We start from the raw sequence: 61,641 nt of genomic DNA, 5'->3' as shown, positions 1-61,641 counted from the left end.
GCACAGGTTGGAGCTGTGCCACCGCCCTGCCTGGGGATTGCCCATCTGTGCAGAGGTGGCCTGGCTTGGGGAGCAGGGCAGGGAGGGCTTCCGGGCAGCCAGCCAGTGCCCTGGCTCCCACAACATGGAGCGCCAGGGGTGTGAGCGGGCCAGGCGGCTCCTACCAACTTCCAATGTGCTGGTTCCTGGCAGGAAGCGACAGTTTTCAAACTGTGGGGTGCATCCCCCTAGGGAGGCACACTCCACAGTTAGAAAACCTCTGAGCTAAATGGGAGGCAAAAATCTGAGGGGGCATGTGACCCTGAGTGTCTCCCCCCTATGTTGCCTCTAGTGAGTGCAAATATGATTAGTCTAGGGCAAGCAAAATGCTTAGTTACAGCTCTGCCCCTTAGTAAAGGTTGAGATGCTGCTTAATGATGTTGATGTCACAAGCAGTTCTTGTTTCCATATGTTACAATGACTCTGTGAAATACAGAAAATATCAGTACACTATTTTAAGTCAAGTATTTTCTCCATCTAATTTCATTGTGCAACCGTAGATTCTCTGGAATATGGAAATAGGAAAATCTTATATCAGCAACATCAGGGGATTAAAATAAAATTTTGCTGTGAGAGGAAATCAAAGTCAAGGTACAAATATTACTATATCTTAAAGTTACATTAAACTACAAAGCATACAAAGAACACGTTAGGTAAAGTATAAAAAGTATAAAATCATGACTGGTGTGGAGAAAGTAAATAAGGAAGTGTTATATACTCCTTCTCATAACACAAGAACTAGGGGTCACTACATGAAATTAATAAGCAGAAGGTTTAAAACAAATAAAAGGAAGTATTTCTTCACACAACACGCAGTCAACCTGTGGAACTCTTTGCCGGAGGATATTGTGAAGGCCAAGACTATAACAGGATTCAAAAAAGAACTAGATAAGTTAATGGAGGATAAATCCATCAATGGCTATTAGCCAGGATAAGCAGGGATGCAAAACCATGCTCTGAAGTGTCCCTAGCCTCTGTTTGCAAGAAGCTGGGAATGGGCGACAGGGGATGGATAACTTGATGATTTCCTGTTCTGCTCATTCCCTCTGAAGCACCTTGCATTGGCCACTGTCGGATGACAGGATACTGGGCTAGATGGACCATTGATCTGACCCAGTATGACTGTTCTTATGTTCTTTGGTCCTTTACCTAACAGGGCAACTGTTCCAGTGGCCCAGAATGCGTATTTTTATATATATTGTATATATTTTAAAAGGCTACGATTTTTTCCACAGAGGTCGCGGAAGTCACAGAATCCATGATTTCCAGCGACCTCTATGAATTCAGCTCTGTCCTTCAGGAGCTGCAGGGTCCCGTGCCCCCCACCCCGGTGCGGGGGAGGGGGACCCCACAGCTCCCCATGGCTGTCGGTGACAGGGGCCCCTGGAGTTCCCAGCCGCTGCAGGGCCTCAGCTCCTTGCTGCTGCTGGGGCCCCCCCGGAGCTCTGAGCTGCTGCGGGCAGTGGGGCCCTCCTGCAGCTCCCAGCCAACACAGGCAGTGGGGCTCCCCAGAGCTCCAAGCCGCAGTGAGTGGCAGGGACTCCCACTGCTCCGAGCTGCCGAGGGTGGTGGGGCCACAGCTCCTAGCCGCCGTGGGCAGCGGGGGGGGGAGGGTTGTAGCTCCCAGTTGCCAGGGGGGCAGGGGTACCCTGGAGCTCTGAGTCACCGCCCCCAGAGTTCCAAACCACTATAGGTGCCAGGGGTCCTTCAAACCTCCCGGCCGCTGTGGGTACCGTGGAGCGCCGAGCCCCCACAGACGGTGGGGGCCCCCTGACCTCAGAGCGGCTCCTGCAGCTGCCCAACCTCCGCAGGTGGTGTGGGGACCCCGCAGCTGGGATCCCCATTTTGTCAGGGATATTTTTAGCAAAAGTCAGGGACAGCTCATGGGCTTCCATGAATTCTTCTTTATTACCCGTGACTTCTATTAAAAATATCCATGCCTTAAAATCTTAGCCTTAATGCATACAGTATGCATTGTGATGGGGGCATCAAAACAGCAACAATGAAACTAGAATGAATATCCTAGCAATCACTACATGAACAGAACAGTCCTTTCAGAAGGGCCCACTTAATGAGCATATACGGAATTATGGTAAATTAAAAAGTGTTCCACCTAAACTCTTATTTCCCACATGATGATTGTAAGAACAGTAATTGCTTTCTAATGCTTTGAACTCTATTGTACTGTTAGGCATGCAAGTACATACACTAGCACTTATCCAGTACCTTATATTTCAGGGTAAGTGCACACAAAGGCAGTTATGGACTTTTCCAAACTACATTTTATCTCCAATTATACTACTACTCCTTTCCATTATTCTCCTCCCCTCTTATCAGCTTATCTCATCTTTGTGTGCATCATCTCCTCAGTTTAAATAAACTCAGAAGGGCCAGAGCTTGAGCACAGTAACAGTTTATGAACCAGTCTGACTTCTTGAGGCAATGCACCAGAACTAAAATTTTATTTTGGCCAATAAATCATTTGTTTAAGAAAAATGTTTGAAAAAACTGCAACTGTATTACTTTTGTTTATTTTTAAGAGTAACGTGAATTCTTAACCTATGTGTCTAATACCAACACACACAAAAGTAGGATTTAAAGCAATTTAGACACATTTCAGCAAGTACATTTTATTTCAGTGAAGTTATGTATTAATATTTTATTTCAAAAATAGTAATGTACAAGTCATCTTTGGAGAATTACATCGTCTATAGATTATTGCAGATAAATAGTTATCGGGGACTTTTAAAATATAAGAATTGTTTTAAACGTGCTTTAACCTAAAGATGCTGAAGTTAACAAAAGGGAAGTTTAGCCATCTGTTCTAGATGTATGACAATTTTAACACTACAAAGCTATGGTTACTTTCCAAAGTTTGTTTTTAAAAAACGATTCTTCAAACTATTCTGTAAGCCACAAAACAGTTTGTCTTTATGTAGTAAAGAGATACAAATAAAGAAAGGCTCCAATCCTGGAAACACTTATACACATGTTTAACTTATGCATGCAAGAAGTCTCATTGAAATAAATGGGACTAGCCATGTTTGTAAAGTTACTTATGTGTGTCTTTAATAGCCTAGTTTATTTAAAAAATGCCCAGCTTCTGAACCAGGGAATACATGTAAAGAGGCCAAAGACTGAAAAGCAGATGAAAGTGGATTAGACTATATTTTTTAATGACTTGGTCTTCAATTAGTAATGTCAACTACAAATATATTAGCATGCAACACTGCAGCACTGAAGACCATGATTCGTTTTCATTAGAAAGCTTAGATCACAAAATCAGGACAGTGTTTCTATAAAAAACAAACCATTGTCAGCAAAATTAATAAGTGGTTATTTGAGCAGATTTAAATATTTAATACATTTCAAAACACTTCAGAAGTTACATTAAATGCTGTTTAGTAAGTAAACATAACGTATCAAAATTACTTTCAAAAGGCTATAATGTATATATATATATATATATTTATATATATATATATATATATATATTCACTGAATACTTCTGTACTACAGTATTCATATTATGAATGAAAACGGTCTATGATAGATATTTTCTTTGGTACAATGCACTTAAGTGTGACTTGGCCATATGCTCCTAAAGTATAAGGGCATATCAACATAGCTGCTTAATGGAAATGTTCATTAAATTATATTAATGTAACAGTAACTTACAATACTGTATGCATATTGACCATATACTTTTCTTCTTTAACTTGCAGTAGTAATGGCCATTTTCCAAATTCTTGTTTGGTAAGAAATACAGAAGAAAAAGAAAAAGTATAGGAAACCATAGCTTACTTGTATAATTTTAAACATTTGCTTGCCATAATCCTCTGTATTACATAAAGCTGGAAATGAAACAGAAAAATACATTAGTAAATACAGAGAAAATGAAAAACTTTAGACACAAGAATTATTCATAATGGTACAGTTAATAAATCCATTTTCATGTACAATTCTTACAGAAGAAGACATGAAGGGAAAAGAAAGTAGCTACATTGTTTATAAGATGCAATTTTGAGAGGGTGAAGTAGAAATAGAAAACTGATGTATACACAGAAAAGGTCAAGCCTGGTCTTGCTCCCGCATTCATGGGAATGTGTGTGCCCATATAACTTCTAAAATTACGCATAGCAGTTGGCCAGTGACATGCAGCTGCGTATCAGATCAAAATTGAATTTTCAATTTCAATAAGACTGACACAAACAACAAAGCAAACAGTTATTTACCGTTAAATTGTAATCCACCATCAAGGAAAAAAATGATTAATTTTATGATGTTTGTTGTTTTTGTCACACTCAAAGTTAAAACATATTTTGTGTGCATCAATTTTCTTTGTGAAAACACATTTGTTTTGATGAGTTATTTGGGAGTTCTGCTTTTTAAAGGACTCCTGTAACTCCACAACTTTTTCAAGTTTTCACAAGACAAAAGTCAACTGGCTCCAAAAGTGAAAAAATGTGGGCCATATTCAGGATACAGCACAATTGTATGACCATGTTACAAAATCCTGAAAATACTTGTTTGTAATGTATGGGATGATACAATCACAACTATGGCAGAGCAACTGGTTCCTCAGTGGTGTGGAGGTATTGGAGGATTGCAAGCCAATGAGTGCCATTGACCCAGCAAAGATTACTGGTTAGCACTGGCAAAGATCCACATTGGCTTCACTCTTTACTAGAAAATAGCATAGCATCTGATAATACAAAGAATAAAAGAAGAAATGCGAGAAAAAAGTAGTAACTATAAAGATCAATTCTACAACTTTTGAAACTAACACATACCCTAAACCCATAAAACTCGACAATTGCATCCAATTGCTATTTCTGGAATTCCCTGTGTGAGATTCTGTCCCTTTCTAACTTCTCCCTCTCACTCTGTTCCTGCACGTTCACAATTTCATGATCTCTGACATCAAAGCACAGGAGTTCAAGCCGAAAACCTGGATCCCTTATTGAAAAAAAGAACTCTCATAGAATATACAGCAGCTCCTCAAATCAGTCAAAATAGCTGTGTTATTTGAGTCAGTGACTCAAGCATAAAGATTATTCATACTTTAATTCTCATCATATAAAAGATAACATATTTACACTGTTTACTAAAATGACTGAAGTTTGGTTATGACTAAATAACTCTGAAATGTGAAGACTTTTTTCTCTATTGATATCCTAGACAGACTGCTAGTATGAGCACTTACTTTTTACGGTCCTTGTCTTTTTTCAAACTAACGCTAGGTGTAGATGCAAATGCCTGTGCTTGAAGTAACTCAGTAGCAGCTTTCCTCTTATTGAATGCAATCATATCATCTTCCAGGAGTTTTCTTTTTTCCTCCAGCTTCATCCTCTCTTCTTGGTGAAGTCGCTTAAGATGTTCAAATTTAGCCTGCAGCTGTTAACCAAAGCACAAAAATTGCATTTCCAACTAGTGACACACGGTGGTAGCCTTGCCATAGGAAAACACTCACTAATACTCAAAGCAAACTTTGTAAGCTACATAGATAACTTGCATTTTGTTGTTATTGCAGATTTCTTACATATCTTGAGCTCTTAAAACACTGATTCATAAATCAAACACAGGGGTACCATAATCCTGTTAAAAAAAAACTTAAAGAAACTTTCAGAGTACAATCACATATTTATATGCATTTGCATTTACAAAAAATGCTTAAACAACCATTTTTTCCCCAAACAACTTTTTAAAAAAAAGGCATTTAGGATGACATGTATACAGATTTTAATTCGTATTAAAAATTAACAGGGAGACACATGGGTCAGCAATTCTTTTCCACCACTAACAGGGAGTAAATAAGCACCAAACCTTCTTATTCTGGATGATCGATTACTGCACGTAACATAATGCTGGAGCCTATAAATTGCAAGAACTAAATAGGGCACTAGATTTGCATCAGGAAATATCTTCTGTGGATCAAAAATTGAGGCATCCACAGGTAACATTTCCAAAACTGAAGAGAGGGCCACCTTTATGGTTCAACAGAGGAGTATCCAATCACCACTGAGCTGAGTAAAGAAAAACAACAGCTTGATATAAACTGGAGTTGTGAAGCTCTTTGATATTGGAACCTCTGAGAAGAGGAAAAGATTAGTAGAGCATTCGAAAATTAGGAATTGTTGGGAGGAATATCCCTAAAACTAGATGATCAGAAAGCCATCAGATGGCTGTATATGTATGTAGCCCAGTGTCCATGACTACAATTTGAGTAGTTGGAGAAAAACTATTTGTTGTATTACAAGAGTTAATTATTTATCTGCAAGAATTGTTCTCTGAAGAAACACATTTTAGGCTTGTCTACACTAGCACTTTTGTCGGCAAAACTTTTGTTGGGAGGGGTGTGAAAAAAACCACACCCCTCACCAACATAAGTGCTGGTGTGGACAGTGCTATGTCAGCAGCAGAGTGTCTCCCACTAACATATCTACCGCTGCTCACTGGGGATGGTTTAATTATGCTGGCGGGAGAGAGCTCTCCCACTGGCATAAAGTGGCTACACAGGAGACCTTACAGTGGCGCAACTGTGCCGCTATAAGGTCCAGAGTGTAGCCTTAGTTAGTTTCTCTTTGGATCTGTGCAGTTACAGATCCAAGTGAACCACTGCATGCTCAAAATCTCTGTTGAAGCTGTCCATATGGACTGCCACACTTGGGAGATTAACAAGCAAGTAGTGATCCTGTAGTTCGGTCAGTCTGAGGAGTATTTAGAAGTAACTGCAAGACTACTGTCCTGAATTGGGCAGAATTCAGGTACAGAGAGTAATTCTGCACAAAGAGCTCCAAATACCAACCTTGCATATAAGAGAGATAAGGCAGGTGAGGTAATATCTTTGACTGGACCAACTTCTGTCAGTGGAAGGTACAAGTCCTCAGAGCTACACAGAGCTCTCCTTCAGGTCTGGGGAAGGAAGCAGTGTCTGAGAGTTTGTCTACACTTACAAAACTGCAACTGTGCTGCTGTGGCACTTAGTGAAGATGCTACCTACACCAACAGGATAGTTTTTCCCATCGTCTAGGTACTCCACCTCCCCGAGAAGTGGAGGTGGAGCTACACCAGGAGGTAGGTCGATATAACTGTGTCGCTAGGGATGTGCAGTCAATGGTTTCAGGTTTTTTCCCCTGTACTGAAGAATGTTCTCCTAGAATATTTTGGTGGCCCTTTCCAGAATGCAATCTACTTCTCTGGTGGAATGTCCTTGTTTAGTGAAGGTGGTTTTAAGTGTGTTTAGGTGTGCAACCTGGACTTTCTCTTTGGAGCAAATACTGTGGTATTTGAGTGGCTGGCTGTAGACAATACATTTTTTGGTGCGTCTGGCGTGGTTGCTGGATCTATGGAGATAAGTATGGAGATCCGTGGGTTTCTTGTACATAGATGTTTGTAGGGTTCCATTGATTAAGCTAATCATGGTGTCCAGGGAGTTGATGCTGGTGTGGGAGTGTTCTACGGAGAGTCTGATGGATAGGTGGTGGTTGTTAAAGTTGTGATGAAAATTATGAGGAAGTTTAGGTCTTCTGTCCAGAGGATGAAACTATTATCAATGTATCTCAGATATATCACTAGTTTCATGGTGCATTTTTCCAGAAATTCTTCCTTGAAGTGACCCATGATGAGGCTGGCATATTGGGGAGCCAGTCTAGTACCAATGGCCATTCCCATGGTTTGGGCAAAGTGTTTGTTGTTAAATGTAAACTCAAAGCAGCACCAGACCCTACCAGAACAACAAACGCAAAACCTGAAGACATATCTTCACAGCTACAAAGATCAATACCTCCCATAACACACCTTTCAAGATCCATGGGTTCTACACATGCTTATTACATGTAGTGTACATCACCCAGTGCATCAAATGCCCCAAGAATCACTATGCTTTCAAAAGAGTTCACACAGAAAAACAATAAAAAACAAAAACACACCATATCACTGTGAGTGAACACTTTTCACAAAGCGATCAGTTCATATCTGACCTTTTAATACTTGTCCTCAAAGCTAACCTGCATAACACCTTAAAAAGGAGACCATGGGAACTTAAATTCATACTCTGCTACACACCAAAAACCATTGACTTCACAGGGACACTGCTTTTACGGCTTATTACAACAATTTGTAACACACCACATTGCCTGCTACCCTTAATTGCCCACTTCAAACCCTTTATGAATAACAATCTAACCCCCAATTACCCACTTTATTTCAAGTGACCACTTCAAACATGGGTTACCCCTTCTGCTTAACAATATCTGTCCCAACTTGTATTTAGCTCAGACACTCTGCTTCCTTCCCCAGACCTGAAGAAGAGCTCTGTGTAGCTTGAACAGTACCGGGTTGACCATGGCGCCGGGCCCACACTCAGAAGGGGCCCTGGTGTCCGGACCGTGGCCCCACCTCCCCTCCCCACTCTGTCTGTGCTCTGACTCAAGGTCCCACCCACTGCTCACTCCTCTTCACCTCCCTCCCTCCTGCCTGACCCGTGGGTGTGGGGCCAGTGGCACAGCTGGGTTGGGTGGGCTCTCGGTGGTCATGTCCCAGGGGTCTGCTCCACTTGCAGGTGCAGCTCTGGCTCGGGCAGTCTCTGCTGCCCGCCACCTGTGGGGCCCTGCCCACCTCCCCAGGCCGAGCTGCCTGGGACCAGTGCAGGGACCAGGCCGGTCTCAGCCAGTGGGTGGGGGGCAGCGCAGTAGGCTGGGCTGGGCTGGGCGGCTCCAGGCAAGTGGGTCCTGATGGAGCCCAGCCCAGGGAGGCTCTGGCCTGGCTGATTGTGCCATTCCCAAGGAGCCGGAGTGATCCCTGACTGGCCCCAGCTGTGCTGCAGGCTCAGCCCATGCACAGACATTGGCACTTCCCCGCGGGTGGGGGCGGGGGGGCAGGCAGGGGGCAGGGGGGGGGGGCTGGGGGGGTTGGGGGGGGGGGGCACTGGCAGTGGAGGGGGGTCTGTGTGGGATACTCCTGGGGGAATGAAAACAGGTCCCCCTGCAGATTTCTTTGCTTCCCTTTAGAAAATGACGAAGAAGCAAAGGGAAGCGGGGGGAGTGGGAGGCGGGGCAGCTGGGAATGCCCATGGGCTTAGTTTGGATAGGGTTGCTAGGTATCCAATTTTCAACTGGAACGCCTGGTCGAAAAGGGACCCTGGTGGCTCAGGTCAGCACTGCTGACTGGGCCGTTAAAAGTCCTGTCAGCGTAGCGGGGCTAAGGCAAGCTCCCTGCCTGCCATGGCTCTGCACGGCTCCCGGAAGCAGCGGCATGTCCGCCCTCCGGCTTCTAGGTGTAGGGGCAGCCAGGGAGCTCCGCACACTGCCCCCGCCCCAAGCAACAGCTCTGCAGCTCCCATTGGCTGGGAACCATGGCCTGCGGACAGGGCAGCGCGCAGAACCTCCTGGCCGTGCCTCCATGTAGGAGCCGGAGGGGGGATATGCCGCTGCTTCCAAGAGCTGCCTGAGGTAAGCGCCGGCTGAAGCCTACACTCCTGACCATCTCCCGTGCCGCAACCCCCTGCCCCAGCCCTGATTCCCCTTCTGCCCTCTGAATTCCTCGATCCCAGCCCGGAGCCCCCTCCTGCATCCCAAACTCCACATCCCCAGCTCTACCCCCGAGTCTGCATCCTGAGCCAGAGCCTTCACCCCACCTCCTACCCCAGCCCTGTGTCCTCTCCTGCACCCCAAACCCCTCATCCCTGGTCCCACCCCAGAACCTGCACCCCCAGCTGGAGCCCTCGCCCTCCCTGCCCCCCAACCCTCTGCCCCAGCCCAGAGCACCCTCCTGCACTCCGAACCCCTCAACTCCAGCCCGGAGCCCCCTCCTGTACCCCAAACCCCTCATCCCAGGCCCCACACAAGAGCCCACACCCCCAGCTGGAGCCCTCACCGCCTCCTCCTCCCAACCCACTGCCTCAGCCCGGAGCTCCCTCCCACACCCTGAACTCCTCATTTCTGGCCCCACCCTGGAGCCTGCACCCCCAGCCGCAGCCCTCATCCTCTCCTGCACCCCAACCCCCTGCCCTAGCCCGGTGGAAATGAGAGAGGGAGTGAGGGTGGGGAGAGCGAGCAACAGAGGGAGGGGAGAATTGAATGAGTGGAGGCGGGGCCTCGGAGAAGGGGTGGGGCAAGGGTATTCGGTTTTGTGCGAGTAGAAAGTTGGCAACTCTAAGTTTGGGGGGCATTGCCCCTAGCAGAGGTGAGGAGTGGGGGGGCACATGGGGTCATATGCCGCTGCCCCCCCTTTCTGTGAGTGCAGAGCTGCCCAGCTGAAAAAGAAGGGTGCTGCTCAGCTCCGCTGACTTTGCAGCTGGACACTGCCTTCTGGGTCCTAGTGCTGGTTGTGCTTCACTTCTGTGTGCTTGGAGCTGTCCTGTTTTTTGTACAACAGTGAGTGCCCATGATGGGGTGGGGCAGGGGGCGGGCTGGGGATGGGGGAAGAGGCAATGGGGAAGGAAGAGGGATGGGATGGGGAGGGGATGGAGCAGTGGGGAAGGGGCATTGGATGGGGAATAGAAGGGGATAGGAGAAGTGGGAGCCCAGCATGCGGCATCCCCTTGGCAGGAGCTGGGGCTCCCCCATTAAACAGGCCCATCAAACTCCCACCCTGACAAGCCCCACCTCCCCTACACCTAGAGCACCCCAATGAGCCCCCCCACACCCTCCCCACTGAGCCCCATCTGCACCTGGACCTCCACCCCAAATGAACCCCACCTCCCCTGCACCCAGACCATGCCCTGCCCCGCTGAGCTCCCCACACCTAGACACCCCATGCTGAGTCCCAACCACCTTCACCTGGATCCCCCCTGCAGAGTTCCATTGCCCCTGCACCTGGAACCCTCCCCCGCGAGTCCCTGTGCATCCAGATCCCCCACTGAGCCACCCACACCCAGATTGCCCCATACAGATCCCTCTTACCCCCACCTGGATCTCTCCACACTAAGTCCCTCTGCACTTGGATCCTGCTGCCAGGCTGAGCCTGCCTGTCCACACCTGGTGTGTCTTGCACAGAGGGGCAGGGCCCCAGAGTGTTTCTGGGGCAGGCCTGGCCCTTGCGTTGTGTCAGGGTCAGGTGCAGCCTCACTGCTGAGTCCCTGTCCCAGGATGGGGGGAGGCTGCAGGGTCATCTCTCACCTCCATACAACCAGTGGCCTGTGCTCCCCACTGCCATGCTGGAGCTTCCACATTTATTTTATTGACAAAGAAAATTTGCAGAATTTTAAAATATTGTGCACAGAACTTTTTTATTTTTTGATGCAGAATTCCTTCATGGGGTGCTGTACAGCTGTGATGGTGGGACTGTGAGGGGGATGGTGGGCAGTAGGGTGGTCTGGGGGGGCGCTGGGCATAGGGACCAGGGGGAGGTCTCAGCGAGAGGGCAGTGGGCATAGGGATCTGTGATGGAGGTCTCTGGGCGAGCGGGTGCTGGGCATAAAGGCGGGGCACTGGGCAGGGGGGTGGTATGGCACGGGCCCATCCCCAGGGGGAAGGGGCATGCTGGCAGCGCAGGGCTGGGCGGACCAGTGCGCATCTGTTGGCTGCAGGTTTGTAAACAGAGCCCTTGTGCTGGGCAGTGTGGAGCGGGGCAGATCCCACCATGCCATGCCCTGTCTCATTGCCCCCAACTGGCCCTCCCTCTGGGGACCAACCCTTCTGCCCCCCTGCGCCATGCCCCACTGCCCCCATGGGAGCCCACAAATATGTTTGGCGCCAGGTCCGCAAAAAGTTAATCCAGCCCTGAGCTTGAAAACTTGTACTTTTCATCAAAAGAAGTTGGTTCAATAAAAGATTATCTCATCTACACACTCTCTCTCATATCCTGATACCAACACGGCCACAACACTGCAAACTATCTTGCATATATCAGAGAAGCAAACTGCAAAGGTATGTTGTAGAGGCTGCGTTAGACCTACCTGAATGTGCCCTGAAACCCATTGGTTGCTGAACACAATAAATCATTCATATCCTGATCTGCTTGGGCAGTCTTATGCTGGGAAGGAGTTTATGATCCTAATCTTATCCAACACATCACAAGTAAAGTAGGGCAACTTGTGAATTAGTTTGATCCTATTTAAAAAATAAAATTAAGACCCTCTTGACATTCAAAGTGTGTAGCTGAATTCCTTTCAAATGCACCTGCATCGCAAGGAAAAATGCAAGGTTAATGGACCTGTGATGGAAATCAGAAACCACTTTAAGACAGGATTTGAGGTAAACATGTAGGCCCATCTTATGGAATGTTAAATAAGGAGGCTGGGGAGGGGGGTAAGAAAATCATTTTGCTAGCACGGCTTGATGGAAGACAATCCTCTGAGGAATTTCTTGCACTGACAAATGCCTCAGATCTCAAGAGATCCATCTACTTCATATCTTTATTAAGTAAGGATCTAGAAGCTCCAGTCTAGATTTCTCATTAGCTACTACCACTACCAGAGAGAGCCTGGTAGTGGGTGAAAGTAAAAAGATATTCAAAATCCTTCTCAGGAATTTGATACATAGTGTATGCCTACTTTAAAGCAGGTAGGAATTGAAGTTTGGGTTAACTCAAAGTCCCTACACAGCTCCAGAATACCCTTATTTATGGGGATAACCACACATTCAGCTGTTTGGGCTGAAGCATATTGAAAACCTGCAGGATTTCTATACAAAACTTGCAATTTCTTTTGATTAATTTAAAAGATATACCTAGATACTACTGCAATGGTGAACTTATAAATAATATAAACAGGATATTTACTAGTTTAGGCTTCATCCACCGCTCCCTCCCGCACCCCGAATGCATCAAACAAATTATGTCCTTTTTTTAAAAGCACTCCACAATTTAGCTCCATCCCTTCTAACTCACTTTACTGCAACGTTGACTCCCACTTTAATTCCACGAATAAGGTCTCAATCACCCACCTCTTCAACAAGCACTTCTGTGCTTCTTCCCATGCCAACCATGATGTATGGAAAATGCTCCCAATCAAAATCTGTAGTCACCACCTTATCTTCTTTCAGCTCCCACCTCAAAACTCACTTCCGCCATAATGCATACAGAAAACTGCAATCTGATAATGGCTAGGCCATGGTGAGCTGTGATCACTGCTACAGAATGGCTAAGAACTGTGCAGACTGTTATGTTACCCTGTCTCCATCACTCTGTCCAAGCCCACTTGTGTTTCTCTTCTCCATCTGTCCAGTCCTTTAACTGTAAGCTCTTTGAGGAATGATATTGTCATTTATTATATTTCTGTACAGGGTCTGGGCACATTGGAACTCAACCTAGTTGTGTCCTTTTAGCTCTAGTGCTATACAAAAGTTAATAATGAATAGGTATGATAGTAGTAGTGATTTTGCTAAAATATTCCAAACACCTGTAAATTAAAAAGAAAAGAGAGGCATACTTGCCTCTCGCTCAGCTTCTTTCAATATTGCTTCTTTCTCCTTGACTCTCTGCACAAACATCTGTCTCATCTCCTCCTCCTTCCGCTGCAATTCGCCAAAGAACTCATGCCGCTTAGCTTCATAGGTCTCCTGTAGACTGAAGTCCAGAGAATTTATAGTCTCTATCATATTGTTTGTAAGATAAGGAAACATAAAGGAAGCATGTAAATACAGTTTGGCACATTACTTCAACAAGTTGTTCAGCTCATGTACAAATCTCTCGAATTTCTCATATGCAAGTAATAAACAACCTTAAATAGAAGCAACTACTCCCTATACCTTTGTAGTAAACATGCCTGGGTAGATTAAAAAAACTGACAAGAAGCCCTTTACTGATCTGATATGAATCACTTCAAATTACAGCAGTTTAGGACTGTTACAATTATTGAAACATGGAGTAGGAACACACTCAATCTCCAATTTGCAAAATGTAGAGTTTACAAGAAAAGGAGGTGGCAGGACACCCAAGATGTTGGAAAAGGATAGGAGTTCTCTCATACTTTGACAGACTGATTGTAATCAATGAAAACTTAGCGTCTCTGAAATGTTTCATCCGAGATGCTACTTTGCACATAACAGCAGTTAGATTGATTATGCCCCTATAAAAAAAGCTAACCTTGGGGAAATAAGTGAAGTAAGAAGGCTCAACCTGAATGAAGGGAAATAATGTGACCCTCAAACAAAATATATAGGATTCTTTATGTGATTTCAAAATTGAATATCTGGGATAGTCATGTGTCTAAAGGTGATATCTGATTTTACAAGTACTTTGATATCCACAATATAGGCTTATTTCTTGAAAAGTCTGAATTTCCTTAACAAAAACATTTTTGTTAGTATGGTTTTAAAAAAATTAGTTTCTTCACACAAGATAACACATTTGAAGCTTACCATACTGGTCTTTGAAATTATTAAGAGGGTAACAACAAAAAAATAGTTGCTATCAAGCAAACACCTGGACACAAAACACAGAAGCAGGATATCAACAACAAAACTGTTAATCAGATCATGTTGTTTTATTCCTGTACCCACACCTCAGTTCCCATCTTAAAAAAAGGATAACCTACCTATCTTTGAGAAATGTTTTGTCACGCTTGAATGAAAAATGCTCTTTCCAAAAAGTATCTGAATAAAAGTTTTGTAAGACAGCAAAGTCTATGATAATTGAGTTTGTGGGCCAGATCCTCAGCTGGTATAGATAAGTCCATTTATTTTACACCAGCTGAGAACCTGGGCCTGTCTCTTACAGGAAATAATGCTGATGAGTAGTTTAATAAAAGGATCTTTAAAGTATTAGAAATGATTAAGGATAAGATTGTGTCATGAAGGTCACGGATTCCATGACTTTCAGAGACCTCAGTGACATTTTCCTCTTCAGCCGTGTGCCCTGGGGCAGCGGGGCTGGAGCTGTCAGCTGCTGGGGGGCCCCGGATCTCTGAGCCGCCAGGGGGGCAAGCGGGGGCCCTGGAGCTGTCAGCCACCATGGCAGTGGATGCTGGAATTCCCCTCTTCTATAGTGGGGCTCAGACTCTCAATCCCCTCCCTGGGGCTTGGGCTTCAGTCGCTCCCCATGTCAGACCTCCCCATTATTTTTAGTAAAATCACAGACAGGTTGCGGGCCTCCGTGAATTTTTGTTTATTGTCCACAACCTGTCAGTGACTTTTACTAAAAATAACCATGACAAAGTCGTAATGTTGGCAATGATGTCCCTCTCTGTTCTGGTGTTACATGTGCCCTGTTTGCCTTCTTTAATATGCTTGTTCTCTTTTCTAGCTGCATCTGGCATCTTTCCCCAGCTATCAAGAGCAAGGTTCATGGCTTCCTTCCAGGCTGCTGAAACACTGCATCAACATCTTTTTATTCATTAACTTATGTTCTTCCTTTTTGGCACATTAACAGATTTAAATCCTATTCAGCTGTTATCACTCAAAGTAATTTTCAGTATAAAAAGGTCTGAATCAGGAAAACTAAGAACTTGCTGATGTAGATGTTACAATAAACTGAAACAGTTTCACCTCTTGTTATTTGTACTTAATTCTATGACAGTGGCAGGAAAGCTCCCCAATCCTAAATATCAATCCATTTTGAGTCAACTTAACAGGCAGTATGACATCACCGGTGCTGACAGTCTATTCACTCCACTTCTTTCTTTCATCCTTCTATGAAAGTCTTGTTGCTGAATGTTTCAATTATTAAATCAGATGTAGTTCCTTCACTACTTTTTTTCCTCCACACATTCAGCACTTTGTTGCTTACTGCCTCACAGACTGTTGGGTGGTGGGACTGCAACATCCTTTCAGTAGGGTAATGGCAGAGGGGGTTGATTCACCTCTTCTTACTCTAAAGCTCTCCTCAATTCACAGGTAAGTGTTTGACACCATTGGTAAGTTAATCACTGTGACAACACTACTTTCCTTCCTCTTCTCTTCTCCCAATGTGGGATACAAGGATTGTAACAAAAGTAAGTTACTGTATCTCAGGATATGTCTACACTACTGTGGTAAGTCGACCTACGCTACGCAACGTGAATAACGTAGCTGGAGTCGACGTACCTTAGGTCAAGTTACCGCAGGGTTTACACTTACCTTACTCTTCTTGTGGGGAGTAGAGTACAGGGGTTGACTGGAGAGCGATCTGCAGCTGATTTGGCAGGTCTTTACTAGACTCGCTAAATCGACTGCTGGTGGATCGACCTCAGAGCGTCGATCCCCGCTGTAGTGCAGATCTGCCCTAGGTACTGTGTGTTTTTTCAACCAAATGAACAGTCCATTTTTAAAAAAATAAGTCATGGTAGCAACCATTTCAAGTCTCTAAGTATAAACCAGCTTAATAAAAGAAAAGGCTGTTGGGAAGATTAATGAATTTATATTTGTGAGATGTTTTGATACTATGCTATAATTTCAGTTCCCAGACAGATGATTGTTGTTGACCTGCAGCTGGGGTATTTTTTTGAGCACATTAAAAGTGTCAAATATAAGTCATCACTTGAACCGCTCAGATTTAGTGCTGGAATGGTGAAAGGTCACCGCATCAATAATTTTATGAGACGAGACCAGGTCACTTCTTTAAAAATAAAAATCATCACCACAAGACCTTAATGAGTAAGGTGTCGCTATCTTCTTTCAAATTAAAAGAAATAGAGAAATTAAGGCACCGTTCCTAGAAATTCATTCACTTAGATATATGTTGAAAATTATATTTCTAGGAATAGTTCCGCAGAGAAACATACTGGCTAAAATGGTACGCATCCATTAATTCACACAAAGAAGTCTGCCTTGAAGATACCAGATTTACCAAATAATCACTTATAAAAGCAGTTTTTTGTTCTTTTTTCAGTTTGTTTCTAAAATATAGTATTGTTTTGCAAATCACAATGACAAAAACAGAACATGTAATAACTTCAACCCTCCCCACAATGTTTAATGTCAGCAGAACAATGATCTAAAAAGTGCTTTATTTTAAGAGTGGTTTATATTTCATCAGAGTTTAAGTTGGCACTATATGTATCTAATGAATTGTTTATACTGTGGTCAGTTAAATGCTTTTCAAAATGTACACAACACTGGCTCTGACATGCTTCGTATAATGCACTCCAGCTTTAAAATGAAAATCTAATACATGGATATTATCACCCTTTCTGTAAGAGGGGTTGTTGGGGGAAGGGAGTTTGTGACAAAGGCATTTATGTACAAATAAGGTAAATAATTTTTAATATTTTACTAATACACTTCACATACTTCACTATAGCACTACTACCTACCTTTCTACAGAAGCGTGGCTGTGAGATATAGACTTTTTGCTATCTGTGTAACCCTTTAGTAGGGGGACCCTAAAAACAAAGGTGCAAATCAATCAAGTTTTGCTCATGTTCAATGAGCTTAATTTAAGCAGGCTTAGTAGGACACTTAATATTTCATCTCACAAAGATCAAATGTACAAGTTGATAGAAATATAAAGAGAGTGATCCAAATAACCTACCTTAAGAGTGATTCAGGTAACTTACTCCTCAGATATATTCTATTAATAAAACCCTCCATTTGACAGAAAAGCTTTAGAACTCTTCAGTATCAAAACCCAACAGGAGTTAAGGAACTACAGTTAACAGTCTCAAGATTTAAATTCTGAAGATGGTGGCAAGGTGTTTTCAGGGAGTTCTTTGACTCAGACTCACTATCCCAGAGGTTTCCTAAAGTTGACAATAACGGACTTTCAGAATGTGCCTAGGCGTTTACCCGAATAAAGGTTTGAACAAGAGGCAACCTGTATCTAAATGACTGGTTAAGGATGGGGTTTAAGATCCTTTTAGCGATAATGGCTGTCATGATTTTATTGTTTTTATTCTTTATATATACAAGCAGCATAGCACTTTAAACAAAAGACGGGATATAGGAATTCCTATAGTGGATCAGACCTATGATCCATCCAGTCCAGTATCCCATCTATAAGAGTGACCAGCACCAGATACTTCAGGAGAAGGTGCAAGAAACCCCACAGTAGGCAGCTGAGAGAGAGTCTGGCCCCTATGACAGTCTAATCCTAATCCCTAGTAGTTAGAGATTGGTTTAAACCCTGACACAAGAGGTTTTATATCCCTTCCAACACTTTCTTTTTTAAGCACTAACTGTAAACGCCGTATCAGTGGTTTTCAAACTTTTTTCATTTGTGGACCCTAAAAAATTTCAAACGGAGGTGCGGACATCTTTGGAAATCTTAAAACAGTTTGCAGACATCCAGGGGTCTGCAGATCACAGGTTGAAAACCACTGCTCTATATGGTTAGCAAGAACATCCAAACACTCTTTGAACCTCTATAATTTCTGACTTCAAAGACATCCTGTTTTAATGAGTTACACCATCTAAGCATTGTGGGGAAAAAATACTTCATTTTATCAGTTTTGATTTTGTCTGCTCTTAATGTCACTTAATTTCCCCCTGTTCTTATGTTATGGCCTGGGACAACAGAATCTACCAGTCAATCTTCTCTATACTTTTATAATATCCCTTTTTATTCATCTTCTTTTTATGGTAAACAATCCCAATCTTTCTTCACATGAAGAACTTTTTCATGCTCCTAATCACTCTGTTGCCCTTCTCTGAAAACCCCTCAGAACAAGGACAAGTGCCTGCTCTGAAGAATTTAAAATGTAATCTGACACGATGGCTTAAAAAAGGATGATTAATCCAAGGAATAACTGGTTGCTCCAATTTTGGGCATTCTGTTCCCTTTAAAAGAAAATTGGCTGGGAAGCTTGTAAGACTCACATGTTTTGAATGTAGAAAAATAAAGAATAAAAAAAGATTAACTTCAATCCAAGAAAGTAAACAAACATCCATTTTACAAGCTGTATGTATCTTTCCCCACCTATGCAAACTAGTAGCGTATATTTTCAATGCTCCTGTGACAGTCAGTTTTCTTCCACCAGAGGATAAACATCTCCTAAGGAAAGAATTTAGGAAATATCCTGGAGTAGGCCCTAACACAGCATTGGGTCAGTGAGCAGTGGACTGCAGGAGGGATGCTTATTAGCTATCAGCTAGCCTCCTACCACCTGCCAACATAGGAACCAAAGGAAAGACTCAGGGAGGCACCAGCCAGGAGTCACTTCACTCTGGACTCTGCCTGCACACACTTCTATCTACAGCAGAGGAGAGAAGAGAGGAACAAACACTTCTGCTGGATCAGGACACAGTATAATATAATTCCACTCATAGATTTCCTACAAATTGATGAGGTACAGGTAATGATCATTTGTTTAAGGGTATGTCGGTGGGTAGTGATCGATCTATCGGGATCGATTTATCGCGTCTAGTGTAGACGCGATAAATCGATCCACGATCACTCTGCCGTCGACTCCTGTACTCCACCGCGGCAAGAGGCGGAAGCAGAGTCAACAGGGGAGCGGCGGCAGTCAACCCCTCGCCGTGAGGATGCAAGGTAAGTCGACCTAAGATACATCGACTTCAGCTACGCTAGTCTCGTAGCTGAAGTTGCGTATCTTAGGTCGATCCCCCCCATCCTCCCCCCGTACTGTAGACAAGGCCTAAGTGGTAAATGGGCTTTAGGACAGTAATTTAACATTAAAGGTTCCAATAGCTCTGGTCAGTATACTTTCTGCATTAATGGCCATATATAAATGGAGGGCTGACTATCGCAACTTTTACTCCAAGGAAGTTGCAGGTGCTCTACACCTGTCAGAATCAGGCTCTGACTGATTATGACTGGAAGTAAACAGAAAGACACTCACCTTTAAGAAAAGCCTACGTAATTTAAGTACATGATACAAGTAGTATCCTGGTAGATTTCTGGATTTTTAAATGGCAGCTTGCAGATCTACTCAATCTTCAAACAGCTACCATACAATTATCTCTCTCTCAATCTCTCCTCTCCTCCACTCTAATCTTAAATTCTAAATCCTTCAACAACTTGATTTCCAGACTGGTAACAGGTTGGCTATTTTCAGGGCTAGTAAACAAGAGTTCTAACCACATGATCAAACCAGTTATGTTTGACTACAAGTGATGAACCCTGCAAAGTGTTAGAAACTAGAATTTATCATCTAAAACTGTATACCACACATCTCTGTTTAGATTGATGTTTGTTTAGTATAATCACTACACTTAGTAATACCCTTTTGCGATAGGGCCTCACACGTGAAGCTTATCTCGTCGTGAACCTATGTGATTCATCTGATCCCTCTTTTCATACAAGTATTCTTTTACAAGGCACATGTATAAGATTTGTTGGGTAGACATCCTTAATTCAGATTAATACAATCTAAATTACAACCAGCTCCATTTAAATCCCCTGGGGATTAGGATATAGTGGTTTGTTAGAACTCCATTATAAACAAAAAAAAGTCTGGAATGCAGCTACAAATAAATAACAGTTAACTGTTCTTATTACTAAGCAAACTCACAGAGGACATTAGGTTAGGAGGACTACTATATTTATTGGCCTATTTAACCATGAAACATTGTTATCTTTGCTTTCCCATCCCTATTCCTGTTACACCCACTTGTACCTTAAGTATGTTTCTAACTTTTCAATTTGGAATTGGGACCATTTCTTTCCAGGTTTTCTGAGAGGACCTAGCATGCTTTGGGGCACAATAATAATTCCACTGCCTTACATGCAATGGACACTTATCAACATAGTTTTTCATACTAGACAATTTATGAAAACCAATTATGGTTTTCTCTGCCTATGACCTCATCAGCAGTCCTAACAATACAAGACCTATTGCTGTTGCCCTGCAAAAGGAACAGTTTTGGACTAAAATTAAATTCAAAATGAATTATCAATCATTAATTAGTGGCAACTATATGAGGGTATGTATTTATTAAATCATCAAAATGACATACGTGCAATACCACAAAGCTCCTGATGGAGCAAAGCCAGCATATTATTCAAATATAGCAAAATTTTGCTACTTTACACTGACTGAGAAACCCGTTGCAGATTATCAAATTTTGCAAGTGAACAAACAATTATAAAAAGTCAGGGAAACTGACTTCACTAGATGTACTTTGTTCATTTATTGAGTACAATTTAATTTTAATTATTTGTAGTAATACCTTGCACTGCTAAATAGTAGTAAATGTACTATTGTATATTTTGTAAAAGTGTTGGCGTTTTAATAATTTTGCAACTCACTTTGTGAATACATTTTTGCTGAGAAGTGGCCAAGATGGTCATTTTTCTGAGAAATGACTGGATTTGCAGTTCAGTAAAGTGGGAATTATTGAGGTTCTACTGTACTGTCTCTGTGGGACAGAGCCACCCTTTTCCCCATATTGCTGATGGATTTAATTCCAATTAGTAGACTTTCTGTAGTTTATTCTATGATTTGTGTAGTAGTTCCATCAAATACTTTATGGATAATGTTACATTATTGGGCAGGCTGTATATCAAATGAATCCTCTGAATTCTCTCTTCTCATTATAACGTTATATAAATTTTCCTTCAGACAAACCAAGTGCCTTCTCTTTTAGGCATCAATGTAATTCTCACTGTGGTACAGAGCACAGGGAGAATTGCATGCAGATCCCGCTTGCCTATTTTTGTCACAATAAATCAGTTAGTTAATTCCTCTCTTTAAATTCTTTTACTGTACCTATTTCCCTCCTTAAAAAACAATGGTGCCTTCAATAGTTGTGGCTAAGCATATCTAATTCATCTGTCGCAACAGAGTATGCTTGCCATTAATCGCAGGGTTCTCAATAGGCTAGCTATTCAACAGGCCCCCAATACAGCTGCACACCAATGGCAGTTATAGCTTTCTGTAATTCTGATTTCTTGTCAGAGAATCCAATTCCAATCAACATCCAGGGAGTAGAGTGTTAAAACATATAAGTATAATGCTGCAACTTTAGGCCTGGAAATAGTTTAAAGCAGCTTGAAGCTTTAGTTTAGATGCCATATGCATTTTGCTGAAGAAATTGCAGCTATATGAACACCAACATTAAGAAAAGGTAGGAGGTACTGCAGTCAACACATTTATGATGCTGACTATGGACATTTCCAATAGCAGCTGAAACTAGATTTGCCAGTTGCAATACAGTGGTATCACTGAACTTGTCTCTTAATGCCAGCTAAGACCTTTTGCCATTTACATGAACAATTTCCGAATTTGAAGGAAGAATTATTCAGCTACCAATGCATTTAAAGCCTGATCTAAAGCCCATGAAGTAAAAGCAAATGGAAAGACTTCCACTGACTTCAGTGAGCTTTGGATCTGACCCTTAGTTTTCTACTTATGGAAAGCTCATATGCTTCCTGTTAGGTTTGGTCAAGAACGATCTAATTCACTACCTAGTGTCCTGATTGAGGGACAACTCAAGATTATTTAATCAAATATTCTATACATGTGCAGTTACATTCAGATTTCTCTCATGGTAGTTGATGTTCTACATTACCACCTGGTGGCTAGAGAGGTTTTCTGAAGGTCTTTAGACCTTTTGGAAAGTGCTCTCATATCCAGCATGATCATGTGTCAAATAAACTCACTTGACAGAATAATGCTAAAAACAGGTATTCATTTAATTAATGCCAAAAACCATGTTGTCCTAAACATTAACATTCTGCAGTTCATATCTGTTGCTGCAGCTTTGTAGCTTCTTCTTGGAGATAAAGATGAAAACTGAGAATTTACGCAACTAGAAAAACTATTCTAAAACTAGTTGGAAAATGCGTTACTTTTTAGTATTAGTAATAACTGGGTAAAGATGGGCAGATATAAAAATATCAAATAATGATGAGTCAGAGCATTAAAAAACATTTTTAAGTTCCAGGATATTTTGCTGTTTTTTAAATGTATATTCCATCCCAGAGTTGGCCACCACTACTGCACAGCAGTAAATTGGCACTTCACAGATTTCCATTCTCAATAGAATTCGACTACTAATTATAGACTGGGAGGAGAGAAAAATTGGCAGTTCAGAAGTCTATTTCTGGAAGAATTCTAACACGCAATGTGCACGTACAAATGAAGCAGTCATATATGTAGAAAGAAGAGGCTACATAAAGGAAAAAAGATCAGAAAGTTAGAAAAGATAGAAAAATTGGGAAATAGGAATTATGAGGATTTGCTGTGCAAAGTGCGATTATACAAAAAAAGCCTGTTTACAAGTAAGCTCTTTCTTTTTGCTTTTCATGAGAACTTTTGGAATCCCCCCTTAATTCTATGGCAGGCTATTTGGAGATTTTCTGTGGCATGAACAAATTTCTAATCTTTATGGGTAAAGAAATGTAAAAAGTTAAAAGTAGTACCAGTGATTTTATAGGATTGAAGTTATTTATTCAATTATTTCTGACCATGGAGTCCAACCACACTACCACTTCTACATCAGATATCAATAACAGATGAGACAAAACAGCAAAGTTGGAAGTATAAGAAAAAGCAAGGTTATGCTGGAATTAGTTTCAACGGCAAGAAAAAAGAATAGAGAATAAGTGTACATACATGTAGAAGAACGTGGGCTGCCAAATGTGTTTTTGCAAGAAATAAATCAAAATCCTCAGTTTTGGAACAAAGCATCAGTGATCTATGAGAAATACAGAAATAGTCTGTACTCCTCTAAAATAGTCACATCACACATATAGTATACGGTGATGATAACTAGATAAAAATATTACAATTTCCATGTATTACTGATATTTCCTTCAGACAGCACTATTTGTTTCTAGTGGTGGGTTAAAGGATATAATTTTTCTTCCTTTCCCTCAGACTCTAAAGGATTAGGGATCATAATGCAGAGGGATGAATGAACTCAACATTCAAGCTAAAGGATTCATCCCCTTACCTGACTGGTTTGTTTTCAGGGCCTGTGTCTCTGAAGCCCATCTCTTCCAGTTTGCAGCGTCTATACAGCTCATAATGCCGTGCATGAGTCTGTTCTCTCAGGTCTTCCATATTTGTGCAAATAAGCATCTCACGAAGCTTTACAAAGTCACAGTGGTTCTCATTTTCCACTATTCAAGTAAATAATAATAGTAATATTGATCCATGATATACAAATGACTATACCGTAGAACAGTATTTTGAATAACCTTGGTATTTTCTATTCAATTGGTTGATTAAGTTTTTTGGGGGTAAAATGCCCCTAGTTTCTTTTACCCAGTTGCTGCCTCATGATTTGTGATACATAATTCAAGCATTAACTATAAACATTGTTTATCAGGCTCCATTATTTTTCTTTTCATGACTCCCTATTTGAATCTACAAAAGAAATTACTTTCTTTCTCCTCTGTTCTGATATAATAGCCTTGTAACATTTGGTAATGCCAGCTGCACCTTTACAATGCAATAACATAACTAATCACCACATCCAGGATCTGGATGGCCTGATTTTCGGAATTGCTCAGCACTCATAAATCTCATTTGTGTTGATGGGACCTGGAAGATCAAGCCATGAATGTTTTGGATCAGTTAGCCTATCAATCTGGCATCAGAAGCCAGCATCAGCCCACTTAATATCAAAACATAAACACTTCTGCAACTTGAGTGGGTTTTATAATGAAAACAACATTCACATACTTGTGAAAAATACTATTCAAAATTCAGATTTTACCTTGTACAATGCCCCAAGGGTACTGTCGAGCTTTCACCATTTTGTTTCCAATCTTCATTTCCTCCATACTCCCCACTACAGCAAATGGTAAATGTCCCTGTAAAATAGTCAGAACAATTCAGTCTTATTTCCCAGTATCCTTACATACGAACTGGAAAACAACACTTGAAAATTAAATCAGAGAAACAACAAGCATTTGGAGACAAATAAACATATTATGTCTACAAGTCAGTTTCACATAGCGAATCCATTTAAAAAGAGCAATAGCTAGTCAAATCCTGGCCTGCTAGTGCACTAAGGGACTTTGGAGCTTCAACGGAGGGCTGCCCATGTCGCAAGGACTCCTGGTTCTCAAATCCAATACAGTCTTCATAGATTGCTACAATAAATGGAGTTTGAGGTAGTTGTCCCTCATGCATCCATTTCTATTGGAAAAGGCCAATAGACAGTTGCACTATTTGGGATACAGCCTTCCTCAAAGCAGAACAGGCATCTTCAGCATCCACCAGTGACAGACATGAGGCCATTACAGGAAGTGCAGGGCTTGAGGCCTGAGATCTTGCTCATGCCACAAGCTCAGACAGCCATGAGGCAGGAAATGTTGCCTCAACACTGAATGACTGCTCCACAACCAAACCTGAAGTACTGCTAACTGGGAAGAAAGTTATTAGAGTAACACATTTTTGGGGGGAGGGGACCCAGACTAGATGAGTGTTTCTAAATTTTTCCTTAAGTAGCTCATAAAAAGACAAATGTAAATATCCAAATGCTACAAATACAAAACCCTATTGCCTCAAGAAGTACATGCAAGAAAAAGCATGAAAAGTGGTAAAGAGGATACTTTACTACCAGAATATCAAACATTCTTTCAAATGTATGCAACATACTTACATTCATAGTGGCATTAATTTTAGAAATGGTTTCATCATCTGTTGGAAACTGGTATATCTGGACTCCATTACTAACCAATTCACTCATGAGTTTGATTTTAAACTTCTGTAGTTCAGTTTTAGAAATGGTGTCTGCTTTGGCTATGACTGGTATAATGTTCACCTATTAAATAATATAAACAACATGAGATGTCTAAAGGCTTTGTTTTCAAGCCTGTAAGTTTTATATGTTAAAATATTCAGTTTCCCATAATGTCTGAATTAATTAATTTCTAACAAGCTTTCCAGTGACTCTTATGTGAATGGTTTCATTCAAAAGCCAACAAACTAATAATAAACACTGTGTACATTTCCAAAGTGAATACTTTGAACATCATAATCAAGCAGTAATGTATTACCTAATAATCCCACCAAACCAGAGCTGATCATAGAACAAAAGTGAATGGAAGAAAGGTATTATAGTCCCAGTAGAAAGAAAGCAAACCTCCATCACCATTCAAAGATAACCATAAGGAAAAGAATAGCAACATACACACAGCTACAATATATATAATTTTACTAAGATACTAAATCCAAAGTTAAGAAAAAATTATATTAACACTGTGTACACTAGCTATTTCTCCTTGTTGGTACCCTAAAAGTCTGCTGTGCTGTTAGATTCAAATATTTAACTTTGCCCTGCTAGCATGTTGCACTGCCAACCATAAAACCTTTTTAGAGAGGCAAGAAGAAGCGCTCTGTGTGGCTCGAAAGCTTGTCTCTCACCAACTGAAGTTGGTCCAGTAAGAGATATTACCTCACCCAAGTTTTCTAATTTCCTAGGACCAATACAGCTACATCACCACATAAAACCTTGTCAATTTAATATTTAACTGATAGGAAAAGCATGAGATTTATACTGATGGTTGTGGAACATATTTTATATGGCAGAAAAAATTAAAAACCTTGATGTGGCAAAACTGAGAACTCAAAAGTTAAGAAATGCCAGAATTAAGGTTACCTGTGCATCCTTAATTTGTCCCCCCTATGCATATACATTATGATACAGTCTTTAAATACATGATCACATACCATTTCTTCCACAGGACCCCTGCCTCATTCAGTACATAGGATGGACCTGCTCTAGGGATGAATCAGGGTTGTGTAGTAAAGGAAGGTACTACCTGATTTGCCGAAGAAGCTGGAAGGTGTGTAGACAATGAGGCAAGGGACTGAGGGAAGATAAAGGATTATCTTATAGTTAAGGCACTTGAATGCTCCCTGGAGAATTGGAGTCTATTGCTGCCTCTGCCACACAGTTCCTATGTAAGGCTGGTTGAGTCACTTAAACCAAATTTTTCACAAGAGGTCACTAAATGTTTCCCTCATTTTCTGAGACCCTGTGGTCTGATTTGGAGAAGTGCTGAGTGATCACAAGTACAACGGAAGTCAATGGGAACTGTGCTTTGAACATTTAAAGTGATATACAATGCTACGTATTCTGAATAATCAGATCCCAAGTGTCAGACTGGGTACCCAAAATTAGTGGATACTTTTTACCTTAATTTCTCTGCACCTCAGTTCCCCATCTCCAAAATGGGGATATAGTCCCTCATCTCACCTGGGTGTTGTGAAGATAAATTGTTTGTGAAGCACTCAGATATTATAGTGATGAGCACCATAGACAAGCCCATGAGGAAATTAATAATGCTGGATTTACAGCAAGGTCTGAAAAGCTTGCGGTAAGTAAGGAGGCCTGGAGCCACACATTGAACAATGAGGAGAAAACAAAATATTGAATACCTACTCATTAAATGATCATTCTCTATTCTGTGCACTGAATGAGACTATCCTAATTAGCATATGATATTGTTGTGATTTTGTCACAGAGATTGTGAAATCCTGGAAATGGCTGTAAAAAACACATTTGATTAGGCCCCGAAACTGAGTGATGTTAACGACCTGATGCACAGGGTCATGGCGAAATTCATGTCTGGCTCATGTGCCCTTCTACAGATGAAGACAGAGGATCAGACGAGCCAAACTTAAGTGGCACTATGACACCATGCGCCAGGTCACAACCCCCAGAGCTGGGCCCACCCTTATAGGACAGGCGCTGCCATTTTGGGGTTAGCTTGCTCTCCAACACCCCCACTGGGTCATGCTTTTTAGCAGCCCTATTATACTCTTGTACATGCTGATAAAGTGAAAACTATATTTTGTGATTTCTCCCATGATTTACTGGTTTTTCCACATGCCTCTGCTGTGAAACTTACTAAAAACATTCCTGCCAAAATCACAGTCTGAATCATAATGCACATGCACAAGGGAGAACAAATTAAGACTGCACAGGCAACCTTAACTCTGGCATTTCCTAAGTTTTGAGAGCTTGACTTTGCAAACAATGTGCTTTTAACTTATGGTATTTTTGACATAATTTCTTATAAAAAATTGGATAAACAAACTCCATCATGTGACATCACATTGAAACCCACATCAGCAAGTTTGGATTCTTTGGATCCATCACACAGACCTCAGCCACTTGAGCTAATGGAGTAACCGAGAGCAACAGTAGGTTGTCATCTTCTATGTGGACCAGCACTAAATAGAGATGGGACATTTTGCCAGTCAGTTTCAAAGATGTTTGCTAACAGCATAGTAATGGTAAGACTCAGGAATCTTGGGTTCCGTTCCAGGCTTAGGAGAAGAGTGCACTATTTTGGGCACTGGCTCTTCTGTCCATTCCCCCCAAATTTGGCCCTTCTGCCATGTACCATCCAATCTGTCCCTGTCTCTTTCCCACCTCTGGCTCTTCATCCCAGTCCCATTCTTCCCATCTAGCTAGTTCCAATCTCCATGCCTCAGGTTTCTGATTCCATTCCCAGTCTCCTTGCCCAACAAGCCCTTGACTCTGGACTCTCCATCCCAGTTCCAGTCTCCCCCACACCAGTCTCCTTGCACAGAAAGTCCCAGTTCTCCTTCTCTCAGCTCCTCATCTCATCCCACCAGCCTGGAGTCACCCCGGCCCCCGGCTTGTAGTCCCAGTCTCTCTCCCTTAGCTCCTCCTCTAATCTCAGTGTCCACCTCACATTCTTGTCCTAGTTTCTTTAGCCAGCCAGTCCCAGTTCTCCCCCTGGCTCAATCATATTTGCCTCTCCCTCCCCCCAGCCCCACTGGTTTCCAGTCTCCTTCTTCTTGTCCAGATAGTACCAGTCTGCCACCCAACTCCTTATCTGATCTCTGTCTTCCCAATGGTCCCCAGTCCCCACACACTCCCATTCCCCTTACAGACAACATCCATACTCCCTCTCAGGTCCCACCTCTTCTTTCTCTGCATTCACATGAGGTAATTTTCTCCTCCGTGTTGCCTGGGAGACAGCAAGGGGGTCAGGGAGAGCACAGGAGAGAGAGGCTCCCTGCTCTCAGTTTCTGGTCCCAGACCCAGCCCAGCCTGCAGCAGTCCAGAGCTGCAATTGCAAAGAAAGTACTGCTTAGCCGCAGGCTGCAGCATGACCAGCATGGATGGAATCTTTGGAGAATTTAGCTACCAAGTTCAAGCAAGTCTCTACTGAGCATGTGCAAACTATAATTTTTCAAAGCTTTATCACTTGGCTAAAGTTGGGCAGATTTTCACAAGGAAAACAAAAAGCAAATTTTTGATACAAAAAACAACCCCATGCTAAATTTCAAGTCCCTGCTCCAAAGCATAGGGATGCTAGAGATTCTCAAAGAAAAGGTTGTCAGTATTGTTAACATGCGCTAAATGTAATTTTCCTTGGCCTCATTCTCAGAACCAGCTGACCCATTGTGGCTAATGTTCTCTCTCTCACACACACACACACACACACACACCCTGAAGCAGATGCCCAGCATGCAAAATTTCAGCCCACATCGTTAAAGTCTGGCAAAGGTAAAAGCATCTAAAAACTGTTTTATAACGGGAAGTGGAGGGGAACCTAATAAGTGTGGCTATCAGCTCCATATTATTTACTTATACACACACACTTTTTAAAAAACACAGCAGGTATGGCTTCTGAAGGCCATTAATTTATAATGAGAGAGACAAGGTGGGTGAGGTAATATTTTTTATTGAACTAACTTCTATTGATGAAAGAGACAAGCTTTCGAGTTCTGTGACCTGAAGAGCTCTGTGGAGCTCCAAAGCGTGTCTCTTTCACCAACAAAAGTTGGTCCAATAAAAAGTATTACCTCACCCATCTTGACATCCGCATATCCTGGGACCAACACAGCTACACCACCACTGCAAACATTAATTCATAATGTAAGAGTAGCAGGTATCTTTCACATTGTTGCAGTGGATGTAGTTAACCAGTTTGTTGGGCATTTGGTCTGAAATTAAGCCAGAACCACTCCATAACTGGTTCCCTATCCTGGCCTTGCTAAATAGAAAGTATTCCTTCTATGAGACAGGTCACCTCTTCCAACATGGAGTTGTCTTAAACCCTACTCAGCAAGACCTATGAGGGTTTGGAGGGACCACAATACTTAGTAGTAGAGAGAGCTAACCTCAGAATAGCTAAATATGTTCAATAATCATAGAATCATAGGACTGGTAGAAATCTTGAGAGGTCATCTAGTCCAGCCCCTGCCTCATGGCAGGACTAAGTATTATCTAGACCATCCCTGACAGGTGTTTATCTAACCTGCTCTTAAAAATCTCCAATGATGGAGATTCCACAACCTCCCTAGGCAATTTATTCCAGTGCTTAAGCACCCCGACAGGAAGTTTTTCCCAATGTCCAATCTAAATTGCCCTGCTGCAATTTAAGCCCATTGCTTCTTCTCCTATCCTCAGAGGTTAAGGAGAATAATTCTTCTCTCTACTTCTTGTAACAACCTTTTGCATACTTGAAAACTGTAATCATATCCCCCCTCAGTCTTCTCTTTTCCATATTAAGCAAACCCAATTTTTTCAATCTTCCCTCATAGATCATGTTTTCTAGACCTTTAATCATTTTTTTCACTCTTCTCTTGACTTTCTCCAATTTGTCCACAACGTTCCTGAAATGTGGCGACCAGAACTGGACACAATATTCCAATTGAGGCCTAATCAGCACGGAGTAGAGTGGAAGAATTACTTCTCGTGTCTTGCTTACAACACTCCTGCTAATACATCCCTGAATGATGTTCACTTTTTTTGCAACAGCGTTACATTGTCGACTCATATTTAGCTTGTGACCCACTATGACCCCTAGATCCCTTTCCTCAGTACTCCTTCCTAGGCGGTCATTTCCTATTTTGTATGTGTGCAACCGATTGTTCCTTCCTAAGTGGAGTACTTTACATTTGTCCTTATTGAATTTCATCCTATTTACTTCAGACCATTTCTCCAGTTTGTCCAGATCATTTTGAATTTTAATCCTATCCTCCAAAGCACTTGCAACCCCTCCCAGCTTGGTATCAGCTGCAAGCTTTATAATGTACTCTCTATGCCATTATCTAAATCATTGACGAAGATATTGAACAGAACCGGACCCAGAACTAATCCCTGCAGGACCCCACTTGTTCCACCCTTCCAGCATGACTGTGAACCACTGATAACTACTCTCTGGGTACTGTTTTCTAACCAGTTTTGCACCCACCTTATAGTAGCTCCATCTAGGTTGCATTTCCCTAGTTTGTTTATGTGACGGTCATGTGAGACAGTATCAAAAACTTTACTAAAGTCAAGATATACCAAGTCTACCGCTTCCCCCCATCCACAAGGCTTGTTACCCTGTCAAAGAAAGCTATCAGGTTGGTTTGACATAATTTGTTCTTAACAAATCCATGCTGACTGTTACTTATCACCTTACTATCTTCTAGATGTTTGCAAATTGACTGCTTAATTATTTGCTCCATTATCTTTCCAGGTACAGAAATTAAGCTGATTGGTCTGTAATTCCCCAGGTTGTCCTTATTTCCATTTTTATAGATTGGCATTATATTTGCCCTTTTCTAGTCTTCTAGAATCTCTCCCGTCTTCCATGACTTTTCGAAGATAATCACTAATGGCTCAGATATCTCCTCACTCAGGTCCTTGAGTATTCTAGGATGCATTTTGTCAGGCCCTGGTGACTTGAAGGTATCTAATTTGTCTAAGTAATTTTTAACTTGTTCTTTCCCTATTTTAGCCTCTTCTGATCCTACCTCATTTTCACTGGTATTCACTATGTTAGACGTCCAATCACCACCAACTGTCTTGGTGAAAACCGAAACAAAGAAGTCATTAAGCACCTCTGCCATTTCCACATTTTCTGTTATTATTTTTCTCCCTCATTTTGTAACGGGCCTACCCTGTCCTTGGTCTTCCTCTTGCTTCTAATGTATTTATAGAATGTTTTCTTGTTACCCTTTATTTCTCTAGCTAGTTTGATGAATGACATATATCAAATATATCAAAGGACTGCAGCACATTGGACTATATTTGTAATGGTTATGTCCTGTTTTATTTTAAAACCCACCTTTCTCCTATATCAGCAAGCAAACAATTATACATTTCACAAAAGCAAACAGCAGATGTTGAGTCAGATGTAGTTTTGTACTGTGAACTGTCCTTTCAAATCCTCTGATTACTTTTATACTGTGTGTTCATGTTCCTGCTGTTAGAAAGAATTTTAGCCTAAAATATTTTGTCTTTTGCAAAGCACGTGACTTCCCAGTGAAGCCCAGAGAAGTATTTAGCCCTGAGAAAGAATGATCCATTTCCCAGTTTCTTAACTTCACAAGTTTACACAAATGCTCATTTCTCCCCTACTAGTGATTGTTTTTATTGCCTTTAGGCACCAGCAAAAGGGGGAGCACATGTATAGATGAGCAAACGAACACACAAAGTTGATCAAACTTTGAGACTCCTCTTGAGATCTCCCACAAGGCTACATTGAAGATTGCTACGGAGCAATGGAATCAGCAATACCCCCGAGGCAGGTTCACAAAGAACTAGACTGATGGACTTGCATAGAAGCCCTCAGCAGTAACCCACCAGTATAATACAGCAGAACCAAGTTAAAAACAAACAGCAGCAGCAAAGCACTCCTTAAAAAGAAGCTCATAAAAACTTAAAAAATCTGGACTTAGTCTATGAGAACAATTACCCAGGAAGTCAAAATTAAAAGACCTGTTTCCATGGAGGTACATTACCCTAGCTACAAGAAAATGTCAGGAACATTTTATATTTCTTTTACCATCATTCTATCACATTTTTACCATAACTTAGTACCTAAGATAGCACTTTCCATCTTTGCAAACATTAATCTTCCGATGACCATTGAGACAAGAATTCCTCCAAAATAAAATGTGTGTAACGGACAGATGGTGCACAAGCCTTGTATGTGACAAGGTAAGAGAAATCTATTTCAAAGTCCAAGCTACTTTTTCAGAAGCTCATATACAATTGTTTTTTAATTCCACAGAAGACTGAAGATTTACTCCACGACAAGCAGGGAACACAAACCCACACTTCTTACCTTTGAATATACTACAGACAGTGAAATCTCTCAATACAGGGAATTCATAAACAGATTATAGAATTCTTACATTGTCCACAAAAAACAACCCCAAACACAGAACGAGAGACTGAAAAGACAAAAGCTTCCTAAATTATTGTGAATCACTTCTATATATTACCAACTTTCCTAAGTAAAGATAAAGCAATATAACACTGCTGATGTTGATAATCTAGGCTCTAAAATATATTAGAGATGTTCCAGGTAGATTATTTTCTCCCTATAGCTTTAGGAATGAGATAAGCAGTTATAGTTTATGTCAGACTTCCTTTTAAATGCAGTTGCATTAAATAATCAGCATTGGTTCATTTCAACAAGTTTTAACAAAATAAAGGTGTCTCTAGCGCAGTGTTTCCCAAACTTGGGACGCCGCTTGTGTAGGGAAAGCCCCTGGCGGGCTGGGCCGGTTTGTTTACCTGCCGCGTCCGCAGGTCCGGCCGATCGCAGCTCCCACGGGCCGCGGTTCGCTGCTCCAGACCAATGGGAGCTGCTGGAAGCGGTGCGGGGCGAGAGACGTACTGGCTGCCTCCCACCCAAAAACGAGGAACTGTTTGCACAATGTATGGTAGAGAACGACTGCTGATGAAGTAACTATAAGACTAACAAAACAATCAGCAGCACAGACTGCTATAATAGTTAAACAGGTCTACTTTAAACCATTATAAATACACTGCGTCCAAGGCTAAAGCAATAATACTCCAACATTAAGCATGTAACAGGATACAGTTATATTTACCTTAATTTATCTGCTAAGGCAACACTTGTTTTTGTCAGGATTATCTAAACTCTATTATTTGCAATTTTAGTAGCTTTATTCAAAAAATATATTTCTTGTAACCATACATGGGTACAAATTAATAAACGGCAATAAAGATACACGTCTAACCCAATATAACGTGACCCGATAGAACACAAATTCGGATATAACGCGGTAAAGCAGCACTCCGGGGTGGGCGGGGCTGCGCGCTCCGGCTGATCAAAGCAAGTTCAATATAACACGGTTTCACCTATAACGTGGTAAGATTTTTTGGCTCCCGAGGACAGCGTTATATCGGGGTAGAGGTGTACCTTAAAAGGCACGGTTCTGGACATCCAGAGATGTGTTACAGAATTATATTTTTAGTTACATCAGATCAATCCATATTTAATTAAGACTGTTTAACTGAAGGCTGTACCCCTTAAGTTTCCCATATTCCATCCACCCTTTAAGTAAGGAACTTCCATGTCTTACAGGCCATAGCCAGCACTCAAAGACTGATGGGCTCTTTAAAATTTGAAAAGCAAAACAAAAAAATTAATCTAACCTTAGAGCTCACAATTTTCCAAAACTAACCGCAACTGTAGGTTTCTGGCTTAAGCGCCCTCACTGTTTGGTGCAAAATGCAGGGATTTCAATAATAAAGGATAAACTTCAAGGCATTAGCTTAATTGTTCTCTTATGTAAAGTAGGACTTCGGAGTTACGAACACCAGAGTTACAAACTGACAGGTCAACCACACACCTCATTTGGAACTGGAAGTATGCAATCAGGCAGGAGAGACCAAAAACAAAAAAAAGAAAGCAAATACTGTACAGTACAGTACCGTGTTAAATGTAAACTACTAAAAAAAATAAAGGGAAAGTTTAAAAAAAAGATTTGACAAGGGAAGGAACTGTTTCTGTGCTTGTTTCATTTAAATTAAGATGGCTGCATTCTTCTTCTGCATAGTAAAGTTTCAGAGCTCAATGTTCAGTTGTAAACTTTTGTAAGAACCATAACATTTTGTTCAGAGTTACAAACATTTCAGCGTTAACAACCTCCATTCCCGAGGTGTTCGTAACTCTGAGGTTCTACTGTAGGCTTGTTGGTACCAACTTGTTCCTTTCCCGCCTAATGTCTTACATCTCAAGTATGAAACGCAACGGTTTTATACTACCAAATATGTGTCTAGCTAATCAAATCAAAACTTCTAAAAAATCAAAAGAAAGTAATTTTCATCGTCTTCTCCTGGTTTTCTCTCTGCAATATCCATTTTTGTATGGTGAGTGTGCTGTTCCAAATTAAGCCTTTTTTTAGTAATTGTGACAGAATGTACCCCTGTATTTCCACACTACACACTATTGTAATAATCTTTGTACAAAATACACTTTGTAAGGTATCATTTGAAAACTCAATTTGCTGGTCATTATTGTCCCCTGGTAAAATATGTGAAGTTTAAGATTCCACTGTACGGTGTTAACAACACATGTTCCAGCCAGAAGTTGGCAACCGGGTCTGTCCTAAACAAAGGAATGTGTGCTCTGCTTAATTTGCATTAAAGCAGTAAACAGAGTCATCAAGCAGGAAGGGAAACAAAGGAAGCTCAAACACATGAGGAAAAAAGAGCAGGGAACATTCTTCCCCAGACTTTAGCGGGCCGGACCACCACTTCCCACAGCTCCCATTGGCCGGGAACGGCGAACTGCGGCTACTGGGAGCTGCGGGGGGCCATGCCTGTGGACGGTCAACGTCCGCAAAATGCCTCACGGCTCGCAATCAGCTTACCCTAATGGGCTGCATGCGGCCCGCAGGTTGCCCACCACTGGTCTAGATTGTACTCAGGTAAGTCACAGTAATGTCTTGCACTAATGCCAAAGTATTTTTGATGAATTACATTCCTTACCTCCATGCATAATTCCAAAGACTTTCTTTGCCTTTTTACTTCTGCCACATATTTTGCAGGTGATTTTAAGTGTACTATATACAGTTACCTCCAAAACAGTGTTTGTGCTGAACCCTCAAATATATAATCTTTGCTTAATTTTAAGGAGCAAAATGTTCTGCTACACTGAACTCCATGAGCCCCTTATTCCCACAGTAAATCTGTTCTGAACATCCTGAAGGCCAAACTTTCAAATACATTAAGTGAGAACAAGCCACATGTCATTTCTCTCACTTAACAGTGACCTGTAAATATTTTAGCAAAAATGAAGCAAAAATACATTTGTGTGCTGAATTGTCTCAAAGGGTGTGGTAATGGTGAATCATTCCGGGTGTAACTAATTTTAAACCACATTTCTTTCCTCTCAGTTCATTTCGGGTTTCCTGAACTTGAGTTGGGCTGCTCAACTCTTGTGACGCCCCTCACACTGTAGCTACCACTGGTAGAAATATGCACCCAACTCATAGAAGCTTACACATATTTTACAAACATTTTGAATTTTTTTTTTAAGTCTATAAAATTGCCATAAAAAAGTATCACCAATTTCTTGACCTAAGTTTTTCTATCATTTTAAAAAGTACCCCCAATGAATCAGAAGCTAAATTCATATAAGTGCTTGGTCAGAAATGCTCTGCTGGCATGAAAAAACAAAGAAAATATCTGATTCTTCAAAACATTAGATAAACCATCTAAATATGAAGACAAGTGAAAACCTGGTTTGTAACATACCACATTAGTACTTCTTACTTCAAATTACAAATGAGTGAATTTGCATGCTATGATCAGTACAAACAGCTAGAAAATTCATGTACACTTAAATTCTAGAGGTTCTGTGCCAAAAAGAGTACATAAATAAAAAAAGTTTCCATCCACTTTATATTCAAAGTTTTTTAATGCTATTTATTTCTAAATGAAATAAGAACTCATTAAAATACGTTGTTGATATAAAGTTCAAAGCCACTTACCAACTGCAAACATAATAATAGAATCAAGGACTGGAAGGGCCCTCGAGAGGTCATCTAGGTCCATGCCCCTGCATGCATGGCAGGACTAAGTATTATCTAGAACATCCCTGACAGGTGTTTGTCTAATCTGCTTTTAAAAATCTCCAGTGATGCAAATTCCACTACCTCCCTAGGCAATTTATTTCAGTGCTTAACCACCCTGACAGTTATGAAGCTTTTCCTAATGTCCAACCTAGACCATCCTTGCTGCAATTTAAGCCCATTGCTTCTTGTCCTATCCTCAGAGGTTAAGGAGAACAATTTTTCCTCCCTCCTCCTTGTAACAACCTTTTATGTGCATTAAAACTATTATGTCCCCCTTCACTCTTCTCTTCTCCAGACTAAACAAATCCATTTTTTTCAATCTTCCTTCACAGGTCATGTTTTCTAGACCTTTAATCATTTTTGTTGTTGTTCTCTGGACTTTCTCCAGTTTGTCCACATCTTTTCTGAAATGTGGCACTCAGAACTGGACACAATACTCCACCTGAGGCCTAATCAGTGTGGAATAGAGCGGAAGAATTACTTCTTGCTTACAACAGTCCTGCTAATCCATCCCAGAATGATGTTTGCTTTTTTTTCCAACAGTGTTACACTGTTGACTGATATTTAGCTTGTGATCAACTACGACCCACAGATCTCTTTCTGCAGTACTCCTTCCTAGGCAGTCATTTCCCATTTTGTGCAACTGATTGTTCCTTCCTAAGAGGAGTACTTTGCATTTGTCTTTATTGATTACTTGCTTAATGATTGAAACACACAAATCTCTTTTCATAGCTCACAAGACAGACTACTACATCATACATAATACATGCAAAGAAATCACAGCTATAGGAACACACACAAGGATGATTCATTTTACAGCATTTTTAGGTGTGCTGGCAGAGAGTTCCAAAGGCATCAGGCACTACTTTCAATCACCAATTTAATCCTTGGAGTGAACCATCCATCATATAATAGCTTGTATGAAAGATGATGTACTTTTTCAAGATCTATCTCAAAATGCTTTACAGATATAATGAAAGACTACTACAAGGAAAGGTGTGTTAGCATTGACTTTGTTTACATATTCCCACATTCTAAAGAAAAATATTTGGAATCAAAACTTGTTCTACTATACAAATTTAAAAAAAAAGTCAACCCAGCTAGTTGAAAGCATTTAATGTTTAAAAAACTATTAGTTTCCCTTACTACAGTAACTGCAGTTCTCCAAGATGATTGCTTGTACTGATATCCACTCTGTGATGAGCAATAATTCATCCTTAAACTCAAGTGGGGATTGAGAGGTCTCATTTGAACAATGACTATAGGATTCTTCTACCAAATTGAAGATCTAATCTAGAAGCTAAATCCAGGAAGTAATTCTGTACAAAAGTACAGAGTGAATTCCAGGTAACAGTATTTCGTATTTCAGTGATAGAAACATCTGACATAAGCAGAACAGGTCACCTTAGACCTGAATGAATGTGCTCCAATACCTATCATTTTAATAGTCACTAATTCATAGGAAGAAAGTATACAGAATCTAATTCACTTGGATAATCTGAGTGGAAACTAGCTAATCCCCAAAAATATCGCTGTGTGCTACCAGGAATCCCAGTGGTTTATTGTACAGTTTAGTCCTGTTCAGATAGTAAATATCCTCTTCACTTCCAAACTATGTGGTCTGGCCTCTTTTTGCAGTGAATGGAGCATTAGGAAAAATACCAGTAGATAGAATGTTTGGTTTAAATTAAAATCAGAAACCACCTTTGATAGGAATTTGAGGAGGGCATGTTGTTACACCACCTTAAGAAATACCATATTCAGTGAATCAGCCATTAGTGTCTGAATACCTAAGGTTGAACTGATGCAATTACCACTAGGTGAAATGCAAGGTGAAAACGTGGTTCTATTAACTGGGCGAGCACCACATTTAAATCACATTATGGAATAGAAACCAAAGAGGTGGAAATATACAAGATAGACCTTTTAAAAATGTCTCCCCTGTAAAATGAAAAGAGTCCTGTGCCAGTGGGTAAAATGCCAAAGTCACTGGCAGGTATACTCTCACTGAACTAAAGGTGAGCCCAGAATGTTTAAGGTGCAGCAGGCAACCCACAATAAAGGGAGTAGAAAACTAGCAAGGATTAGACACCGTCTGTCTTGCTCAAATGAAAAATCACTTTCATTTCATACAGGAGGGATTTTTAGTGGAAAGCCACACAAATCTGCTTTCCAACAGAGTTTTCTGGACATCTTCAGAGCAGTTCCAGTCCAAGCTGTTCAGTCAGCTAGCATCCTAGGCTGACAGACTCCCACATCTTGTATCTTGTCTTAAATAAGACTGAGTGTTCTTTGGGACAGGGACTGTCTTTTACAAAGTCTGTAGTGTTTAGCATAGTGGGGCTCCCAACCCTGATTAGTGTCTCCAGTCATTATAGTATTAAAAGGAAACAACAATAATAACAACAATCTTCTGAATCCCAGGCTGGTGAGCCCACATTGACCGCTAGGGCCAGCGAGCTAATGGACCATAAGGATAAGACATATCTTGAAGAGGATCTACAGTGCTGAGACAAATAGGGGGTTTTGTGGGAGAGGGATTCCAGAGCGAATCATAGGCCCTATTCCAGATGGCAGGGGCGTTATCCCTCAGGCATAATCTCCCCAGGATATGGATCAAGAGATACATGCAATAAGAACAGCAGCAAGAGTCACCAGCTAAGAGCTACAGAAAAAGAAAAGGAAACACACCAGATGCAAAAGAGTTGCACAAGTGGCTAGTGCTATGGAACCTGTCCCCTGTCCAAGTTTATGATCAGGCTACATGGAAGCAATTGACTTCCAGGAATACTGCTCTGGTGAATTAGACACTGAAGGAATCCAAGGTAGAAGGGCCCTGTCACCAAAGAGACAGATTTTGTCCAAAGAAATCTGCCACAGAATTTTTCATTTTTGTTAAGATGTTTTTTCAACTTTGCCTAATGCAGAAGTCTCCCTCATCCCTTTCAATGAGCAAACAAAAAAAGCGATGAGTGACATGATATTTCTTGACAACATAATATGTTGACTTTACTTTAAAAAGTTACAGTATTAACAAGACCACAAATAAAGAACTGTAAGAGAGGCAAGATGTTGCAATAAATGGGAATCTTTACAAATTCATTCATTTAAACTGGTTTCAAACAATCTTACCTTGCTGTCAAGATTCTTCATGGTTAACAAATCAAGCGTTTTAAGGGAATGGCCTGTAGGTGAAATAAAATAGAGGCAGACATGGATGCGAGTGTCATGGTAGTTGTATAAGGAGCGTTTAATTTTCAGTTCTTCCTGGAGGTAGGCCTCAAATTGTGCATCTATGTAATCCACTATTGGCTGATAGCTGGGGGAAAAAATGTGATGTGTTAGCAACCAAAGATCAGATAGAGTAGGACTAAAAAAGGGAATCCGTGTTATATTTTTCTGCATACTATTACTTACTCCTTGAGGAATTCTGTGCCACTGCGCAATGCAGAATTTTCAGAAATTAACGTTGTGCATGCAGAATTTCCTTTCCCCCACAGAAATAGGCTGCAGTGCTGCTAGCTATCACTAGGGGCCATTGGACTCAGCAGAGGCCAGCTTGCACATAGAAGACACTACTGGTGAGAGGGAACTAGAGAGTTCCTGGCAGCTGCAGTTCCCAGAATGCCCTGAGGGAAAGAGAGGGCAGTGTGCAGGAAACTCAACACAAGCCTGGGACTGAGCATCAGGCTGTTTCTCCCTTTGGATCCCTGGGCCGCGGGTGGGCGGGGCGGGGGGGGGGGGGAGTGGGGTAGTGAGTGTCTGGCCCCCCAGCTGGGCTGGGGAGGGAGGGAGGAAAGGGGGCAGAGAAAGAGCAACTGGGTTATCATAGGGGTTTCTTTAACTCTACTCCTGAGGGAATTTTTGTGTGTCTCTGTATTGTTCCAGACATACTTGCTGACAGGTATTTTGAAATAAATTACCAAAATAATTGAAACTGGCTTGATTATGTAGCGTTATTTTGACAAATAAAATTGTGCTCTGACATGTTAAATCTCAGTCTCATATGTTTGGCATGCAGAATTTTGCGGAATTTTAAAATATTGTGTGCAGAATTTTTAATTTTTTGGTGCAGAATTCCCCCAGGAGTATATCGCTTTACATATCAACTACATACACTGGAAGCTCAAGAAGTCATATACTAGAACAGGATATTAAATGTATGGATAATGATCAAACTGTCTATGCAATGTAAAACTAAAGTTACTGAATACTAGCTTGAGAAACTAATGCAGCACAGGATGGGTTAAAGATAGTTAAATTTTTCTCTATTGGTGATGAAAAGCAGAGTGTATCAGCTATGCTTTTTACTGAAATCCTTAAGTGATCCATTTCATGGACTTCTGTAATTTCTGTAGTCTCACAACTCAATCTTGGAAATAACAGACTATCACTATAAATAGCATGTGACTGATGCTGTCCATAATTATGATATTTTCACATCTTTTGGAGATCAGTATTGTGTTTTGGGGAGCTTTATTACTGGTAAATGTGTGTAAGAGAGCAGGAAACTATTCTCTAAAGAATGAGAATCTGATTTGTATTTTAACAACATTTTAAAGATTCTTTTCCCTGTTTTGTATGATCCAAATTACAAGAGGACCATAATGTATCTTCAAAACATGTTATTGTATACATAAGAGCAGCAGGTCCTGAGTATCTTTTGCTGCATACAGTGTAGACAAAATCATGGGAGGCGAAATTTCAGAGGCACTGATTACATGGAAAGTGAATTTGAAAGAGGTAGAAGACAGCCTTGCTTGCAATATGAAATATTTTACTGCGTATCATTAACACCAGTACCTGAGATTTTTCTTTATCATCTAGATATGCATCCGAAGAAGTGGGCTGTAGCCCACGAAAGCTTATGCTCAAATAAATTTGTTAGTCTCTAAGGTGCCACAAGTACTCCTGTTCTTTATCATCTAAACATTGTTCATCAAAGAAATGGGCAAGAATAGGCAAGTCACTAGCAAGAACGCTCTTTCGTTAGTATCCTATGCTATAATGTTAATTAAAGCTGCGAGTTTGTCATGGAGGTCACAGATTCCGTGACCTCCTTGACTGCACAGAGCTGCCTGGCCACACCTCTGCCTAGAACCTTAGCGAGGGGGATGTCACCGCTTCCGGGGAGCCCCTCAGGTAAGTGCCGCTCAGAGCCCGCCTCATGCTGTCCTGTGCCCCAACCCTCTGCCCCCTTCCACACTCAAACTCTGCTGCTGCTGGGGGCGAGAAGGAGGTGCGGAGACAGGTACGGAGCCTACTGGCCCTGCCCCCCATGCCTCTCCCCCAGCAGGGTTCCTGGGCCGCGCACCGCTGCCCACCCTCCTCCCCCCCCGTCCATCACCAGCGGGGGTCCAGGCTGCGTACTGCCCCCATCCCCTACCCCACTAGCACCCAGGCCAACCTCCCCCAGCACCCGCAGCTCCCCCGGACACCCCAAGTTTTAGTCAGGGGTATATAGTAAAAGTAATGGACAGGTCACAGGCCGTGAATTTTTGTTTACTGCCCGTGACCAGTCCATGACTTTTACTAAAAATACCCGTGACTAAAACGTAGCTTTAATGTTAATTTATGTTCTGGAAGTGAATGCACAACCTCCATCCATGCCCAACACTACTTGGGTCTTAAATAATGTAAATTATTATTAAAAATGCTTCATAGTACTGGTCATTCCAATAAAAGTCTGAGGAAAATCAGTTCAATAATTATGAATAATTAAATTAATCAAACTTAATTGACGGAAAAGAAAACTCTAAATTCACTAGCTGTGTAATGCTCCATCTTCTAAATAGGCTGTTCAACTTCAAATATACCTACATTTAAAAAATCCAGATGATTTTTCTTCCAACTTACACTCTTTTGTAGATCCCACTGAAACTTAAAAGCACAACTCTGTAGAGAACATATTGTACTGTAACTTACTATCTGTATAATTATATGAAAGTTCAAAAGATGCCCATCACTATTATATATTTTATTGATATAATTTGTAACACATTATAAAGGCATGTGTACATGAGGGCAGAGTAAACGTTGATTTCTCAAATAACTTGCCTGACAAGAAGAAAATACAATCCATTAATTATGTGGGAAAATGTATAATTAAATATCTGGAGTACATATGTAATTTGTACCACACATTTTTCTTAATCACATACCTAACTTGAAAAGTCTACTCAGACTCCACAGTTCAAGACCAAGGTTATTTTGCATAATGAAATTCTTACCACGGGAGGAAACACTAACCTATCTTCTTTGTTTATCTGGTCACCAAATCCCACTGTATTTACAATGGTCAGTTTCAATCGAACATTGCTTTCCTGGAGTTCATACGTCTGAGCTCTGAGTCTTACATTCGGTTGAAAATGTGTTGATACGCGGTCATCAAAACTGGTGTTAAACAAAGTATCTATCAAGGTTGATTTTCCAATTCCAGTCTCCCCTGAAAAAATTAAAAGAAAAAGTAAGAAGTTTGCATTTGCATATATTTGTACAAAGCATAATAGGTGTTACTATAGTTATTGCCCCATTAAAAGAGTTTAAAGAGAAATTACCTGTAAATTGGCTTCTCCAAACGTATGATCAAATTCCTCTTTTTGACCCTTAGAAGCACCAGTAAATGTGTTTTGTACAAAAAAATTAATTGCCAGTACCTCATTATCTTGAATGTTCCCTCAAACCTTCAATTCCTTGACAAGTAGAACATATGCACACACACCTACTAGTACTCCAAAGGGAAAACAACAATAAAACACACCTTTGAGCACTAAGGGCATTCCTTTGTGCCTCTCACTAGAATCTTAAAATCCAAGAATAGAATTAGTGTCTTATAAATGAGGAATAAAGATTGTTTAGCATGCTTACATGGGCCTGCCGTGGTGGCCTAGGCACCAGCATTCCAAAAATCAGTGGGGGACAGGGGAAGAGAGAAAACCTTAACACCAAGAAAACTTTACTATTTCATTAAGTCAGTATTAAAACCACAGCTATCCATCTTCACTATTTTACACAAGTTTTAAGATTAGCTATTCCATGCATATAGGGAGGTCTGTTCTTCAACCACATCAGCTAATAGACAGAGAGGAAGTGAAGGACAAGTATGAGTTGGTGTGGATTATTTATACCCTTGCTCAGTTCAGTGTTGGGTTTTAGGAAGATACATGTTTATGTGTCTGGCTGGTACATCTAAAGAACTCCAATACATTCAGCCAGAAAATTAATAAGTATAAAAAGGCTTCAAGGTCTCCTACTGATAGACCTGGGAGTGGCTTGGGTTCTATTATCTGAAATACTTTACCTATGGAGAAGAGATGGATGTAGACCACAAGTTTTAAAGAATCCTAGAAGTTGCTCATGAATCAAGACTTAAGGCATCCTCAAGCCTGATCATGAAAGTACTGTACAACAAAGATAATCAAAAGGATGGTTGCGAATAAAGAGAGGCATATTATGGATCATAGTTAAAAAGGCAAAAACACCCTAAGATCACATTGGATCAATACTGCAGTCATTTCCTGAAGGGAGGTAACAGTAACCTTGTCAGCCACTTTTTTTTTGTATTAATATTTGTGCCAAAAGATAGTTTATGGTCAAATACTTAATATTCACTGCTGTCAATAATAAAAAAAAGTATATTACTTACCAATACAAAGAATGTTGAAGCAGAAGCCCTGGTTGACGGATTTGTTAACCAACTGATCTGGTAAGCTATCAAAACCAACATGGCCAGACAAAGATAAGGGTCGACAATTATCATTTTGCTGTGGAAAAATGATTATTTAAGAAAATGTGTTGCCAAACAATTAACAGTGATATATAAGGAGATCTACTAGTAAACTACAACTCTTCTTTAGGTCTGGTAAGTGACTGAAGAAAACATTAACAGTTTGCAAAGTCTGTCAGTGGAACAATAAGTATCAACTCATTTAGAAATGATAGCATAAATAATTAAGTTTTACTGTAGCCAGCTAATTTGCCATCGAAGCCACTGAAGTGAATGGAATTACTCACATGATTAAAGTTAAGCACATGCTTAAGTGACTTGTGAGATCAGAGCCTATAAACAAAAGAAAGCACACTAGTCTAATGGAAATGGAAACTTGTGAATGAAGGATATCCCAACTGATTTACCTCTACAAAGAAAGAAAAAAAATCAGAGGAGAATATAAGGGACAGCAGGAATTCAAAATAGAGACTGAAAACTTGAGGAAAGGTACACACAGATAAAAACCTATTCTAAGTGTGTGAGCGGTGAGAATTTTTTAATGTGTAAAGTTATCCATACATCACAACTATAATGGATATCATTTCATATGTAGTTAGAGTACCAGAAGCGTATAGTTCTTTTTAAATTATTTAATAATGAATTGGTACTTAGATACATTGGTGATGGGTATATGAGAAATGCCTAACAAATAGTCTAAAATAAAAGGAAACAACATTATTTTTCCACATATTAACTGTAGAACCTGAAATGCAATTTAAAAAACAACCATTCAGCATAAACAGATGGACAAAACCATGATTAGCCACAGATCCATGTTATTCTGTGTTCCTATGTTTCCAATCATCAAACCACTATCAGTTCCCTGAGCCTTTTAATACAGCCAGCATCCTAAGACTTGCATCTGAAGAAGTGAGGTTCTTACCCACGAAAGGTTATGCTCCCAATACTTCTGTTAGTCTTAAAGGTGCCACAGGACCCTCTGTTGCTTTCTAAGACTTAACGTTAACCTGGGTTTACATTCTAGCCTTTCCCTACTTCACTAAGGTTGGGGGATTTTTATTTAAATTTAGAAGCTCAGGGAAAAGTGTCATCCTTTACACTGAATATGTTTCGACATACTTCAGTCAGGTCTTTTGACGTTAGTTTAGCACTTTATCATGAAACTATGCTGAATCTTTCTAGTGCGCATCTCTTATAATAATTTAAATATTTATTCATTCTCTTATTGATTTTCATGTGTGAGGCTAAAGGGTACTGTCATTCCTGTATTAGACTGATAGTGCTGGAAAAATGTACACAGACAAAAACAATTTAAGGAGAAAACACTACATTTTAGGACTATCGAACATGGTGATTCTAAAATTAACATGGTATTGACTGAAAACAAGTTCAAATATAGTCACAATCTGAAAAAGAGAAAATGACAAAATACCTCAGAAAAGGCACTCCAATGTGTGGGAGCCAATATAAAAAAGAGACAGAGATGGTGGTGGTTGAAACAAACAAATGGGACATGGAGTCCCTGATGGAGCAGAGGGGACAACAGGCAACATAAAAGACAAGTTTATACAAGCCACAAAGGTGAACACAAGAACAGAACTTCTGTCTAACAAAACTGAAGATACAACCTGGTATATGACCAAAAAACAAGCTATATTATTTCTTCATAATACCAACAATTAAGATTTGAGACACACAGAGGATGTTAGAGTCTCAGCATAATTGTAGAGGGATACCACGGCCTTTCATATCCTAGTCATTGGCCTAAATCTCGACTATGTTAGTTGTGTCCTAAATTACCATGCAACTGTTAGCTATGTTGCATAAGTCACTAGCAGTCTCAGTGGAAAAATGTCGACAAAAACATAACAACAAATGGCACCAATCCATCTATGTCAGGATTTGAATCCATCAACAGGATTGTATAGAGAAAGCTACTGATGGACTTTCTGTACTTGCTCAGTGGAAAAATAGAGGAGCTGGTCTCTATAGCTGTCAATCTGGTACCTTTGACTTTAAAAAATAAAAAAAATTAAAAGTATTCCATATGATGAATTTAACTTCCAAGTTTGTTGACAATGAAGATGACTGAATAGAACAAATTTTCACTGCAAAGCGGATAATGGCACTGAAATATAGTAAACATGTGCAACAACAGGATGCCTTTTTACGATTAATTTCCTAAATATAACCATACTTCACTACACAACAAAAACTTTGACTATAGCAGTGTTATGTAGTTCATATCAAAAGTCCAACTTGGCTTATTTCCTTGGGTCCTTGAACTTTTGCCAAATCAGCTACTTTTAGATGCGTGTTTTGGTCAGGAAACTGAGTGGCTCAACTTCTGCCAAAGATATTTATATCATTTTCAAAATTTCTTCAGATACATGAATTCTTAGAACAGCAGCAGATTTAAGACTGTAACTATATGGGTACAAGATATTTACTATATTTCTTATCTTCACTCCGCACAAATTATGAATGGAAATTAGATTTTCATATTAGAGTATAAAACAACAACAAGGTACAAAATCTCATTTCAGATGTGAGATATGAGAATGAGTAACTTGTAAAACAGATTTCGGAACCATTATATGGACAAATTTAACTAATAATATATTTGCACTGATGCATACAGTTATAATATATGGAGATATACCTATCTCATAGAACTGGAAGGGACCTTGAAAGCTCATCAAGTCCAGTCCCCTGCCTTCACTAGCAGGACCAATTTTTTTGCCCCCATCCCTAAATAGCCCCCTCAAGGATTGAACTCACAACCCTGGGTTTAGCAGGCCAATGCTCAAACCACTGAGCTATCCCTCCCCCCTATCTGAAGCCTCAGGCATTTATGGATTTATTTTCACAACTTCCTTTGCAATAGAAAAGTCTTCATGTTACAGATGGGTCACAGATGGCATTAATTGATTTGTATAAACTCCAAGAGAAAGAGTGAAAGAGCCAGGAAATGAACCTGGATCTCTCAAGTTCCAGCCTAGTCCCTTACCCACAAGATCATCAGATCTTCTTCTTTCTAGCAGAACACTCTTTAAATAGCATCAGCTGCTGAAGATGCAAAATCAGCCATGGATCAAGAATGCATCAGAAAATTCTGCTATGATGTTACCAGTTTCAGTTGTGAATAAATAGACTTTGCATTATTTTTTTTTAATTCTTTAAAATTGAAAAACAGTAGAGATTTTGTTCTCCTCTGCTGGTATTTAGAAGGATCTTTTGAGCAGGTCCAACTGCAATACCAAACATGTATTCTTCCTCCCACTTTCTTGTCCACACACAGGCCCGCCTGCTGACTCTTTGGTTTCAGTTTCATTGCAGCTATTAATGGTATACATTCTCTTTGGACTTGTCTAAACACAAAATTTGTACTGCTTTAACTATACCATTATAGTTAAAGTAGTACACACCCTCCCCCGTGTGGACACAGTTATACTGATATAAAGATGCTTTACACCAAAATACTGGAGTTTATTCCCATACTGGAAGGGGAAGAAGATATACTAGTATATGTAGCTTTAGAGAAGTATAACCTGAAATCACACCAAGGGGGTTGTATTGCTACAACTACTTCCGTTAAAAAAAAAAAAAAGCACACCCCTAGCCCAAATAATCATACTGGTACAAAAAAAATATGTGTAGACCAAGCCTTTCTCTGTCTAAAGTAGGAATGTAACTAATGTCTTCAAACATAACCTAACATTTTAAAACATTTGTTGGTTGGGCTTTTTGGTGTAGCTTAGGCCATGACCAAACAAATACTGCTACTCTTCCTCATCTGTGGAAAAGGGTCTGGCAAAGAGATGCAAAAGGAGATCGAGATCCCTCTATGCCTCCTTGAACAATAGGAAGCAGATCGGCTCCTAGATGCTCTGGATGGAGGTCACCAGTATGCCCCATAGAGAAAAGATGGTCCATTACATTGGTAAGGCTGGTTCTGACAGGGTTGACCTGGCCATTGCCATGCTGGAGGCGGATACACTTGGGCTCTTGAGAGTCTCTGGTCTGTAGAGAAACCCTCACCTGGGTGATCTGAGAGATGAAAGGCTCCCTGCTGGATGGAGAAGAGAAGGTGTGTCCTAGTGATGGAGATGAAGAATAAACATCATTGTGAGGCAGCGCTGAGGACTGAGGAGACCTCAGAACTGAGAGTTCAGAAACACACACCAGTACCAAGTGTAGAAACACTGGTGCCAATGGTGGTGCCTGGGACATAGTTATCTCCTCCAACATAGAATCAGCCACTACCGACAAGGATTCCATCGACGATGCCAGTGTCAGTACTAGCACCAATGCCAGCATGGATGTCAGTGTTTGGAAGCATACCTAATTCCTGAGCGTGGCGTGTGCTTGTCTGGTGCTGAGCCAGAGACTGAACTCACATCACTTGTCCGTTTGATGAGTGGGCTTAGTGGGCTTGTTCCCTGAAAAGCAAAGATTTGGGCCTCTATTTATGGGAAGAAAGGCACTGGTGCCGGGAGCCATGCGCATCCCAGTGTTTAGATTTTCCTTGCTTCAGCAAGGAGACGGTAGCAGTCTTCCGTGTAAGGGTGGTAATTGGTATCGGGGCACTCCTTGATGCCGGATCCCTACTTGACAAGGCAGAGGATTTTTTATAGGTACCAACCTTGGGTGTTGCATGCCGCCTGGCAGGGGTACTAGCTGATGTCTGATCAGTTTTGTATATTGATCCTGACCCCTTGAGGTCTCACGCATAGGGTGTTCCCCCCCAGCTCCGGCCCCACTCCACCCCTTTCCTCAAGGCCCCACCCAGCCCTGCTTCTTCCCACCCCTGCTCCACTCCCGCCCTGTCTCTTCCCGCCCAGTTCCACCCCTTCCCCCGAGCGTGCTGTGCCCTCACTCCTCCCCCCCCCCCAGCGCCTCCTGACGCCACGAAAGAGCTGATCAGCAGCAGGTAGTAGGCGCTGGGAGGGAGGGGGATGCGCTGATCGATGGGGCCCGCTGGAGGGCAGGAGGTGCTGGGGAGAGGGGGAGGTTCTGGTAGGGGGGCTGCCGGCGGGTGCTCCAGCCCCAGAGCTCCCACGGAATCGCCACCTATGGTCTCATGTTCTTCTCATAGATTGCTTGAAGAAATATAGCTTCAGTTGAATGTCTCTGGACTGCCTCATTCTTATTGAGCAGTCTTGCACACAGCTTCTCCGAGACAAAACAGAGAGTAGCTGTGGCTGTCAGTGAATGGAATTAATCCATTCAAGATTGAGAGGGGTTGAAATCCAAGGGCTTTGAATCTACCATTTGGCATGTGCAGAGAGCAGAGACACAAATAAAATTTAAGGGGGGGGGGGGGAAACTACTTTAAAGGGAGCTAACCCTAACTACCTAATTTGCAACTGAAGTAAATTCCACTAAGGGTAGTGGGTGGACACTACTTGTTCTGTCTTGTTCCCATGCGTAGTAAGAGGGAACAGAGGGATGGTTGTGATCACTCTGTACTTTCTGCCCTCAGCAGGAGCACATGGAGACAGCTGCAAGTCTAATGGACACTGCTATTAAACAGATTTTGATCTCATACAACACGTGGCATATGTGTACCTATAGTGGGACCCCCACAGACACAGACTCCAAGAAGAACTCTGAGGTATTTGATCAACACTATAATTAGTTTGGGGGTTTCTTCAGAGTCTTAACTCCATTATCACCTGGTTTTCCAATGGGTGAAAAAAGTTAGCAGTCAAGTAGAATGGGACATAACGCACCAACAAGCAGACTAACGTATAAAATTGTAAAATGGCAGTGTTACGGACTTAACTGCTTTAGAACATTGTTGGGCAAATGTCTTTTCTGAACAAAATTGTAGTATGTGAGCTATGAAAACATCAGTTTGGGTTACTACTCAACTATATCATACAAGTATTTATAGCAAGGGGCAGGGATGCAGTTATTTAAATTGTATGTTATACTTACAATTAAACTAAACCCTAATATTAAGACTAATAAGTTAACTACAACGTATCGTTCAAATCCTAATAACTTCTAAACAACAAGCTTTCCCACTATTCTGAACAGCACTGAAGACAAGTTTCTATTCTAAAGAAGAACTGTAGCAATACCTGCTGCAGGATTGTTCATATTCAGTTATTCTAGTTTGTTTTCTTTCAGGTATAGCTACAGTACTTTACACACTTCCATCATAAGAAGTCTTACAATTCTATTCATATTATGTATTGGTAATTTATACAATTCCTTTGTTGAATCTGTATGAAATTCTCCTAGAAATTTTATGTTTGTTTTTCTGTGAAGATTGAATGCCAACCCCATTCAATTAAAATTGTCTGGAGCACTTTAATACTACTATTTGTTAATTTGAGAAATTAGACTATTTGTCTCCACTTCCCTCTACCTATAATAACTACAATCCAATCTAAAATTGCCATCCTGTGTTTCCAAACTACCCATGAACTTGTCCCCTCCCAATGCTCCCTCCATATTTATATTGGTCCCCTCCCTGCTATTCTCCTGTGTAATGTTGTTTGCTTCTGCTGCCCTATCTAGAATTCTCTTGCCTCTCCAAATCTGTAAGCCTACTGATAAATTCTAAATCCCCATCACATTTCATTTTTGCTGATACTGCGTTTTTTCAAATCTTCTCTCACTGTAGTTAACCCACAAGAATACTCTCTGACATATTTATTTTTTAAATGTCAACTCTTCATTTATGCTAGTCTTTTGCAGTTTTTCCTTTCTGCTCATATAAAAGAGCCATGAGTCCGGGCTGTGAAACTTTTGTTCTCTAGTTTAATCCCTCTGTAATTCTTTACATACAGAATGCTATATACAACATGCAATATAAAATTGTAATATATTGTACTAAATGATATAAAGGCTACAAAACTTATTTAAAGCATAATTAAATATTCATAAAATGGAACGCAATGAGCTACTTCTTTTGGATGAAACGAAGCAGTGTTCAGCACTGGATCTAGGGGCAAGTCTGGAAAGTGAAGGAAAAGAGACTTTGCACTTCTCTGATTGGGAGTAATCAGGGCACAATTCTCCCAAAATGCTGCTCTAATCTATGTCACTACAATGGCCTATCCAACAGCCAAGGATCATCAGCATTCAGCACTTTGGCCACACACCTTTCAGAATGCCTCATATGACAGAAAAGCACAAGAACAGCCAACTAAATTCCACCCAGGGATTCCTCTAAACAAGACAAATCCCCAGCTGGTTATTTAGGCCACTTTTGTGTCCCTCCTCTATCTAACAAAGCAACACCTGAGATGGAACAGGGCAGAAGATGTGTCTTTATGTCATGAGCTAATCAAATTATTCACTACATCAAAAATAAACGTGAATCTGAGCCAAGTTTTGGATTGGATTTGTGTATCTGAAGAACAAGAAAGAAGTGAAAAGTTGACAGGATTTGCCAGGATGCAGAGCAAGGTTTTCCTTGAAGCATGCAAACACATAACCAAGACTGTTTAGCTTTTTTCTTTTTAAATATGCAGCAACTCTCAGCCATTTTGAGCAAGATAAAGCCTCAGAATTGGATCGTCTAGTAATAATTTTAGAACGCTGACAGAGCCCGCAAACTGTAGACAACAGACATGCACGTGTATGGTCCTTGTACACACGTTCAGTACAGGATTATAGCATGATACTTATTTCTGTTCACAATTTTACCTATAAACTGAGGGTAAATTATCAAATTTGCTCATTATTAGAAATTATTCAAGGAATTGCTTATTCAAACATATGTCTGTGCACTGTTTGTGAGCTACAGTTCGTAACCATTAGAGTATTTGCTATCCATAACTAGAAATTTATGCTGCATGATTGGTAATCTGAATCGCATGGGATTGGTTCCTATGTCTGGATGGCTCCCAAATTGACAGTTTTCAAGATGGCCACTTGAATACTTCTGAAGTACTTACACATTTTAACAAGTATTCATAACTCTACCTTGCTGTTAGCATTCTTACAAAAATACGGCCTGGACAAACGTAAAAGCAGTCACAAGTGAAAGCTGTTGTAAGCGTAGTTGAAGCACATTCATGGTTTTTATGTGAATCGATGTTGATAAGATTTTTTTCTCATCTCGACTTGCTAACAACAAATGTAAAGTTCCACCTCAGGCTAGAGCTAGGTGAAAGAGTAAAAGTGAAGCTAATGAATCACTGAATGCTGATGAAGGCTTCCATCCTTTGATTTGCTCGTAACGTGGAATGACAGGTCTGCGGGCACAGCCCCGGAGTCTTCTCCGACTTTTAAAACCAAACACTGGTTTGAATGGGGGAGTCGCCCGCTTTGTGCGCCTCTATCTCCCAGCTGAAAGGCAAACCCCCGACACTGCCCTTTCCCCGGCACCCCCCGCCGCCCCTCAGGGCGGGGCGCTGCCTCCCTGCCCCTCGTAGCGCGCTCACCACACACGAGTCTCCCTCGGGGGCATTTTACAAGCTCGTCGCGGGTGACAATGGGGGGGAGCAGTGAGATGGAGGCCGGGGGCTGTGGCGGGCGGTGACTGAGGGGGGAGGCTGGGGCCGGCACGTCCCCCCCATGAGGCGCTCGGTCCGGGGAGAGGGGGGCGGACCCGGCCCGGCAGAGGAAGTTTTTAGGGTGCGGTCGGAGGATGCGGGGAGAAGAGACGAGAAAGTTTCACGCGCCCCCGGGCGGGACTCACCAGCTGCCGAGCGACCTCGGAGGAAGCCATGACACCGGGCGGCCGCCGCGGGAGGGGGAGGGGAGAGGCGCGCGGGAAGCTCCAGGCGGTTGGAATGTAACCGGCAGCTAGAGGGTCCGTGCGGGGGGGCGGGGCCAAGCAAACGGGCGGGGAGGGGAGGGGCGTGGCGCGGGGGGGTGGGGTTATGGGGGCGGCCCGAAGGGCGGGGCTACGCTGTAATCGCTTCGCACCCCTGCCCCGGGGCGATCCCCGCACGCGGCGGGCTGGAGTCTCGGACGTGACGTGAGCGGACGGTCGGTCCCTGACCCCCGCTCCCCCGCCTGTATAATGGGCCGCAAGCCGCCGCACTGATTGAGCCGCTGCTGCATTAGGAAGGGGCGGGGAGCGCTCCGCTGCCGAGCACTGAGCCGCCGCAGGAGGCGGCCGCGGCGATGTTGGGGCCGCGCTGAGCGTGGGGTGCGATGGCCGAGGAGCCGGCGCTGAGCCCGGAGTCGGTGCTGCGGTTCCTGGCGGCGCGGGGCGGGCGGGCGCGGAACGCGGAGCTGCTGGAGCATTTCCGGGGCTGGCTGAGCCCCCCGGAGCCGGAGCGCCGCGCCCGGGCCCGCCAGCACTTCAAGGAGCTGGTCAACGCCGTGGCCACCGTGCGCCTGGAGCCCGGCTCCGGCGCCAAGTACGTGCAGCTGCGGCGGCGCTACCGGCCCGCGGGGACCCCGGCTGCGGACAAGCAGGACTCGCCGCCCGGTGACCAGCCCCTCGAACCCGGCGGCAGCGAGGCCGCCGCCCCCGTAGATCCCCCAGCGGCGCCCGGGCCCGAGCCGCTGCCTGACATCGCGGACACCGCCCCCGTAGATCCCCCAGCGGCGCCGGAGCCGCTGCCTGACATCGCGGACACCGCCCCCGTAGATCCCCCAGCGGCGCCGGAGCCGCTGCCCAGCATCGCGGTGACCTCTGAGGAGGCGGCGGAGTCGGTACAGCGGAGCCGGGACTCCTCGCCTTGCCCCGGGGGGCAGCCGGGGGAGATCGCGCCAGCTGCCCCGGGGAAGCCGGGCCCCGAGGATGGGGCGCTTCGGGGGAAGGGCCCCCCCAGCTGCCCGCAACAGCCGCCCCAGGCGGGGAACAGGAGCGACTTGCCCCGGCTGGGCCAGGTGCCCCCGGGCAGCGGCAGGAAGAGGAGCTCGCGGCGCAATGTGGCCCGGGGGCTGCAGCCGGGGCACGGCGCGGAGGAGCCGCTTGCCCCTGCCCGGCTTGCCGAGGAGGAGGGGGCCGAGGCCGGTTCCGGCTCCCCCTGCTCCCCAGGCAGCTCCGGCGGGGGTGCCACCCCTAGGTCCAGCCGCAAGAACTTCCGCGAGTTGATGATGGGCAGCTCCCCCCAGCTGAAACGGAGTTTCTTCCCCGGGGCCCCCCGAGCCCGCGGGGGGGACTCGGACAGCGCCTCGCTGGCCTCCTCCTCTGCCGAGGAAGAGAGCGGCGGGGGGAGCTCGGTGGCGCTGGACCCCCTGGAGCACGCCTGGATGCTATCAGCCGCGGACGGCAGGTGGGAGAGCCTGGAGGGGCTGCTGAGCAGCGAGCCGGGGTTGCTCTCCAAGCGCGACTTCATTACCGGCTTCACTTGCCTGCACTGGGCCGCCAAGCACGGGCGCCACGAGCTGCTCGCCATGCTCGTCAATTTCGCGCACAAGCAGCGGCTGCCCATCAACATCAACGCGCGCACCAGCGGCGGGTATACGGCGCTGCACCTGGCGGCCATGCACGGCCATCTGGAAGTGGTCAAGCTGCTTGTGGGGGCCTACGACGCAGACGTGGATGTTAGGGATTACAGCGGGCGCAAGGCCTCCAACTACCTGAGCCAGAGCACCACGGAGGAGATGCGGAGCCTGGTGGGGGCCCTGCAGGAGGAGGGCGAGGGCGCCGCGGGCAATGGGAGCGGGCGCTGGAGACTCTCCAAGGTGCTCCCCTCCAACCTCATTACCTACAAACTCTCCCACCACCACCAGGGGCAGGGTGAGGAGACTGAGTCCAGCGAAGGGGCAGCGGCCCTGGGCAAGGGCAAGGAGATGAGTAGGAAAGCCTCAACTAGCGGCAGGATGAAACCACGGCTCAACAAAATCCGATTCCGCACCCAGATCATCCACACCACCCCCTCTTTCCGAGGGGAGGCTGAGGAGGAGGAGCAGGAGGAGAAGCCACTGAGAACGTCCTTCAAACTCAGACCCAAATCCAATGTTTTCGGTTAAGCAGGGAAACAAGCAGTATTTAAATCAGGTGTGTGACATGCTCCTGAACCTATTGAGCATGTAGTGCAGAAGAGAGGTGGTGTTTGCAGGCCTGTGTGAGTGACAATCCCTCATCCAGACTCATGCATTCTCCAGGAGATAAAGCAAAATGTCTTGTTTTAACTTCTGAGTTTCATGAAGTGTAAATATCTGCAGGGCTCTTGGGATTTAGCAGTTTCCAGGAAATAGCTGCTTCAAGCCAAGCAATGGGGGGCTCCCCATACTTAAGAGCTGTTTCCTTAGGAGTACAGCCAGGGGCAGTGGGTCTGTAAAGAAGTGCTGGGTATGTAAAATCTGCAGGCCCCTTCTTTTTAGAAGCTAGGCATCAGGGTCTGGTGTATTTATACTTGGTTTTAAAGTGAGTTGGAGGGGAGACATGAGAGAATCCAAAACTTTACATTTCACTACTAGATTATCAACTGGTACTATATACTACTCTTCATGGACAGCTAACTATTTAAGTAGGATTTCTTAAATACATTCATGTATTTTTTAAAGTCTCTCTCTTTCTAATGGCAATACCACAGGATTAAATAGAGCTAAGTACAATAGGTGGCCGGTGTGTCGAAACTGCTCTGCTGACTGTCAGGATGTCTGTCGACATTTGGGCTCCGGTCCTCAAAGACTTAAGATCAGTCTTAACTTTACCTGTTCAAATCACATAATTCAAATATGGAAGTCAATGGGATGGGTTACAAAGGGTATAGTTAGACTTGGTGTAAGTCTTTGCTGCTTAATTGAGGTACTACTGAACTCTAATAGAATTGGAATGCTAATGCAGAATATAGTAGCATGAATGAAAGGTCTTTAATTTTTATACATTGAATAACTGCTAATTAAGTTCTGTATCAAAGCAATTTTACTTTTATAATCACTGTGAACTCTCAAATACTACGTCTAGTACCATTTGAGTTATTGATCTTTGGTCTGTCGCCAACACTACACTAGAATAATAGCAACATATTTTCAGTTGATATAATTATTTTTATTCATGTAAAACTAGGTAATTATGCCACACATCTCATCCAAGAAAATCACTTTTCCTTAAAAAGGAGTATAGATGCTGTTGTATGAGATCTTCACAAAACTAATAAGATATTGAAATGCTATAGTACTGTTCTATGCATTCAATAATTGTGTGCTGTAGTATCTACTGGCTCCTTCAGTGTAGTATAAGCAGAAATGCTTACAAACTATGGTAGGGTGAAGGACCCAGGAACTCTTTTCTAAGGCCATCTCTGTCCCTGTTTGTTTAGTGTATTGAGTAAAAGCTGCTTAATGAGAGAGTTTGATTTTTTTTTTTTAAAGTAGTGTGGCAACATTCAGATTCTGACTCTCTAGTAAAACTGATTAAAAATCAAATCTCTCTAGTTTGAAACTTCAAAATCCTTCCTGTCTTTTAAAAAAACAAAACCCAAACAAATGCACTGGAAATTCTCAAAGTAATTGTTTTGGAAATTCTCAACCTGAGACAGGTCTATTCTAAATTTGTTCTATACAGTCTTCAGAACTTTATTGGTTTCTCTGCTGTTCAGGTCAGTAATTCCTGCAAATCTTGGAAGGCATACTTAGGCTATTTTAACTTTCTTCAAAAAGAGCAGCATTGGGCTGGTCCTACATCATGGATGCAGCTGGCCATTGAATCATCTGTGCATAAATGTCAAAATACTGCCAATGAAAAATGTTTAAATTACACTATCTTGTAATGTATGTGCATATTTGTAAAATCTTATCAAGAGTATGTGACTTTAGAAATGCATAAAATCTAAATCTGAGGCACTAGTTAACTTCATGCTGCAAGGGCTAGAAATCAGTATATTGGGGGAGTTGCTCCTGAAAGATCTGTGCTTTCTCCTGTTGACAGCTTTCTGCATTTTGGTAGCAATAGCATGAGTGCCTACGCTAGATAAATAAGATAGATGTGGGGGAGGACTTTGCCACAGATCACTTTCCAGATTTTGCATGACTGTTGACCTTAGTAAGCTATGATAGTCACATAGGTAGGCAATTAATACTATGCCAAACTGTTACTAGAAAAACTGACCTTGATGAGCAGTTTAATCTATTTTACACATTATTTAGGTTCAGGTCCTTGTTTTTGTTCAGAAACACTAAAAATCATGGGGAGGTGTTAATTTTATAATCTATAAGATATAATGTAAAATTCCATTTGCCTTCACTTTTAGTTGTACACTACAAACATGGGTATATTCAGTCCTGAAAAGCACTTTCATTCATATGTATATGGGGCAGGGCTAACAGTCTTCCCTCAGCCCTTTCTGCCAGCATATAACTTGGTGCAACAAGAACTGGGTGTTTCAAAGGGGGAAGTGCACTTGAGAACTAGGTACTTGCTGCTTAAACTTTCTGCAGTGCAGAAATAAAATCTTTCTACTAGATTTTCTGTAAAGCAAGCTGAAGGTTTGTTCCATTTACAAGCTTCTAGCTTGAGGCTCCTTGAGTACTATATTTCTAAGTGGACACACATTTCATGCTACTACCTATTTCCAAATCTCGACTTTATTAACCATTAGTGTAGCAGTTATGAAGCCTTGTGTATCTTTCATTTTGACTGAGTCAGGTGTTGAGCTTTTCATGTGTAGATCTGATAGAGAATTGCACAAAAAATATATACTCTTGAATTGGTATTCTCTTGGTGATAGGGGAAATACTTTAGACTGTTGAGATCTTGGACTACTGCAGCACTCTTCACATTGTGTTCTAATTTGTCCATTGAAATTTATCTTAATACCTGCAAAAAAAAAAGTAGAAACTCACTATTAACTGGGAGAACCAGTAAAAATTACTGAAATTTGCAATTGGTAAATGTGCATCACCATGTAATTCAGTTTTAGTTTTAATTTGATACTTCACAACACACTAGTAAATGGCTGTAATATGTCTAAAAAAGTAATGAAGTCTTAGTGGTATAAGACCTCCCCACAACACTAAAAAAAATCTGAGTTGTGGTGGCACACACTATTAGTACACTATGGTGAATTAAAATGCAAAATTAGCAAGGTTCTACTGCAGTTATTCCAAATGGCTAGCTAATCAAATTTCTGCTTGTGCTATGGGACTAAAGACTTTTATTTCACCCCTTGGCTTTCACATTCCACTCCCCACCCCGCTCCTTTTATTTGAGCTAAAATAAGTTTCTCTTTGGGGAAGGAGGTTACTCTTGATACCTTTGTTTCAGGATATTCATAGTCAACTGGTACTCTTAAATGTATGTATTTGAATTAGCAAATATATTGCTGAGGAAGATGTGAATTGAACTAAAACAACTTGTATGGTACAAAAAACTGGAGCATTTACTAGTGGTTTTTTTTTATGGTACTCTTGAAATATTGAATGTTTATCCCTTTATTCAGTTTTTATGATGGTGTGATGCAGCAAGACTGTAACTTAACCATTTGATCACTTGTATTGCATCTTTGCCTGAAATATTAGAGGTCTGGATGCCTGTCAGTTTTTAATACAAGGGGTTTTTTTTATGGATGTCCTTCTGAATGGATATTTGAGCTAAGAATCTGCAAAAGTCAAACTTTCATTTTACTGAAATAAACAAATGCCAGTGAGTTGTGTTTTTGCTTTAACTTATTTGTGTATCAGGTTGCTATTTTCAAATTGGTCTGTAAAACCATTACTTTTTTGCTTTTAATCACCAAAATAACTGATGGGGATATAACTCTTGAAGCACTAGCAAGTGGGGTGGGAGGGCGGGAATACAGTCTGTTCTTTGTAAGACAGTAACAATTTCTGCTGGCTATTAAGTACTCTTGAGTAGTTCACTTTAAAGTTAATCAAGTGCCCTTGAAGTTATCCACACTAGATAGGACTGGCCTTTTAAACAAAAGCAACCTCATTTAGGCCTAACCTCTTAACTTAACTGTTGCCCTGAACCTGCTGTTTTTGTGCAATCAAAACAGACTTTGGAAGGATAAATATACCTAAATAGTAGTCCTGATGTTCTCCTAGAACACAATACCAAAGTAATAGACCAAAGCTTGTTCACTGAGCCTTTCCAACACATTCGTTAATAGGAAGTACATTCCGTTCACGTATGAGACTGTGGTTTTCAGTTTGTGTAAACTCTTTTTCTATCACTATGGATAATCTGTGTATGCACATATAATCATACTACTAGTAACTGCCATGTCTACCCCATTTGCTGATTTTTAGGGCTCTAGTCCAGATGAAGGAGCAATGCTGATTACTGTACATACCATCTCTATTTCTAGCTCACTCTTCTTTGCTCTGTTTTTCCTTCTCCCCATAATGGGTCCTGATGGAGGTGAGACAATTGGCAGGCTTGCTGGCTAGCCACTTTCTTCCTTTCACTTACATACATGAGGGGTGAAGACTACTCTTGTAGTGCGATGGGTACAGCTGTTCTCCCATGAAAGATAAACAAGATGTGATCAGCTGATCTGATCTTGCTAGGAGGCCTTAACCTACCCTTTTGTTACAGTTATTGGGTTGGAGGAGAAGCAGGTGAGGCCACAGCACAAAAGTGTTAGTAGTTTTTGTAGAAAACTCTTGCTGGGTGGAGCTACTTTGCCCATCTCTAGTTCCCACTACCTGCACAACTGTTGGCCCTGCACAGACACTTTAACAAGTCCAATAGTGTGACTTTAAGTGATATTGTTAGCTGTAAATCTGATGCTCCTGGGAGTTAAATGACAAAGATTAGGAAACTAAATGTCACAAAGATTAGGTTAAATACATCAAGATGCTTTCCTTTTCTCTATCTTTGCCATGTAATCAACAGGTGGTATTCCTTACCCTTGGATGTACTGGTGAATCTACCTGATTAGAATGCAAGCAAGTGTCAAACAGTGCTTTTATAGGAACGGTGTGGTTTGTTTAGGAGGAGGGGAAATCAATGCAATTAAACTTAATTATGAGGATTTATTGCTGATAGCTCTATTTGGGGAAATATTCTTGACCTTGGGGCATATTTGCAGACAACTTAAGTTTTACTTTTGCCTTTGCTTGGAAATGTTGAGTAGGGTCATCTTTTAGGGTTGTCTCACCAGATCAATTGATGGAGGGGAGGAAGGACAAGAGTAGGCCCCAGTTTGTGTTTCTGTCAAACATGGTCTGCTGTATAAATTAAGGGTTAATATGGGAAATGTTCTAGAGACTAAACTGACCAACTTCTGCTTAAAACTTGCATTAGATTTGATGATATCCCAAGGTAAAGATTAAAGCAGCCCATGTTTACCACTCCCTTTTGTCTTAAACATAGCATCTGAAACTAATTGTTTTCACTCCTGCAGAAGACTGTGATTTTAATACGGAGAGAGATCTAACTTGCTGAATACTGTTACAAAAAAATTAAATAGTATGTTTGCAAATATTGTGGAAGGTACAATACTTGTTAGACCACTTTTAAATCTGTTTATCCTTTCACTTAATTCTTACTTCAATATAAGTGAACTAATAAATACGAAGAAGATTCTTAGTAAGTCCAATTCGACTCTAATTTTTTCTCTTGCCAGCATCTTTCAGTACAGTCAACCATACTGCAGAACTCTAAACAATTAATTCTTCTGTATTTGGTGTGGTCATAGTTGTTACATGATATTGTTACATTAAATGTATTACAATGAAGATCTGGGTTACAAGCTGCTTTCTGAAAAGTCCAACAAACCAGTGCAATGTTCCTCTTTGCTTGCTACAGCGTCTTAAAATAAATGTGTATTACCATTTTTGTGCATGCGAATATCAGCTAAATAAGTAACCTGTTTTATCTAGGACCACTTATGATACAGAATTTTTAAAAGTTGCTATTAAGCTACAGCTGACACTGTATGGATGCTTTGTCTAGCACAGTTAAGGCTAAAAAATACCTCTACCAATGACTATTTAAAAAAAAAAAAAAATCATACCACGCCTAAGCTTTTGAAATGTAACATGCCACATCTTGCTGCAGCATCTCTTCCAACCTTTTTGGAGTAAATAGTTTATCTTGTACATGCTTTTCTATGTTTCTAGTGCGGTAAAGAACTCAGAACACATTAAAAGTTTGCAGTTGACTCTTTTGTGAGTTAGTGGCTAGAGCACTGGAATGGACTCGAGACCTGGGTTTTATTCCTGGCTCTTATGCTGGGTGGCGCTGGGCAAGTCACTTCACCTCTCTCTTAGTTTCCCCATCTGTAAAATAGGATTAATGACAAGGGTTCTCAAACTGGGGGTCGGGACCCCTCAGGGGGTCGCAAGGTTATTATATGGGGGGGGGGTCATGAGTGGTCAACCTCCACCCCAAACCCTGCTTTGCCTCCAGCATTTATAATTGTGTTAAATTAAAAACACTTATAAGGGGGATCGCACTCAGGCTTGCTAT

General features: G+C 41.8%; 2 protein-coding genes across 4 annotated transcripts; one reads left to right on the top strand and one right to left on the bottom strand.

Moving 5' to 3' along the window:
• Positions 1-2,653: 2,653 nt before the first annotated feature.
• SEPTIN10 (septin 10) lies at positions 2,654-53,135 on the bottom strand. Of its 3 annotated transcripts, XM_026647685.1 has the most exons (12): positions 53,017-53,135; positions 44,271-44,388; positions 42,875-43,070; positions 39,758-39,944; positions 25,413-25,574; positions 24,522-24,618; positions 23,754-23,922; positions 17,213-17,281; positions 13,416-13,548; positions 5,246-5,436; positions 3,844-3,893; positions 2,654-3,335 (listed from the first exon to the last, which is right to left on the bottom strand). In XM_026647685.1, the coding sequence occupies exons 1-11, from the start codon at positions 53,044-53,046 to the stop codon at positions 3,884-3,886; spliced, it is 1,362 nt and encodes a 453-aa protein (XP_026503470.1). In that variant the 5' UTR covers positions 53,047-53,135; the 3' UTR covers positions 2,654-3,335; positions 3,844-3,883. The 3 variants fall into 3 exon arrangements, with proteins under 3 accessions (XP_026503470.1, XP_026503469.1, XP_026503476.1); XM_026647684.2 differs by lacking the exon at positions 2,654-3,335 and having other exon boundaries at positions 3,783-3,893; XM_026647691.2 differs by lacking the exons at positions 2,654-3,335; positions 17,213-17,281 and having other exon boundaries at positions 3,783-3,893.
• Positions 53,136-53,264: 129 nt separating this feature from the next.
• Positions 53,265-56,238, top strand: SOWAHC (sosondowah ankyrin repeat domain family member C). Its single transcript, XM_024222081.3, has one exon. The coding sequence runs from the start codon at positions 53,478-53,480 to the stop codon at positions 55,248-55,250; it is 1,773 nt and encodes a 590-aa protein (XP_024077849.2). The 5' UTR covers positions 53,265-53,477; the 3' UTR covers positions 55,251-56,238.
• Positions 56,239-61,641: the final 5,403 nt, after the last annotated feature.

The sequence above is a fragment of the Terrapene carolina genome, unplaced genomic scaffold, assembly GCF_002925995.2.
Source record: "Terrapene carolina triunguis isolate 2854851 unplaced genomic scaffold, T_m_triunguis-2.0 Scaffold21, whole genome shotgun sequence".
NCBI classification, from domain to species: domain Eukaryota; kingdom Metazoa; phylum Chordata; order Testudines; family Emydidae; genus Terrapene; species Terrapene triunguis.
This window is presented reverse-complemented; position numbering and strand designations above follow the sequence as displayed.

Bases quoted from the DNA above. Each gene is read 5' to 3' on its own strand.
- SEPTIN10 (XM_026647685.1), bottom strand. From the start codon at position 53,046: ATGGCTTCCTCCGAGGTCGCTCGGCAGCTG. The intron at 44,389-53,016 runs GTGAGTCCCGCC...ATTTTTCCACAG, and splicing joins CCGAGGTCGCTCGGCAGCTG to CAAAATGATAATTGTCGACC. The intron at 17,282-23,753 runs GTAAGGGGATGA...CTTTGTTTTTAG, and splicing joins CCTGAAAACAAACCAGTCAG to GGTCCCCCTACTAAAGGGTT.
- SOWAHC (XM_024222081.3), top strand. From the start codon at position 53,478: ATGGCCGAGGAGCCGGCGCTGAGCCCGGAGTCGGTGCTGCGGTTCCTG.